The sequence below is a fragment of the Bombus vosnesenskii genome, unplaced genomic scaffold (genome assembly GCF_011952255.1).
Source record: "Bombus vosnesenskii isolate JDL3184/JDL3185 unplaced genomic scaffold, Bvos_JDL3184-5_v1.1 scf7180000014527, whole genome shotgun sequence".
Classification (NCBI taxonomy): domain Eukaryota; kingdom Metazoa; phylum Arthropoda; class Insecta; order Hymenoptera; family Apidae; genus Bombus; species Bombus vosnesenskii.
Window position 1 is genome coordinate 5,788 of NW_022883502.1, and position 60,948 is coordinate 66,735.

Below are 60,948 nucleotides of genomic sequence, written 5' to 3' on the forward strand. Positions count from 1 at the left end.
ATATAGTCGGCTGCCCCGAAGTTCCTTTATAATATTACATTTGCATGGAGGGCAAGAGCGGTGTTCTGTGAATTTTTGATGGATGGGAAATATTGTCGAGGATAAGACGTATTTTAGTAACAGATTATAGAAGCAGCTTCCTATTGGCTATACGCGGCGGTAGGGGAGGTTTGGAAGTATAGTCTTAGATGCCATGAGCGATTTTTGTTCTTATTGCCGAGTAACTGATCTCTTCTAGTGGATCTCTTTTATTTAACGAAATGAGAGGAGCCGGCCGAAATGAGGTTCACGGTCGAGCTATGTTGCGGCGGTATGATAGCGTGAAGATTTCCCCTGTACGTATAGAGTTTGAACATTGGATGATCATCGGCGCACTGATTTCGCTTAGAGGCACTGCGAGCGGAAATAAAATTATGATGAAACATTGAATTCGAATTCATGAGCTTTGACTATTGTAGTATTTAGCCGTTTCTCTAAGGACAAGGCTAGGATTGTAGCTTGAATTCAGCCATTAGAGTTATCACGATGGAATAAGGGAATGCAGGGTCTAGGACCGCACGTATCAATGGACTCACTTGAAGAAGACTCACTTGAACTGATTCGCGTTGACTTTGGCTACGATTTAAGGACACGATAATGATACAATTCTCTTATGACGAACGCGGCACTGTCCCTGTTCGATTATAAATTGTCCGAGATTTGTGATAATGAGCTTGGGCTGGTTACTAAAGTTCAATTCTTCACCTTATTTGTAAAACGTTCAAACTGCGGCGGAAGGAGATCACTGGTGATCTGTCAGTTTTGCGATTTTTGTGTCCACTGCGTGACACTAACATCGTGGCGTCAGCGAGGGCGTGTTTCGACTCGCGGAAACTATTTTCGGTCTGCTTCGAACACTCGATGGGCGCGTTGTCCTTTTTTGCATCTTTTAGTAAATTGTTGAGTGGTTGGAGGATTTTTGCGGCCGCTGATGTGAAATTTTGGTAGAAGTTAATCATACCGGGGTACCTTCGCAGTTGCTTAGTAGCGAGCTTTAGAACGTTCACAATCGCTTTAACGCGCTCGACCAACGGCTTAATTCCATCGGCGTTTACGGTGTATTCTAAAAATGTGATTTCGCTCGAACCAAATTCTTATTTCGCGGGGTTAATTACGACACCGTAATCGTTTAACCGTTCGAAGGTTCGCAAGTGATCGCGGTGTTGCTGCTCGTCTTCCGAGGCTATCAAGAGATCGTCGATGTACGCGTATACGAAGTCTGAAGCAGGCCGGAATCCGTACATGAATCGTAGCCACGTTTGCGCTATGCTGTCGCAAAAGAGTGCGGAGGTTGTTTGAAAGTAAAAAAATGGGAGACAGGACACCCTCCCAATTCTACAGAGAATTGAAGAAGCTAGCCGCCCCATCGATTTCTGACGACCTCGTTCTGACGCTTCGGAAGAACCGCCACCCAGTTAATGTGCAACGGATCCTGGCTGCCATAATGGAAACAAGTTCGAATGACCTCACCACAGTGGCAGACAGGATCCACGAAATAAGCCCAGAACAGTCCGGACAGACAACAGCGGACAGCGAGGAATCGAACCGTCCCCAGTCACGAAGTCCGCGGACCAGTAGCGTAAATTCGCGCGCTGCTCCTCGACGGTCGTCGCAAACCACGATCGCGATCCCCGAATATCCGAGACATGACGCAGCAAAATGGTAGGATGCACCGTAAACGTAAACATTCCAGAAGCTACGACTATTAAGCAACTGCGAAAGTATATTCGTGATCCTCTCCAGGAATCGGCACCTGCAGCAAGTCGAGGATGCAGTGGTGAGTCCATCAGTCACGGGACGATACGAAAAATTAAAGAGTGAAATTATCCGCAAACTGGCTGATTCAAACAGCACGAGAATGCGAAAGTTGCTGGAGTCTGAAGAAATGGGCGAAAGAAAGCCGTCCTAATTGTATCAATACCTAGGAAAACTCACCAGGCACGTAGCATCCCCAGTCGGAGCGTTCGAAGCGTCAACAGGTAAATTTGATCACATGCACATAACGTGATGCAATATTCGCAAGGCTACCGATATTGTCTAACGTGTATCGACCGGTTCTCGCGTTGGCCCCAAGCAATACCCATACCCGACATGGAAGCGTCAACCATTGCTTCAGCTCTCCTTTCCACTGTACAATCGAAAATAACAACCGATCAAGGACGCCAATTCGAGTCACAATTGTACAAGGAACTATGCCGGTTCTCGGTATCGAAAGTTGAAAGCGGCGACAAAGTGCCACGACACGAGCAACTGCGTCGAAATTTTCGAACCGCGATAAAGGAGGACCTAAACGCAGCGGCAGCCGAAATGATTTGCGGCACCGGCATACGATTGCCGGCGGAATTTTTCATCGCAACTGAGCAGCAAGCCAACGCGGAGTATGCGAACTGGCTTAAAGAACAGATGAGAAAGGTCAGGCCATACCCGGCTACGCGTCATGGCGGAAGGAAAATTTCCGTTTTTAAAAAATTAGAATCGTCGCCGTATGTTTTCTTGCGTCATAGCGCGATAGGAGGCCCTTTACAGCCTCAGTTCGACGGACCGTTCAAGGTTGTAAAAAGAGGCGAGAAGGACTATGTTATTAAAATAAACGATCGTGACGTAACGGTTTCCATAGATCGTTTAAAGCTGGCGTTCGTGGTCCCAGACGACCTTGAAGAGAGGACCGCCTAACCTCGGGACATACTTATTCCGATAAAGCAAGCGAATGCGCGCGACGAAAACAGCGCAAACAGCGGTCAAACAGCAGAGGAAAACACTAGGAATAGGTATGTTACGCGGAATGGTCGTAGAGTTCGTTTTTCCGACTGGTTCCAGTCAGGTCTCGATTAGGTGTTCTGGATTGTCGGATCGATGTATTGATAATAAAAATAGCGACGACAAGAGAAACTTGGTAGATATTTTATAAATTTAACTTAAACCTTATCACTGGAAGGGGGGTAATGTAGCGGCACGTGAGGAGGACAATTCAAATCCTGTTGTTGTTTTGCTTCGGAGTATTAAGACCGTTAGGTCACAAGTATTGTGGGGGGCACGAGGCGGCTTCGGGTTCTCAGGGCGTAGGACCACGCCCTGGGAAACCCCGATGAATCTGACGTTCTCCTATGGCCTGATGGTGACTGGGCGGCGTCTTCGGCCCCCGCCAGTTCGCCGATCCGGTGCGGAGAACCTCGGAGAAGTTGGTGGGCCCGTATCTGCCAAGACCACTCACCTCACCTTCCTGTGGGGCTCCCTGTCACCCTGCGCCGGCCTTGGCTACCGGTGCGGGGAGGAAGGCCAGGGACTGCCCGGCGCGAGTACCCATGTGTCCGGTGTGCGCGGACCTGGGAATGCCCGCGTCACACCGTATGGAGTCATCGGCATGCAAACCGCCTACCCGTAAGAGGAGGACCGCACAGGAAGCAAAGACCATTCCAGGCAACGGAGGGGACGCGGCGAAGAGGAAGGAAAAGATACCGCCGTCAAATGACCCCATGAGGGACAGAAGAGAGGACAGAGAAGGTGGACACAACGACGGTGAGGGGAACGGCCAGGAAGAGGCTATGGAGACGGAGCCTTCCCCGACCTGAGCGGAAGAAGAGGAGGAGGACAACCTCTGCTCCTGCAGTGCAATCTCAACCGCTCCCGCCAGGCTCAGGACTTGATGTTCCAGAGCCTGACGGAGCGGCGGATTGCTCTGGCGGCAGTGGCCGAGCCGTACACCATTCCCGACGCGTCACGAGGCGCTGGGGATCTGATCGGTTCGGTCGCCGTGTTCTGGACCGGGATCGCTCGGTGATCGAGCGGGGACGGGGCTTTGTGGCCGTGAAATGGGGCGACCTGGCAGTGGTGGCCGTCTATGTGTCGCCCAACATCAGCCGGACAGAATACGCCTTCTTCCTGGACGGGCTCGCGGCTTGCGCGAGGCGTTTGGGCGCCTGCCCGTCACTGGACCTCGGGGACTTCAACGCCCACTCAACGGCGTGGGGCTCCCGCAGGACCAACGGAAGAGGGCGCGACGTACGTGACTGGGCGGCCGCACTCGACCTGCGGCTTATGAACCGGGGGTCGTCCAGTACGTGCGTGGCGTGGCGGGGAGAGTCCATAGTGAACCTCACATGGGCAAACCCTGCCGCATCCCGCCGTGTTTCCGGTTGGGAGGTCTCCCCGGAGGAGACCCCCTCGGACCACCTCTACATCTTCATGGAGGTGGCGGTTGGCGACGTGATGGGCGAACGTTCGTTGGGTGGCCCATCAGCCCACCGGGAAGGAGAAGAAGATTCCCGCGGTGGGCGGTGACCCGCCGTGACGAGGACTTCATGGCGGCGGCCGCTATAGCCGTCGCTTGGTTCGAAGAATCTAGGACCGACGAGGACGTGGAAGCGGGAGCGACCCGGCTGAGGCGCGACATGCACGCGATCTGCGATTCGTGTATGCCGCGGTCGGGAACCCCCTCGCCGCGCCGGCGCTGTGTACTGGTGGTCCGAGGAGATAGCTCGTCTCCGCGAGACATGCATCCACGCCCGCGTCGGTACACCAGATCCCGCCGTAGGCGGCGGGTGGACGAAGACACGGTGGCTCGTCTGTACGAGGCCTACAGCGAAGCGCGAAGGCTCCTCCAACGAGCCATGAAGGAGGCGAAGTGGCGGGCCTGGGGCGAGCTTCTGGCCAGCCTCAATTCTGACCCCTGGAGGCGCGCTTACAAACTGGTATTGAACAAACTCCGTCCATGGGCGCCTCCCTTGACGGAGAGCATGGACCCTCGATTCCTGGACGAGGTTGTCGGCACCTTGTTCCTTGGAGTAGCGAACGAGGGAGATGGCAGCCTTACCGAAGAGGAGGAGCAGGAGCTTCAACCGCCAGAAGAAGAACCACGTGCCTCCGCGGGAAGGTGGAGCCCGGGATTGAAGGTCACCGAGGAAGAACTGGCCGGGGCCGTCGGGAGGATGGGAGCGCGGAAAGCTCCGGGTCCCGATGGAGTCCCGGCCCGCCTGTGAAAGGACGTCGCCGGCGTCTTGGCCCCGAGACTAATACGTCTGTTCGACGGATGCCTGTCTCGGGGTGAATTCCCCGCGTCGTGGAAGGAGGGGCGGATGGTCCTGCTGCCAAAGCCAAGGCGCTCCCCGGACTCGCCTTCCGCCTTTCGACCGGTGTGCCTTTTGGACGAGGTGGGCAAGCTGCTGGAGAGAGTGGTGGCTGCCCGCCTGGAGTCGCATCTGTCCCGGAGTGAGCCCGGACTGCACGACGGTCAGTTCGGTTTTCGAAGAGGGCGGTCTACGACCGACGCTGTCGCCAGCGTCCGCTCCTTTGTCGAGGGGGCCGAGCGACATGGTTACGTGGCGCTGGCCGTGTCGCTGGACATGGTCAACGCCTTTAACCGCATCCCCTGGGACAGGATATGCCGGGCCCTCGAATTTCATCGGGTGCCCGCGTACCTGCGGGGTGTGATCCGGGCGTTTCTGGGGGACCGGAGTATCGTCTATACCGTCCGGGGCGGAGGAGTGACCGGGAGGGCTGTACACCGCGGGGTCGCGCAAGGTTCGGTGTTGGGTCCATTGCTGTGGAACATCGCGTACGACGCAGTGCTTCGGACACCGATGCCTCCGAACTCGACACTGACGTGCTACGCCGACGACACGTTGGTGCTGATCTGGGGCACGGCATGGGGTAGAACCGTCCGCCTGGCGGAGTTGGCAGTGGCCTGCGTGGTCGGCGAGATCAAGGAATTGGGACTGAGGGTGTCCCCAGGGAAGTCCGAGGCAATGTGGTTTTGCCGCAGGGCCGATCACGTGACGCCTCCAGCGGGCTATTGCCTGAGGTTGGAGGGGGCTGAGATCGGGGTCGGAACCAGCATGAAGTATCTGGGCCTAACCCTCGACAGCCACTGGACCTTCAGCGCTCACTTCGAGTGCCTGGCGCCGTCTGTTGAGACGACGGCGAACGCCTTAGGACGTTTGCTGCCTCGGCTGGGCGGGCCCGACGTAGGAGCGCGCCGGCTGTACGCCTGTGTGGTGCGATCGAAGCTCCTCTACGCAGCTCCGATCTGGGCAGAGGACTTGATGACCAATCGTCGCAAGCTCCTAGTGATCAGGAGGCTGCACAGGACGGTGGCCATCAGGGTAGTGAGGGGCTTCCGTACCATTTCGGCGGCGGCAGCGGCGGTGCTCCCCGGGTTTCCACCCTTCGAATTGCAGGCCCTAGGGTGTTGCGAGATTTACTTCCACACTCGGGGTGTGTTGGGCGAGGTGGGCCCGGCGGGCGCCGACGTCAGGGTTCGGGCTCAGCGAGCTTTGCTCGACAGATGGCGCGCCAGCCTCGACACGAGAGCCGGTGCACCGGGGATAAGGGGTCCACGGGGCCGTCCTTCCAAACTGAGACCTTTGGTTGGACGGCGGCGGACTTCCTCTGACGTACAGGGTGACGCAGGTGCTCACCGGACACGGCTGCTTCGGTGAGTATCTGCACCGAATCGGGACGGAGGCGGCCGCGCGTTGCCACCACTGCGATGCGAGCGTGGATTCGGCGCAACACACGCTGGAATACTGCCCGGCGTGGGCGCGGCCGCGCCTTGACCTCATCGCGGAAACTGGACTCTCGCCGCCGACGATCCTCGAGGCATTGTTGGTAAGCGAGAGAAGGAGGAGGGCCGTGACCTCATTCTGTGAGCAAGTTATGCTTCGAAAAGAGGCCGCGGAGAGGGTGAGGGTGCGGAACTCTCACCCTGAGAGGATTGACCGGCGAGGGCGCGGCAGAGGCCATGGACGCGCTTCAGTGAGGCGCGCTAAGTCCGCCGCGCCCCCCGGTGGGGTGCAAACTTAGGCGCTGGCAATAGCTCAGCGCCCCGGAGCCGCAAAGCAGCCCGGTTCTCTACCGGGGGTGGGGGGCGGTGTATCGCTCACACCGGTTTCCGGGCCCCTTTCAATCGCAGCCGGGACGGTGATCGTGGAGGTTTTAGTCGGTTGGAGTCCGGCACTACCATGCCGCTTTTCCTCAGAAGCGACCTGGTGTCCGTGCGGATTTCCTCCGCGTTAATAAAAAAAAAGTCTCAAGTATTGTAAGGAGTAATGAACTCCGACCAAAACAATGTCGCTGCTACTTACAATCGTCAAACGCAGTCGAGTTCAAATTTTCCGGCTGTCTCCTGACCAGTATGAATAAACAGACGCAATCACGAGCGACAGAATTCATCGAACAGAGTCGAAGCATTTTGATGCATTAACAAGCATCGCAGTGATCTACGAAGTCTCTCTGAGTATTTAAGGGGTATTTATTCCGTAACTCAAAATTGTACCAGCGGACTCGCAATTTGTCCGTAATTGATTATTCAATTGAAAATATATTTAACGGATTGCGACGGCAATAATTTGTCTTCGTTATTTCGCTACACCAGAACAGACCTATCCTCCACAAATAAATAAGTAATGGTGTGCCGTGTAATGAGGAGGCTGTAGAAGTTACGTGGCGATTAGTAGGTTGGAGTATGTAGCGGATGGATTTAATGCACCGCTTTAATATTTTAATATTTTTATTTATTTTATTTATTCTTTTATTTTATTTTATTTATTTATAATTTTGTATTTATCAACTAGTATTGTTTTATTTGTTTTATTTATTTATTATCTATTATTTTAAGTTATTTATTTACTTACTTATTGTTTATTTTTTAGTTATTATTTATTATTGTACATTTATGCATTTATTTATTTATTCTTTGTTGGTTATTTATTCATCTGCCTACGTGACTATTTATTTTTATTTACATTATTGATTTATTTTATTGTTTATTCCTTATTGTTCATATTTAGTATATATTGTTTTGTATTTATCTATATGGTGGCGTTTGGGCGCGCATCATCGGGTCTTTAGCAGAATGCAGGCGTTAGATAGACAAGTGAACTGTAGATAGCACAATATTACTGTATTTATACTATCATCTGATCGGCTTATTTGTTGACGACTTGGCGAGTTTATGGACAACGATTGGATACTTTCGGACGGTATATGGGCAGGATGTTGAGGACTTGGCGAAGTCTATGGACTATGTAATTATATATGTCGAGTCAAAATCCGAATCTGGGCCCGAGTCGTCCTCGTGGCGGGGGCTTGGGGCAGGTAAGGATTCTTCACTGAAGCTATCCATTTTCTTGCAGTGAAGTTACATTTATTGACACACAAAAATGTTACAGAGTTGACACAAACTCACAATGATTACACACTCGCGACGCTAGTGACAATGGTCTTAGGTTCGATAACGAATTCGCGGATAACAGGATGGTAGTCGTACGCACTCACAAAATCTAAGTCGGATTCTTTGTTAATATTCACTGACCGTAAGGCGTTAATCTTTTTGTCAATGAGATCGCAGGAGAGAATGACTTTCCGTCCCGGTGATACCTCAGAGGAAAACTATGATGGGGTGTGTCTAAGGACACGAGATTGTCACGTAATTTTTGGGTTGGTCGGTGAAAATAAAATATAGCTGAGTCGTAACACAACTATTTACTTGGTTTTAATCAACCTTTATTATGAATTCAGCAATCACAATGTAACACGCACTGAATTAACATAAATCACAATTCACTCCAACCACGTTATGTAAGACTTAGTTACAACAATACATTAAGTACGCGACTTATAAGGGTAGAGACCGATATAGATATGTTGACTATTCCAAGGATACAGAATAAGTGAAGTTTTACTGACGATACTGTGTCTGAGGAAAGCTAGGGGTGGGTGTGTCTAAGGACACGGGACTATCGGATTTGTTCATGACAATTTTGGTTAAGGAAGTGAGGGCAGTAGACACCATCTCCGACTGGATAATAGGACGGTTGGTGGACCAGGAAGGGTTTTAGCCGCCCTCGCGAGAAAGTTGCCAACGGAACATACCAGATGTGGAGGAAACCAACTTTCTAAGCTAACACGTGATAGACAATAAGCGTAAAGGAAAATTTAAGACAGGAAATACTCGCTTGGTCCGAAGGACCTTAACTATAAAAATGCCAAGGCCCCCTGGTGGGCACTTAAGACTATTGAGGGTGCGCGAGAAGGATATGCAGACATCTGGGTGCCATCCTGTCCGTGGTGTGTGGCCTGGTCTCTGATATGAATTGACGTTAGAAGATCATCGGATTCGTCGGGGATATCCTACGTTCGGAAAGTAAGGGAAATTGACTTTGCTGCTAATTGGTCAATCTCCATATCGGTGGTTAGAAAAAGATGCTAGCCGCCCTCGAAGGAAAGTTGCTAGTGGGGGACGCCGCTCGTTGAAAAATAGGTCTCCCCTATCTTCCCGTAGTTGGGACAAAGACTGTTTGTCTGTTTGAAGGACTTTAGTTGACTAAATCCTAAGATTTATGACGGGCCCTCAGGCTAGCCGAACATGTACTGCGGAGACGCATCGACATCTGGCAATCATCTTGCTCGAAGAATAGGGTCTGCGTGTGGCGAGCCAGGGGACAGAAACCGTTGGAATGTTTACTGTCGCGTGCCGCCACAAATATTTCTTTTAAGGAGAGCTATAGAATTACTCCATACCTTTGTTATACAAAGCGTTCATGCCGTGACCGCGGCTGCGTTCGGCGACTGGCTGTCGCCTCGAGCCCAAGTTCATTATCACAACTCTCGAACAATTACAATCGGATTGAATAACTACAATTGTTTAATTACAGCTATAGTAGACTCTAGGTTACAATATTGCGGGATTATCAAAAATTCCAAAGGCTCCGGTGTTCTTTCATCTCCGACACATATATTGTTCCTAATCCTAGGACTACGATTCCTAATATGTGTAGTGTGGATATGCCATATTCCTTCAGTGAATTTATGCGTCGCTCAAATTGAAGGGTACTGATTTGTGTTTGTAATGCATCGAGGTTGGCTTTATATCGGTTAAAATCGTGAGTTATCTTTGGAGCTGTTTCTAATATTTTCTCTAATATTGGAACATCTGTTTCTTCGAAGCTGTATATACTATTCTTAAATTTGGGCTCGTAAGAGATATTTTTACGCGATCCTCCTATTTTCATGATATTATGATCGTATGTGATTATGCACCCGGTTTTACTGCTAATTAAGCTTGGTTGTCTAATTTCTAGGATTTTATGTGTCTTACATAACACGTCGATTTGTACATTTTTCGCAGGAATAATAATATAATGGTTTTCCTGTTTTGATGTCTAAGGTATATGAGATATAATTATCCTTTCGCTGCATTCCCACGGTCACCGTGACACTGACGACCTTTCTCGAACACCGTGCACTATTTTGGCACGGCGGCACGTTCAGTAGCATTGCCGCGCCGAAGAGGCCGCCCGTAGCGAAAGGGCTAGTACACTTTGCCAATGATCTTCCGGAAATGCTCGCGTTTATAACACGTTCGACTATTGAGCACACGATGGACATAGAAAATGAAATGCATTATTACTGTTACGACCGTTCGCGGAGAGACGCGGTCGCGAGGAAAACGCGTCAGCGAGAGGCGTAAATTCTCGCTACGATTCGGTGAATCGACGCCGCGAAGTAGTCGTTCCCCTGTTTCGATTAAGATAACAGAGGTGGTTAAATGAATATGACACAGTAGTAAGTTATATTTCACCGTTTATTCCAACAACTTATAACGAAGACAGTTACGCTGGTGCGTATGTACCCGATGAGTGAGTGACTGATCTGCGGGTGTGTATACCCGGTTAAAGGATGTTGACCGTTCGAAGGATGCAAAAAAAGTACTGTCTTGGGAGACGATGCTGTGTCGGAGGAAAGCTAAGGATGGGTGTGTCTAGCGCACGGGACCATCGGATTTGTTGGTGCCGATGTTAGTTAAGAGAGTGAGGGAATAGGCTTCGTCGTTAATTGGTTAAACGAAGGGTTTTAACCGCCCTCGAGGGAAAGTGGGTAATAGGAGGAAAGTTGCATCATACGTGAGAAAAACTAACTTTCCCTTGTCCAGCCGTGGTAGACAATAGTCTTTAGAAATTCTTCCGAAACAGACGTTTGTTTGGTTTGAAGGACCTTTTCTAGGAAATCTATGAGATTTATGGAAGGTACTTGAAGCTATTGAGGGTACGCAATGAGTATCCGAAGACATCTGGTTGCCATCTTGCCCGCGGTGTGTGGCCTGGGCTAGGTAGAGTGTTACGCGACGTAACAATTACAATTATTGGAAAGATGCCGTCAGAAATACTAATGTCCTGATTCTAAAACAGTCTCTTGTGTTCGGAAGTGTATGTCATAAAATTGCCTATGAAAATCCTCAAGTATTTATTCTTTTAGACGAAACGTAAATGAAACGACTTCTACAGCTTACAATTTTTTATGTACAGTAAAATGAGTAAAATTGAATATTTATATATTTGTCGGGTTATCATTAGGATTTAAGGCGCGTAATGATCCTTCGTTTGGATTAGCCATTGTTTTACGAAACAGAGGATATATTTACGCGAATAAACAAGATTTTACAAAATATTATGAATAATGAGTTTAATAAATAATAAGATTAACAAACGATAAGTTTAACTAATAATTAGATTAAAGATTAATAAGTTTAACGAACAATAAGAGGAACGAATAATTAGCCATTGTTTTACGAAACAGAATATATTTACGCGAATAAACAAGATTTTACAAAATATTATGAATAATGAGTTTAATAAATAATAAGATTAACAAACGATAAGTTTAACTAATAATTAGATTAAAGATTAATAGGTTTAACGAACAATAAGAGGAGCGAATAATATGTCTTACGAATAATGAATTTAACGTATAATGAGATTAACGATTGATAGGTTTCACGAATAATGAATTTAATTAACGCTATTAACAATGTTCCGGGGTTCAAACGAATCCACGGTCAACGGGATAACTCTTTACTATGTGTAGAATAATTTTAAACACAAAATACAATTGCTGAGACACTCGGTAAATTGCTCGATGTATCACTTTCCAAGGCGATCACACGAATGAATATCTGATGAAAATCTTTTTCGCTATACGACTGCATTTGTTTGTTATATGCTCGCTGGAAACATCGAGAAGGTTCCAATCGTTGTTGCTAGGCAATTTCTGTCAAAAGTTTGTTGTATACTCTTTGGAAACATCGAGAAAGATTCAAACGCCGTTACTAGGCAGTTTCTGTCTGGAGATTGATTCCTAATACAACGTGTGTCCCATTATATCGACATCTCTAAAGTACAATTCTATGTGATTTTTAGGGAGAACAATACAACCGATCCACACCTCCGTCAGGCAAAACGTTTATCCCGTGACCGTGGCTACGTTCGGCGACCATTGTCACCTCGAACCCACTTTCGCTTTCACAAATATCAAACAATTACAAATGACAATTGCTTAATTACAGTTATGATAAAATCTAGGCTAAAGCATTAGAAGGCTTCCTCAAAATTGCAAAGGGAAGGCTCAAGTTTTCCTTTTATCTCCGACATATTATTTTAGTGCAGTAGTGATAGTATAATTTTTGTCTATCACAAAATGTACATAAAAATTAATTTGGTAAATTTTTTATGTATTTAAGGATATAAAACATATATAAAATATATTCAAAGCGTACATAATGTAGATCAAGTTTCGCATATTTCTGCATATTTCTGCATATTTTTGCATATTTTTTTTTATTTAAGTATAAATTAATATTTCAAAACATAAGTAAAGCTAATAATAAGTGAGTTATCGTGTGCCCATATCTTTCATAACAAAATAACTCTGATTCATAGATACTTGTTGACACGTTTTCAAACTCTTCTGCTAGTTATATTTTTCTCACTTTTATACACCTTTTTACACTTCTATTAGTTACCATATATACTGCTGCGAATAATTATAAACTCAACCCTATATTCAAATTTTTTATGATACTAAAACAAAAGTTGAAAGGATCGTTTGTATAATTTCATATTATAATATAAAACAAATCTGAAGATAGAACAAACAAAAATTGTCTTCTTTCTGGAAAAAATTAAATTTTCTCTTAAAATTGTGTTTTTGGCTGTGAAACAATATAAATTCAATGTTAATTTTGTTATCCTTTTATTTAATATTTAGTGGATGTTCCCTTATTTTTTATTGCTTCTATCAATCTGTGAGGTACACTATGCACTGATTTATTTAAAAAACAGGAGAGGTATTATCCAAACAAATTATTGCATTTTTTTAGAATTTAATGTATATATTAATTTACATTATGCTGCTTTTATAACATTCATGCTGCTTTTACGAGCCAATAATCATCTGGAAAATTGAAACCACTAGCTGTTCTTGCATACAATAAAGTGTAGTATAGGTTATTCGAATTAAGCGGTTTCTTATGCCACTACAATCAGAAAAGCACTCAAACGGAAACTTGTCATTGAGCTTCTTTTGGGAATTACAGAAAAACACTTTAACAGTTTATAAGACTACGACAAAGAAGAATACAAACATCAGAAAATTTAGAGAATTATTAGTTATGAAATTATTAAGGCTGACTGCTTATGTAATGAAATCTTCTATTTAACGTAGATATCATAATATTGTCATCCGAAAAAGTGCTTCTGGACTGTTGAAGTTATCTGATAGAGGAACGCATGGATAAATTTATAATAGAAATATATATTGAAGTAAGCTGAAGTAGAGGTATAGTATATGCTGATCCAGATCCTCACTCTAGCAGTGATACAGTATAATAAAATATAATAGGGAGCAGGTTGATACATTGACAGCAAAGGACATTACCAAAAAATTAACCTTGGTGTGTAACTCTAGCTGAAAGTTACAAGAAACAGCAATAAAGGTCTACTTATAGCTCTTTTGTTTCTAGACCTTGTGACCCAAAAACAACATTTATATTCAAGGACACAATAATATGGACCTCTCCTTTTCATTAACTTTTTTGCTTCACTAAGTTCTATTCTCACCGTAACAGCGGTGTCCAGGTCACGAGTATACAAAAGAAAAAGATATAGATTTTTTCTAGAAGTAAATACTTCATCATGGACAAAACATTACATTGAAAATAATTTTTAAATAAACCATGTTTCTATATTACTTTTATAACAGTTTAATAGTCTTATTATTGTTGAGAATTGTGGATCTTAGTCGCCGAAATAAACGTATAGCAACACTCACATTACACGTAGAAATGATATTAAAATAGTTTCATATTTATTTAATATGTGATTTACAAGATATTCGTAGGTACACACTGAACGGGTCTCAGTACTCTTTTTGTCTCACCATCATTTTCTCCGTTCTTTTGTTCTACGAGACGCTGCGCACGCACATCCTCCCACACACACTCATACTCACATATATGTGTCACTATTACGCGGCTAATTTGTGTGTAACACACAAAATTACACATATCTCAAAAATTATATCCTGTGAAATATTCTTCCAAATAACTTTCCCACTAACTTATCTCGTAAGTACTTAAATAAGCGTTGTTCGGGATTTTGATGGTAGGGAACACGTCACTCGCATACGAAGAATTATCCACTAAACTGATAGCAATTGAGGCGAGTTTTATCCGTATAAACAGTATTGGTGGAGTAGATGGGATAAAGAATATTCTTTCAACCGACTAATGATTAGGAAAAAATGGGATCAGCATGGCGCAACAAATTCCAAGGAAAGCATGATGGCCGTATCAAGGGACGACAACACGACAATGCCAGTATTCGCCCTAAGTAGCCTCCTATCCACTCATAACAGCAAACGAAGTAATTCGTCATTCGACTTGCCGATATTTCTGACTCTGCCATTTATTTTCCGACTAGATTTAATACATTGTTACATTTCATTTTATAAAGTACGGAAATTCACGATCAAATACGAGATACAATCGGATAATTCTAACAATCAATAATTCTTACACCGTTTTACATATTCATCGTTTCGAAACGCGAAACAATGTATTGTGAACCTACTTTAGAAATACGAGAGAAATTTATCATAAATCCATTTTGTTACTTAACTTTATTAGTTTACATAACGAACGAATGAACATATTTAAATCTGTATTTAATCGCAAATTTAGACCACGATCAATGATGTTCGGTTAGCGATGTTTGTTACGTATAATAGTTGTATTATTATGATCGACTTTCTGGTTTGTCAATGAAAGAGGAAATAAGAGAAAAGAGGAATATGGTTGTGTAAATGAAACAAGCAAGCGTGTACAGTATGCACAGCTTCCTATTAGTCTAGCTGTTCGATGTATGCATATAAAGATGCGTACGATAATTTTATATACCCACTTGCGTTATAATAGTCGATTTTCTATCAGCAAGTTGGGAAAAACCATCGACGAATGCATCGAACGAATGGCCATTGTTCCTATTTTGCTGATGTGGAGAACCGCCGTAAGAAGATTGCCATATGCCATCTGTGAAGCCATCTGTAAAGAGAAGGTCCGCTTTCCCTTTAATTGTAACCATTTATAAATTTCGAGCACATAGATAACACGGACAATTATTATAACAGTGTACAAATTGCAGAGGAATTATCAGATTGTCCGAAAAGTTTCTTTCGTTTCATAAGGTGATAATAGATGAACAACAATTCCTCTCTTGTACTATTTTATTAAATTAGGCATGATCCATTTCGTTACATCTCTATTATTATGTTCGTGCATAATTCAATAAACTAATGTGAAACAAAAAACATTGTGCATCTATTATTTCCTTATAAAACGAAAGAAACTTTTCGGACAACCTAATATTTGAAGAAAAAAAGATGTACGTGAAGCATTAAGAGAAAACGGAAGTGTGCCAGCTTGTCTGAAACATATAAAACTAAAGGAGAATGCAACAACCTTTCATAGGAGTTATAATCTTCTACTACAAGCATAAAAAACAAAACAATGATTAAAAAATTAATACAACTAAGAATTGGCAAATATAGTTTACCTCTTATGAATCTCTTCCACTCAAGAATAAAATGGTATATTTGGGAATAACTTGGAACAAACAACTTACCTAGAAATAACACATACGTCAACTTGGAATGAAAGCTCAAGCTGTACTTGACACAATCTGATAGCTACCATGGCACACATCCTAATTAAAAATATGTCAAACAAAACATTACTATTTACAGATATAATCAAATCACTATGAACATGTGGTATGCCATTATGAAGCACCAAGTGCTAAATCCAAACGAGCAAGACTTAGAGGATTACAAACTTTTATTATGAAGAAGATATTAATTACTCTTTGGGGAGTTAGAACTGATGACATGGAACCTGCACCCTGTCCAGATTCAATTGGCTCCGAAATTATCAGATACCGTTGGAAACACCCTACTCCGATTACAACTGTTTTCAGAAACTCCCCAATGAAAGAAGAATCAGGGTGAGTTATTCATTAAATAGAAAGTACTCGTCTGCGTTTACGTCGTTGGCCTCTGCATTGGCTTATTGAACAATAGTGTTCGAGATTTTGAGTGGCCGTCAGTTTATAACTCGAACGACAGATCCCCTTTTTTTGGGAAAGTGCCTGCCTCCCCGAGCTGTAGACCTTATGATGCGGATCTCATTAAGAGGCTAAAAAACATCCTAGGTGCTCGATGGGTCAGAACAAAGGTAAACAACTGGCAATACCAGAGGAGATATGCATCTAAGAGAGTACAGGTAAACCAGAAAAAAATCAGGGACGGGAAGTCAGGATGTACGGAGGAGACGAAGCTGCTCGTGGGAGGAGCAAGAACACCCCACGACAGTCTTCATCAGAGCGCCGTATCGTTTATGTGATACTACATCGTATTTAATCTCAACAAAATCGTACAACCGTTGTGATCAGAACGTCAAACTCTTCGTGTATACTAAAAGTATCAAATAAGGTATCAAACCATATTAACACTCGATATATTCAATTTACCTCCACATTAACTCATTCTCGAACTCAAGTTCGCTGTATCAACCGATTGGTTGAATCTGACCAATCGCTATTTAGTTGCGAATTCGCATCAAGTAGCGTTCCAAATTCCAAATATTGTATACATGATAGTGAACAATACTTCAAAGAAAAGAAAAAAGGGCAAATGCAGTTGATGTTACAGATATCCAAAGAAACAAAAGGACAAACAAACCAATATATTTTTTTTATTTAATTAGCACTTTAGAATTTGTCCAGCTGGATATTCGGTAATTTTTTCTAACTTTATCGCTAATTAACATGTGGATGGCTATGTTGTATTTTTTTGGGTATCTCCCGACTTCTTCTTTAACCTTTGGTAGTTTTAAGTTTTTGCGTATATCCTTTTTTCTGACATACTATGGGGCGTTGACTATTGTTTTTTAGTATTTTCGATTGTAACGACTCTAGTTTATTTATGTGGTTTGTTTACGTTACACTGGATTTTCACCGATTAATGGGAAACAAGAGGGCCACTTACATTGTATTTATTGGATACATTGTACAAAGGGACGTAGTCTGCTGTTTCAAGCCCTTCTTCTAGACCATATGGAACAACTAGAAAAGACCGGAGAGGATACAAACATTTTTCCACAGTCACTGATGTGTTCACAAAATATATCAGGCGATATCTGTGCAAATCAACTTGGAGAAAGTGATTAACAGTATTTACCAATATTTTAGAACGTCTAGCAAACTGATACTCTGAAACTGATAATTTTACCCGCCATATTTTCAAAAAATACGTAAAAGATGAGAAGATCGAGCGTGTTCCATTGCGGTAGAAACCGCATACATGAACAGGTAAGTTGAGCTCCGAACGTTGCATGGTAGAAACAAAGGCCGTCTTGCCGCGGCAGATCTCGGCAGCGCGAACATCGGTGGTATCGCAAACGCGAGCGTGATCGTGGCCGTGATCGACGATGATTAGTGATGCTCAGCGCATCTATCTGTGCCTGCATCTGTGACATTCGCTCGCTCAACGTTGATTGCGGCGGCCATCGGGTCGTATGTTCCAGCGTTTTGCGCTGGTGGGTTCATTACAGCTGTTATTCGGGCGGTGCGCTGATAATCTTCTTTGAATTCTTTAGCGATCAGATTCACTTGTCGCAATAACCTTCCTGAGTCCGAGTCGTCGACTGCGGCAAGGATACGCCTGATGCGGGCGGGTAATCGGTTCCTCCACAGCGTGAGGCTGGAGAGATTTTTTAAATGTTGGTAAAACTGAGATGGCTGTAGCGGCACGCTAATAAATTCAAATCTTATTGTTGTTTTGCCTCGGAGCATCAATATCGTAGGACACACACATATTGTATTAATAATCAAACTCCGAGCAAAACAATGTCGCCGTTACTTTCAACCGTCAAACGCAGTCGAGTTCAAACTTTCCGACCATCCCCCGACCAGTATAAATAAACGAGCGAATTGACGAGCGAGAGAGTTCAGCAATCGAAGAGTAAGCACATCGACGCATCAAAGTGTATACGGAGTTTCTCGACACACGCACATATTTATTCCGATTAATTATATACCAGGACTTGTGCTTTGTACCAAAACATTACTTTAAAAAATGCTCACGACTTAGGCTATAATAGGGATATTTGAACTACCTCATCCTCTACATGACTTTCTATCTCCCATCTCTTCGCTTTCCACCAACCTCTTTATCCCGGTGGCGTCCGTATCGGATAATATGCGAATGAGCGCGTGTTATAGTTTTTCGTAGCGTCCGGTCTCTGGGGGGTTCGTCACCAGGTCTTCAACGTCCTGAAGCTGTTAATCATTGAGGCATTTTGCTAGCATCACGTACCTTATGTTGTCCGCCGTAATCCGCACTTCCTCGAATTGTCTCTCCAGAAGGGCGAACCCTGCCGCCGTGTTCATGGGCAGCAGTGGAGACATGCTGACCACCTGGCTGGCTAAAGTTCCCTGAGTATTATTTTCCATCGTTGCGGCGCACTCAAAATCGGTGGTTAAAAAAGGCGATAGTACTATCATGGTCACCTCTTTCACTATATATCACGTTAAGTCACGTCGGAGTCACCAGTTTGGCGGAGGCGTGTGTTGGAGCTAGGTGAAAAGAGAGTTTCCGTTTCGTCCCGGGACTAGCAATGGACTCGTCAGTAAGGCTAAACCCGGTAGTCCCTGCCTTAGGCGTAGAGGGAGTCTCGCTAGGTGCGGTATTTGTATCATGCGCTCGTATATTCGACCGCTAGCGAGATAGACAGACTCGTTGTCGTCGTAGCCCTCTGGTGTTGGCGGTGGGTGGGAGGTGTTGCGCCGCGTTGATGCCTCGACCTGTCAGCGTCCTGTTGATACCGATCCGCCACATGCATTTTGTTCGCTCTGGACATGAAGAACGCGTTTAATACGCTCAGTTGGAGGGGGATCCTTGCAGACGTCAGCGAAAAGCGGTTACCAGGTCAGCTACCAAACTTATTGAACGAATATCTTTCGGATAGGAAGATTGTGTTACACTGCCGGGACGGTATGGTAAGGAGAAGTGTTTATGCGGGAGTGTCTCAGGGGTCGGTATTGGTTCCGTTGTTGTGGAACCTGGTGTATGACGGGCTCCTAAAGGTGCTGGACCCGATTAAGGATGTGGACGCGTTTGCGGATGATCTGCACCTGGTGATCACCATACGGAGGTCGCAGGACATCGCGGACGGGGTGCGGTATACTATGAAGATGGTCACGGAATGATGCAAGGACACGGGTCTTCATCTGGCACAGGAGAAGAAGCAAGTCATACTGCTCACCGGGAAACGAGACCCGAAGGTTTTGAAGTTTGACGTGGGTGGTGGCGAGATCACCGCCAGAAATCCCGTAAAATACCTGGGGGTGCTTTTGGACAATGTCAGGAGGTATTTCCTCCATCTGAAGCAGGTGTGCGACAAGGCGGAGAGATTCGTGGGAGCTATTAGGAGCTTGCTGCCTAAGGTCAATGGACCCACCGACACCGCGAGGAAATTGTATTACAGTGTCTGGGAATCGGTGGTCTTGTACGCTGCGCCGATATGGGCATCTACCCTCGGTATGGAGAAGAATAGGAAAATCTTGGTGAGTGCGCAACGGACGGCGTTGGTTCGTACATTAACGGCGTACAGGACAGTGTCTCACGGGGCACTGTGTGTAGTAACTGGCAGAATGCTCATTCATATCAAGTCCAGACATCGGTGGAAGAAGTACGGGGCGAAGAAGGACTTTGGGGTAAATCAGCAGGGCAGGGCTTACGACTTGATGGAGGAGCTGAAGAGCTTGAAGCAAGAAGCCGAGGATAGGTGGAGTATAGAATGGACATTCCACAATCCCGGCAATTGATCAGGGATCCCTTGATCTTCGTAAGGAGGAAGAGGAGGATTAACCACTATGTGATACAGATCCTTACAGGCCATGGTATTTTCCAATATTTTAGAACGTCTAGCAATCTCATACTCTGAAACCGATAATTTTACCTGCCATATTTTCAAACAATACGTAAAGGATGAGAAGATCGAACGTGTTCCATTGCGATAGAAACCGCATGCACGATCAGACAAGTTGAGTGATACAACAGGGTAATATCTGTGAGATTGTCCTTATTGAGAATGTTGACAATGTGGAAAAGTGTATGAAGCGTGAGACAGCTGTATGAGTGAATGAGAAGCATAGGTGAGTAGGACGTGCGAACAGTCCTATGTTCGAATATGGTCGAGAGTTGTGACGAGTTGTGTATAAATAGTAAGTTGTAACACTAAAGTATTAGCGTAGGAGAAGTGTTCATGTCAATTTACACTGTCACCCTCTCCCACAATGATGAAATTGTGTGAATCACTGGAGAAATGGAATCAGGTACCAAAATAACTGGAGTTTGCCCTGAGTGACACTAGGGAAAACCGGAGCATATTTGTACATGTAGTGTTTTCAATTTGCCGCCTTAAAAATATCTCTTGCGGCTGTAATATTAGCAGAATCAATGGTATGATAATAAAAGGTAATAAATTTAGCAATAAACGAATGTCGATTGAGGGGTACGATTAGTTCATAATGTAAGAAAAAATCAAGCAGTTGGTGAGTTTGTTGGATAAGGTAAGCTTAATTGAAATTATTAAAAGTTAGAATGTAGGCTAAGCAATTGATGATGCATATTTTCATGGCCTGGACTTCTGCTTAATGGGCATAAAATTATTGTTTTTTGTTTTATTGCAATTTAATAACTTTCAATGCGCAGAATAAAAGATGCAAATCTTAGGCAGTCGCCTAACTTAAACTTAAACGGTTTCATTTGAGGAGGAGGGGGGCGTACACCTGCCAAGATATCCACCATTCCACACTCTGTCAACTCGGAAAGGTGCCGATTTTCGCAAAGGGACGACCGAGTTGGTAGGAGAGTGATGCAACTTTTCCTTATCAGCTATGTTAATTTACCCGTATAAGCAGATCCCTAATGAAATTTTACTTCGCCTCTCGTTGTCAAGATTGCACTTACAATCTCCTCCTTGTCCGCTATATGTGGCAACGTTTCGTGTGATCGTTGCGACGCCGCATACTCTTGCAAAAGCATACGAATCATATTCGTTAAACCTAGTTCTAGGGGTATTTTGCCTTAAATCCAATGATATATGGAAAAACGCCTCAGGCGCGTGCGCGATATGAAAAGCGATTTTCCTCTCCTAAGAAAAGAGAAGAACCGCATGTAGAACCTGTTGAGTTTTCGGAAACAGTAATCGAGTGCAAGGAGTAAGGGAAATATAGCTCATATATGTACATAATCACAGAATTGTTATTCAAAAGCCAACCTTCGTCCGTACGACTTCTAAATCGCGCGTGAAATGTACTCAGACTAAAAATAAATAGATAATTAATTCTATTTCCGCAAGAAGTCAAAGAAACTATTATACCAACGCTCGCCGCCACCTTGCACCAACACGCAGCCGGACACTCATTTCCGCTAGAGTCGCTACATGCTACATACGTAAATACTGTAAATAAGTAAATATGTGGCGCAGCAATATTTTTTGTAATTACGTGATTTGTGTAGAAATTAAAAGCTACCTCTGCGCACAATTACTGAGAATGAGATTTATAAGAACCGTAGATTGCGCGTTAAGCATAAAAATGTAATGCAACATACTACTTCGATTTTGCAGATTTCAGATTTGGGCAATCTGAAAAGCAAAGGAGAATTGATTCGTCGAAATTTGCGCTTTTTGAATTTAATCAGATAGAAGACGCTTGACGGAACCTGAAAGGGAAACCGAAGGTATCGTTGAAGAAACTGCAACAGCAATACAGAAACATTCAGCACAATTCGTGCAATAAAATTGTAACACGTGTGTCCGTGTCGTTTCCTATTAGTAGCCGATCTTCAGGAGCTGGACCATACAACGTGAAAGCTGTTGTTACGTCGCGTGAAATGATCCCTGCGACGTCCTCCGTGGTCTGGCAGCCAAAGCCCACGCACCGCTATACAAACCCGCAATAAACCTAAGGTGAAACTAGCTTTGAAATGTTTTTTATGTTTCAAAGACTTGTGTTGATGAGAAAATCGACTGAGGACATACCTACTAATATTCCAGTCACAGTTATTGATATGTCGAATCAAGATCCGAATCCGGGCCCGAGTCGCCCTCATGGTGAGGGCTTGGGATAGGCAATGATTCTTCACTGAAGCTATCCATTTTCTTACACCACTGAAGTGACTTTTATTGACACACACAAAGATGTTACAAAGTTGACGCAAACTCACGCTGATCACACATTCGCGACACTAGTAACAATGGTCTTAGGCTCGCTAACGCCGCGGACAACGGGATGGTAGATGTACGTACTCACAAAATCTAAGTCGGATTCTTTGTTAATATTCACTGACCGTAAGGTGTTAATATTTTCGTCGATAAGATCGCAAGAGAGAATGACTTTCCGTTCCGGCGATACCTCAGAGAAAAACTATGATGGGGTGTGTCTAAGGACACGAGATCATCGGATTCGTCGAGGATAGCCTACGTTCGGAAAGTAAAGGAAATTGACGTTGCTGCTAATTGGTCAATCTCCATATCAGTAGTTAGAAAAGGATGCTAGTCGCCTTCGAGGGAAAGTTGCTAGTGGGTGACGTCGTTCGTTGAAAAATAGGTCTCTCCTATCTTACCGTAGTTAGGACAAAGACTGTTTGTCTGCTTGAAGATCTTAGTGTTTATAACGGCCCTCGGGCTAGCCCATTACGTACTGCGGAGACGCGTCGGCATCTGGTAACCATCACACCCAAAGAATAGGATCTGCGTGTGGCGAGCCACGGGACAGAAACCGTTGGAATGTTTACTGTCGCATGCCGCTACAAATATTTCTTATAAGGAGAGCTATAGAATTACTCCATACCTTTGTTAGACAAAGCGTTCATCCCGTGACTGCGGCTACGTTCAGCAACTGGTTGTCGCCTCGAGCTCAAACTTATTATCACAAATCTCGAACAAATACAATCGGGTCGAATGACGACAATTGTTTAATGATAAAATCTAGATTACGGTGTTGAGGGATTTTCCCGAAGTTCCAAAGGGAAGGCTCCGATGTCCTTTCATCTCCGACACATATATTATAGATATGTATTAATAGTCGCACAATTTTTTAAGGAATTAAGAAAAAGACTGAGCTTATGACTTATGAACTGAAGTATCAGCCATAATGCAACGATAGGCATTATAAGAAAGTCTATGGTCAATATAATTATAATCATGATATCTGTAAAACGCATATCTTGAAAATCGAAAAGATAGCGAAATTATTTTTACCTAATTTTGTCTATTCAAAAACCTTTTATAACAAATGGCCAGAACGTTTATTTTCTTCTCAATCTTTTATATCTGTTCAAGAGTATCCGGAATAATTTATTTAAAATTGATTTTCCAACTAATGGATCCTTATTTTCTTGGTCCGAGTTAGTCCGACTGTAGAATTTAGAAAAAAATAAATACAGCAATTTATAAATTACCAGAAAAACACATATGGTCAGATTCTTTCGATAAAATGAAATGTAAACTTGATCTCGATGTCCTTAGTAAGGGATGGTCATATTACTTTACCGCTTCATTGACAGGATGCATACAGACAACTGTGGTTCAACACAATGCTACCTTCTTTGAAACGTTGCATAATGTGTTGGATAATTTAAATAATACTGGCACCCGTGATCCCATTCTCACGCGAGTTTGCTCCAACGAAGCAGATAGTTTGAAAAAACAATTACACGACATGAAATATAGTTTCTTGTTTCACGGGAAGATTTAATACTGTAATACTGTAAGTATTAATTAAGTGATCTATAAGTAATTGAACTCAATAGTACACTTCTGTGATTAACGTTAGATGTCAGTTGGGAATTCAATCTTAATGCAAAAAATTACAAAGTGTGGTGTGAAATATTGACTGCGTTGCGTGCACGAATCCAAGGGATATAAGAGTTATCCAAAATTTTATTAAATTATTTTTTTGTTGAAACTTTTCGTTACAAGTAATTATATGATGCGAACAATATATGTTTCTTAACTTTTGTCGCAAAATTTCCCGATTCAGTATTAATCTTACACGAGTCTAACCGGAAAAACGTATATGATTGCGATTTCATACATACACTGTTATCTTCTTACACTATTTTTAATTTTGTCCAATGTATCTCAGAAAATAAAAAATGCACAGTAATCTGCAAGCGATCACAATGTTTCACAACTTCTGACAAAAAGTGTATTTCAAATTTATTTTTATTGCTCAATTCTGGCCCATATATCAGTCTCTCAAGAGTTTGAATTATCAAACAGATTTCGGATACGGGGAAAAATAATACATTTAAGTTCCCCAGACACCAAACAAGGGAGATAAAGTTGCAGATTCCGCCGTTGCTATACCGACGAATAAGAGGAATAATGGGAGCGTAGGCCCATTAATTGATTCAAAAGCACGAGCAACACGTTGAAAACTGAAAGAGTGCAGTTTTTTACATTCATACCACAGGAGAACCATATAAATGGGATTGTAAAAAGTATGTGTGAGGATCACTTCCTGCAAAACGTCTTCGAAGAACTAGTTCTAGCATGATTTAGGTCAAAGTTGTTAAAGTGAACAGATTCGAAACTAACCATTTTCAACAAAACAATAAAAAAACTCGACACGTTTATCATGAAACTATCACTTGGAAGTGTAATAATGAGTCTGTTCCAGAGGCACTATATGCTCGGCAAGATAGTGACATGAGATATATACAAGAAATCCTACAGACTACAATGCAAGAACTCGAAGTATCGATTACGTTGCAGCGAACTGCAACAGTAAAAGAATAGCATACGGTGTGTGAAGTGTGTTGCGCGATCACGCTCCGAACTCATGCCCGATAAACAGACATACAGTTGTTAGCCAGCAAACGAAGAACAGGAAGTCAGGCCCTATACAGGAGATGCTCAATTCATTTAGAAATCAAGAAGCGTGTTGAAATGACAAAGAAGCGGAAGAAGAGTAAAATAAAATCCTTCAACAACTTTGTAAGCCCGCCAAATAGCTTTACATATTTTCACGCCTTTACGAACAATACTCCTGATCAAAGTAATCCCTTGACTCAGTAGAGCGCACGATGAGTATGGACAACATCGTGAACCTGATGGACAGCATAGACCTCTTCAAGGAATTGTTCCATGTTCATTTGACGGAGATGAACGCATTATCGCTAAGATGGCACGAATAAACTCTGACAGATTTACCACAAGTGACTTTGGGCTTCGAAAAAACTTCGAAATTGCGAAATTCATTACCAATCCGCTTGTTTCTAATAATCGTAGGTTACTACTGCTGCAGCCCCTGCAAGCTTTCTCGTTTGAAGTGGTCTTGCTGGCAAAGACGAATCTCACGGAGAGGCATAAGGTCCTGTTCAATGGTCCTCGTTTCGAAAGAGTGTGACCACTTGAAATCGAAGTTCGGGAGCCGGACGGCTTTATCATTTAATTCATTTCGATTAGCATGGCATTTAACTTTGAAGCGATAATCACTAAACACGTGCAGACAAGGGTAAAATGGATCTTTCAGTTGTCACGATAAACCTAGCAAAAAACGCGGCTTTTCATGTATTCTATTTTCGTTGCAGGCTCCTAAGCTTGTGTCTTGTCATAACGTTTTTGCCGAAGAATGAAACGCGCTTTTCGAAAAACTCTATCTGTGCGATACAATTTTTTTATGCCCGGTGGTGGTTATAACGCGAGACACGTTCCCTGGTGCAGCACGTTAAATAATAACAGATAAGAGAACCTGTGACACTGATTTAACTAGTAACAGATGGATCTGATCCTCCAATTCAGTGACACTGATTTTGATGGCATTTGATTTGTTAAGGCGCAGTCGTTCTTGGATTTGGTACTCTCGAAAAAGCTGGATATTTTTCTGTACCGAGCTGTCAGAATTTGATATCTCTGTCCACGAGGATAAGAACACTGAGAGAACAGTCACGAAGTAGAGATCGTCCTCCAGAACATAAATAATAATATTCTTTCGGCCCTAGAAGCTTCCATTTCAGCTCCCACATGGGATTTCAATTGCGTTGAGAGATATCTTTATTCCCGCTTCTGAGGTATGTTACATGACAAACACACTATCTCTCGCATCTTAAATCGGCTGAAGATGCGCTTCGGCACACTATGTTACTCTATCCCATCGAATACGTAAGTGCTACAGAGCCATAAAATGTCGTGTCAGGAAGGCCCCTGATAGATTCACGAGTTCTCTGGATCCAAAGAATTAAAGATTCCAAAGGCATGTTTCCGCAAGTTAAACGAGTGCCAGGCAACAGGGCTAACCTCGTGATCTTTGTCCTCAAATTTTCTTCAGACGATTCTCACCGTCTTCTACAGTTGAACATCCTCCTGGCTTAGTGCGACAGAACAGAAGATGCGTCGTTACTGGTACCAAGCAAGTCGACAAACAAGTCGAGAACGTGACGTCTCCGCTGCTGCCGGCTCCCCAGAACTTACTAGTAACGCGGTGGGACACTAGGAATAAACGTGTACGCAACACGTGCTTCTATTATTCACAATTGTGTGCCGTGATTTCCTTTCACATTATAAACTGTTCTTTATACAGATCTTTAATTTCCATTGTGCTCGCGTGCTATTTCATCACTTTAAACGTGTTAAACTTGTTAGAATTTAATCTGAGAATTAAGATTAATAATCTGTGGAAGACACAATGTTTGTGTTGAAATAATATTATATGATATTTATTAAACAATTATTACAGGAAATATAAGTGAGTGTTGTGGAATGTAGACAGTTGGCTAGTTATTCTCAGACTGACTGACTTAGTGACCCATGGCCCTTGAAAAGGTTTTGAACCCCACTCTCTATGCAGTAATGAGTGTGACCTGTGTAGATGGCTGTGTGGCGTCACATGTGTCACGGAACCATCTAGTAGCTTCTTGACGTTCCCATTGTTCCATCCATATCCTTACGCTTCTTCCGCCGAATTCTCGAAAGAGCTAGCCGCCGCGGTACATCTCACGAACGCACGCTAGTGGGGATATCGTTGGGCAACGAAGGGAAGAATCCGTTCGATCAATCACCTCATCTGTATGCGACTAATATCGTTGTATTCCAACAAAACTTTTATCACTCGTTACAATAGCACTTGTTATTTGTATGCAGCCAAGCATTCTTTGTCCGGCCTTCTTTCTATCGCACGGCAAGCTTCGTGAATCCCACAAGACTACTGGGCATAAATTTTGAATGTGTGCGCCGAAATGTGTGTGATGATCTTCTCAGGTTCCCAAATTTCATAACCTTGAAAATTCAGATCTTCGTTGAGTCGGAGCCGCTGGAACAAGGTCTATACCTTCACCCGAGGAAACAGGGCTAGTAAACGCTCCGGCTCTCATCTCACAGGAAATTATTTCACGTGGGTAGTAGATTCATTAACGATCCAATATATGTTTCTAAATGGGAAAAGCTTATCTGGCTTCGATATCTTCACAGCTATATAGCTTCCGCAAAGATACACATTCCTTTTCTCTTTGATCTTCAATGAACTCTTGAACCAGCATATTTTCCTAAGATATGGAAGATACGGAAAGTGGTTTTCTTGCTAGCAAAGGCTAACAACAAACCAAATCCAGCCAGCTACAGATCAATGAGTTTGCTGTTTGCAGAGTATCTATTAGTAAGGTCTTTGAGAGAGTGGCACAGAGACTCATACTGTTTCATTGTAAAGAGACTTCCATTCTTCCCAGCCAGCAATTTGGCTTCCGGATCAAACACAGTAAGGTCCACGCAACGATAAAATTTGTGTCAGACGTCTGCTGGTAGGAAAACTCTCCTCATAGACATAGAAAGGGCTTTTGACATGTTTCGGTCGAGCGGTTTGGTGTAAAAGCTGATACGATACGGTTTCCGTAAACATCTAGTTCAGGTGATTTGGTACATAATCTCCGGAAGGTGTTTCATTGGATGACGCAAGCTATAATGTCGTCTTCGGGGTGGATGACCGGCTGCAACTGGGAACGTTCAACACTTCCACCCTATTTAATTTGTATTTTAATCATGTTTTGAGCCTCTTCCATCTCAATAGCAACCTTAACCTATGCGCGTTGGTATTTGGAGATGACCACCTGATTTACACGGCGGCAGTGTATACGCCAAAAATTAATTCCAAGCCACAGAAAGTTTTCGATCGAATTATGGTTTACTGTGGTAACTGAAAGTTCCGTATAAATACTAGCAAGTGCGAGTCTATCCCTTTCGGTGTGTGCATATCTAGACATTTTAATTTCAACCGTGATATGACGCGACATTCTCGCTAATTTCTTATCACCGACAATAGCCCCTATCCGTTCCGCATAAGAAAATGGTCAAATATCTCGGTATATATCTGTATTGCAAATTACAAATTACACAGCACATTAAAACGCAAATGTGAAATAAATCAGAAAAGACTTTTATAGCGAATAATGGTTCGTTCTCCTCAAAGCATCTCTGCGTGAAATGTAATCTTGTGTTGCACAAATTACTGGCAATAATCCTATCCCGACTTATGCCTATCCGATTTGGTTTAATGTCACAACGAGCCAGATGGTCCAGCTTAGGCGTTTCAAACGGAAATGTCCGAGGCATTGCATGGGACTGTATCGCTTGAGTTATTTTAGAAAGCAATACAAATATTTTACATAATTTTATATAATCTGTAGGACGCGGTGAGAGTGCCACGGACTCTCAGTTGATCTGTTCATGTTAGAATTAGCGAAGAATCGTAGAGCCAAAGCATCTTAATCGTCGATCAACTTTGATGGAGATTTATCTGATCCAGGTCATTACTTATATAATTTTTTAAAATGAATTCAAAATACAGTATGCATCATCTATTTTCCTCTTCAGGATTAATATTTCCATAAAATCGCGAACATGTATAAACCACGATAAATAATTTACGATTGCAATTATAATGCATTTTTATATGCTACTAAGAACACCTATACTTGCTTATATGCAGTGTGATGGATCCTCGAGAAAGAGATGGTATTTGTCAGTTATTTGTTATTTGTATCGATATAGAAGTGTAACGACACTAGTGGTTTAGCATTTTGGGCAACATGTCTGAAAGCTAATTTCTCTACGATTTAGATGATATTGAAATATGTTGCGAGGCTCAACTTTGTGGACAATTTTTTCCTATACATATAACTGGCGATCGTTAGTGTAAAAATTATGTACAAAAAATGTACAAACAAAAGGAATTTCTTGAAGCTCCATTGGGCAAAGTGCCACATTTCAAAGCGTAGTGGCACTAGTCAGAGAAAGGAAGGAGCGTATAAATGCGAATCTTGCCCCATAAGCTTCGGGAATCAGAGAAGATTATCCACCCATGAACGGCATGCGCGCCCTGCCGAAAGAAACGAAAAAAGAAGGGGAACGGACCTCCCAAACACGAAAAAATGGACTGTAGAAGAGGTAACTCTCCTGAAGGAGCTGGATGAAGTCTATAAGGACACCGAATATCCTAATGTTGCGATAAGTAAAACCCTTAGTAGAAGACAGTAGAACAAATAAAGTACAAGAGAAAGAATTTAAATATAGCCAGTGAGGTTATGAGCCCTCAGGAGGTTGCCGAGGTGACAGAGGGAGGGTGTGATCCCATTAAATCAGACAATGCGCGGACGTGCGAAGAGCCTGATATTAGCGGTGAAATATTTAATGAGGAGTTCACCCGTCAATGGAGACTCCAACTAAAAAATGGAGAAACTAACCGATGTACCCCGGCCGTTAAAGGAGGATAACGCTCGGTTAACAGAAATTTGGGCAAATAATAAAGGAAATAGAGAAGCCATTATTATTAAGCTGAATGAATTTATTTACAAAACTCTATATGGAGCAATAGAGAAAGTGAATGACAAGATGATGAAAGTAATAAAATGGAAAAGCCCCAAAATAAGGGAAATAAAAAGAAAGTTAATTATTGCAACAGAAATTGTTCGGTTTGAAGAACCTCGACTAGGAAATTCCGGAGATTTATGGAGGGTACTTGAGGATATTGAGGGTACGCAGTAAGTATTCGAAGACATCTGGTTGCCATCTTGCCCGCCGTGTGTGGTCTGGTCTAGGTAGAGTGTTACGCGACGTAACACCTACCTTGTCTAAACTATTCGAGAAGATGCTCACGAATCGACTCCTTCCACTCCTAGAGGACTTGAAAACCACCACACAATAATTCCTAGCAAGGACTCAATCAGATACCTGGGCATGTCCCTGGACAGGAGACTAACTTGGAAAAAACACATCTCAGATAAAACGAAGCAACTAAAGGACAGACTAAAGAAATTCTATTGGCTCACGGGCCGACGCTCCAAACCAAACATACAGAATAAAATTACCCTCTACAAGACCGTAATAAAATCTGTCTGGACCTACGGAATCCAACTATGGGGAACAGCAAGTAACTCCAACATTGAAATACTTCAATGCTTCCAATCGAAAACGCTAAGATCCTTAATAGATGCACCTTGGTATGTTACCAACGAAACAATACATCGCGACCTCAAGATACCCACAGTCAAAGAGGAAATAGCAAAATATAGCGACAGATATAGCAAAAGAGTCAACAAACACCGAAACCCCCTAATCACTGGACTACTTGATACGACGGACCAGATTCGCAGGCTGAAGAGGCACTACCCACTAGACCTAAACGCTAGATTCAATTAGTTATCGAAATCAAGTAATATTCACTTATTTATTATACTTACTTGTAAATTATACTTATCTGTGAGGGGTGGAGGACAGCGAGGATTTCTGCCCCTCTAAACCGAGAAGAAGGCTTCGGAGGAGCCCTACGATTAGTGAAAGGACGGAGGTAGGAGTGGTTGAGGAATCGGAGGGTTCCTTTGGAATTAGAGGGAGCGACCACAGTACGCCGGTAACAGGGGAAGGATTGGCCAACGCTAGAATGATGGCCAGGAGGGCGGTGGAGAGGAACGTCAGCGCGAAATCTGCGAGATCGGCTATGGCTAGCGAAGCCGAAGATAGCGCGAGAGACGATACGCAGACGAGCGATGTAGATGACGAGGATGTTTTGATTTCCAGGGCTGAGTTGAAAGGGCTCACACAAGCCTTAGCTGGAGTGGTCCAAATGTTTAACGTGGTTGTGAAGAACTCAAAGTTGGACAAAGATAAGGACGAGAGGATAAGGGAGATAGGCAATCAGATAAAAGGCATCCTGTCTTCCTTGGAGCAGTGTGGGTAGCACAAGGATAGAAGAAGGAGAAGGAGAGAGCCTGTCGAGGTTAAAAAGAGGACATGAAGAGAGAAGAGACGATAGCTAGGGGCGGATACCCAAAAAGAAAGATAGTATAGCCGGCTGAAATTATGAGAGATGAGGAGTATAAGAGGCCCCGAAGAGGAGAGGTCACATACGCCGATGCGTGTGGGAGGGAGAACAGAGCGATAAGGGGTGACTTCAGCAAGGATTCCGAAGGGTGAATAAGGGTAGAAAAAAGGAAGAGGAAGAGGAAAGCTCCCTTAGAGCAAGCTATCCCGATGGTGCGTCCGGGAAATAAATGGCAGGTTGGTGCCGAAGAGAGAGACGTACCAAGAAACAGGAAGAGGAAGGAAGCCATTCTAATTAAGGTGGAGGAAGGGAAGGTTGCGAATGGCTTCATGTTTATAAGAGGATAATGGAGGTGAGGAGTTCATTGGAGGGAGCCACGAGGGTCCGTAGGACGAGAGCGGGCCACATCCTCATTGAATTCGACAGGACGGTGGTGGTTAGCGAGGGGGCGGCCACATTGAGAGCCGCCTTGAATGATAATACGAAGGTGGCCGCTCTGGCGAACAGGGCGACCCTACAAATAAGGAACATTGATCCCCTCACCAGCAGGGAAGAGCTGGTCGCAGTGGGGAATTGAGGAAAATGCGATATAGAAGTCAAATGTATAAAAGCGGCCCCATGGGGCACGCAAGAGGTGGTGGTGGTCCTCCCGGCGAGTGGAGTGCCTAGTGCCGAGAGAGAGAAAGGAGGAGAGAGGAGAGGGAGAGGAAAGAGGGAGGAGAGAGAGGAGGAGTGACTGGGCTAACGATAGCTTCTGCAAAGCAGTTAGCAAATGTTCGGCGGTGTTATAGGTGCCACATGTTGGGGCATGTGGCGGCAAAGTGTACTGTTGTATGTCATGGCAGGGAGTTGTGTAGGAGGTGCGGCAGCGCTGAGCATATGATGAAAGATTGTGATAAAGAGCCGAGATATGCCATGTGTTTGAAACATAGGGCATAGGACGAGGGTGGGGATGCATCGATATGGGTCACCCTGTTTAATGGAAAACATGCGGCGAGCCAGACCCTGATAAGAAATGTAGGGATTGTAGGGGTCAGGGTTTGTGACGTGTTTTGCGTCAGTGGGTATTGTTCCCCTAATAAGAGTAAGAATCAGTTTAACGATTATTTGAAGGAACTAAAAGGGGTCATAAAGGAGGGGAGGAAGAGCACCGGCGATTATGGTTGCTGATGACTTTAATGCGGTGGGGGCTCTAAGACGGAACGTAGGGGAACATGACTGCTGGACGCTATAACGAGGAACGAGCTTATACCTATTAGGACGACGGGAAATTACTCCTTCCTGAGAAATGGAGAGACTAGTTTCCCGGATATACTTAGTGTTAATAGACGAATGAGGCTGAGTTGGAGGGGGAGTAGGGTCCTAGATTGGTACTCAGCCTCTGACCACTTTTATGTTGAGCATGAGTTGAGGAATAATATTAAGCGGGAGGAGGTTGGCGCTTTTAAATACTTGACGAAAGAGATGGATGTAGAGGGGTTTTTAAACCAATTTGACGGAGTCTATGACGAAAATGGTTTTAAATTTGACGAGACGGTATGCGGCGAACGACTGCAGAAGAGTCTGGAGCATACGTGTGCCGTGGACTCGAAGAGAAGATACCAGGCGAGTGCGAAGAGGAGCGCCAACTATTGGTGGAGCGATGAGCTCGCTAGAAGGAGAGCCCCGCGAGCGGTGGCGGTCCGCAAGGATGATGCCGAGGTCCTAGTGGCCGAATTCAAGGGTGTTAGGAGGCGACTGAAAAGGGCGTAGCAAGGAGGAGAGTTGGAAGAGGTTCTGCGCCACCTTAGATCAGAATCCATGGGGCAGGCCGTATCGTGTAGTGAGGAAGAAGATGATGCGGTCGGCGCCAATGGAGCCCCTTGGAAGAGATAGAGTGGAGGGAATCCTGGATGCCGTCTTTGTCACCAGGCAGGAACTACCGGCTACACAGGAAGAGTCATCGATCCTACCTGGCGAAGAGGGAGGGTTGAGCATCGAGGAAGTAGACATGAGGATGGCCGTTGGGAAATGCGATCCCAGGAAGGCGGCTGAGGTGGATGAGATTCCTGGCACTGTAGTGGGGTTATTGTCGGAGCAAAGACCTAGCGTGCTCCTGATAGTGCTCAACGGAATAAATACCCATGGAAAAATACCGGCGGTATGGAAAGAGGCTAGGGTGGTACTGTTAGGGAAGTGATACATTTACACTGTACATGTGAGTGTGTGTGTAAGGGTCAGAGGGCGTCCAGGTCTTAGTTGAGACAAAAGACTGCCGTTAGAAGATTCTGGATAGTCGGTTGGCGACAAGCGTGCGTGCAAGACGTTCTTCAGAGTGTAATATAGATGTATAGCTGTTGTGTGTGAAATATAGTCAATTATTTGTATTTCCAAATCCTCGAATTTCCTTAACTAATACCCAAGCCTGGTAAAGATCCTGCGACGTCATCGGTGAATAGGCCGATTAGCATACTGCCGGCGTTGAGCAAGGTGTGGGAGCACAAGCTGAAAATGCTCATAGAGAGGAGCCTGGATAGGACGGTCGCAGTTGCTGAAGAGTGCAGAAGGACCCTTCCTTCTGTGTGTGTCCTGGTCGCCCTTGATGTGAAGAACGCCTTAAACATTCTAAGGTGCGAGAGGATAATGGAGGAGGTTCGAAGGAGACTGCTACCGGGACGGCTACAGGAGTTGTTAGCAGACTATCTGGCTGAGAGGAGAATACACATACAGCAGAATACAGTGGCTGGTACACTGTCGTGACGGTGTCGTAAGGAGGAACGTCTACGCGGGGGTTCCGCAGGGGTCGGTCTTAGGACCGTTAGTGTGGAATCTCGTGTATGACCGGGTGCTGGAGGCGCTGGACAGGGAAAAGGATACCGAAGCAGTAGCGTTCACCGACGATCTGGCGGTCCTACTCAAGGTCAGAGGGTCCCAGGGCATCAATGAGAAGAATAGAGGCGGTTATAGCCTTGGTCACCAGGTGGTGCTGCGAGGCTGGATTGCACCTGGCCAAGGAGAAGACGGTGGTTATCCTCTTAACAAGGAAGAGGATAGGAAGATTTTTAACGTTGACGTGGGGGATGGGGGGAGAGATTAGCCGTGTTGTGAAGTACCTAGGAGTAGTGTTGGATAGTGCTATCAGTTGCCGTGCAAGGTGCAAAAATTGTAGAAATCAGGATCAAATAAAACGCCGTTTTATTTGCTAGATAACTTTTGCGAGAACTAATAAACATTTGAGACTTGATTTTTGCACACTTTTCAAAATTAAGAAAAGTCATATTTCCACAAAGCTTCAAGTTCAGATACTCAATTGTATATAAATATGTAGCGGCACATGCGTAGAGGACAATTCAAATCATGTTGTTGTTTTGCCTCGGAGTATCAACATCGTTAGAACACCAGTAATGTAAGAACAAATAGACTCTGGGCAAAACAATGTCGCCGCTACGCATAACCGTGGAACAAAGACGAATTTGAATCTTCCGACTTCCCTCCGAACCAGTATAAATAAACCGACGCAACCGAAAAGAGTTGTGTATCTTTCTATTCCGACGTGCTATCTACGTGTTATCGACGAGCATTTATCGAGTATTTATCCGCGATTTTATTTTGCGATTTATACTCTGTACTAACGATTCAGCAATTATAGGCTGTATATTAATTTATTATTTTTAAATATATTCGACGGTTACGACAACAAACGACAACCTCCAATAAATCTCACGGTTAAACATCCTATATACCTGTCCTCTACAAAATAAACGAACGTGATCGTAACGTGGCCAGTTTTTCAGCCTCACTCTCGAGCGATCTTAATAACGATCGATACATAGTCTTAGCGAATCAGATAGTATCGAGCGTCTTAGCGAACATTCTCTGTATCTATTATTTTAAAATATATTTAACGGTTTTCAATATCAAGATATCTCGTCACTTAAAACACACTACTAATCATTTTCTACAACCGCGTGACACGGGTCACTGGGTATGCGTAATAGCATTTTCCCCTCCTTGTGAAAAAAATAGGTAATATGTATAAGATACAGACCGAGTGCCGAGTCGAATTGGTAAAACGATCAACGTGGAAATTCATATGTGACTCAGGCACAAACAACCAAAAGGAGCAGCAAAACACACGCTCTCAGGACAACAGGTGCTGAATCTCAGTTCAAGATCCAGAACACAAAAGTCAATTCAACCAAGAGGAAACCATCGTGCAAATGGAAGAATAGCCTGCTGTTCGCCCATTCAACCGATGAAAATATCAGTAACTGATACCAAATGTCAAGAGAATCAAGAAATCAAATGAAGGTACTCTAACCTACGAACGGCAATCGGAATTTGAAATAGATATATCGCCAAAAAAGTAAAAGCAAACACAAAGAAATTCATTTCGAGAGATTCCTGTAGCGCTTGATTTTTTCGTCAGTAATATACTACGTTATTTCCTAACATTTGAGATCGTATTTCAACTAAAATATATAATTCTAGCATTTAGTTTTGGAAAGTGTAGCACATTGCTTCTATTGTCATATTCAAAACTGGCAATCCTTTTCTCTCACACCGAAAATCGAGAAAAACACCGCAATAGGAAATGAGCCGTTGCATTCGACTGTCTGTGATGATGATTCTCGGAAAAAGAGGGATTTTCCTTCATTACTGGGACTCGATATGTTTATTGGGAAATACAGGAATGAAATACTCTATCCAATTGTAAAATCTGCTTTCTGACGCTCACTGTATTATTGGAAGGAAAGGAAGGGAACTCCAGACCATAAAAAATGGAAGGAAACAGATGCTTATGAATGTCCTGTCAACTACGGAAGTGTAACGTTAATTCATATCAGAGGCCGGATGTGTGCAGGTTTCACACCATACCCTCAATTACCCGAGGGACCCACCATAAACTTAAACTTTTTAAGTTTATTATTTCTGTAAGTGTTATCTGTTTATGGGTGGTCCTTAAAACATCCTTAGGTTGTTATAGGTCCTTACTAATTACGGGGAAAGCAGGTAGTTACCTAATGGGAAAAACCCAATACTTGACTAACGAAAAAGCTGGTTTTTCCCATAAACAATATTACCTACTAGCCACGTTTATTAACGTAGCCTATAACCAATTGGCATCGTGGATCGTTACCCTCATTTTTCCTAATGGAAGGTGCGAACAGCGAATCCGCATTGTTAACTAAAAAGCTTTCCTCCGTAATGAGACGAGGACACCTGGGGAGAAATAGACAAAACCCACGAACAGTGAACATCTCTCCAATTATTGTCAACCTGTGCTGTGCTAGTAAATAAAGTTGGTTAGAAAATAAAAACAGTAGTTGTGTTACAACTCAACCATCTTGTTTCATCAACCAACCCCCAAGTTTACGTGACAGGAAAAACGTGCAGGAAAATTAAGGGTAGACGCCGTGACTGAAATGTTTTTGCTTTCAGAAAGATTACATAGCGTGAAATACGTGAATCATATCGATGCAAAGGCATTTAAAACATTAAGCGCAAAGCTGATTTTGATGTGCTGTCCGTTCAAGCAGTGTGCAGACGTGGCCGCGGGAGGTGCGAGTTAAAGTATAAGCAGACGATAATACACACATCGCGGTGACGATTTAGTTTCATTTTATACAAATTACAAACGGAAAATTAAGAGATGGGAAACTCATTTCAAGTGTGAAAATGAAGTTAACAGAACAGTGAAGTTATTTATCAAAAGTTTACTAGAAGCATCCAGCAGAATTCTTCGCTGGCGGAATGAGGAAACTTGTCACAGGTTGCCAATTATGGATTGATGCAAATGGCAATTATGTCGAAAAATAATTAACATATTTTATAGGTAATGAATTGAATTTTCATTTCCTTTCTGTTTCATTTCAGTCAATCGTTGTAGTTCCCATTAAGAACAGAACTGCGGCTTCGTATCTCGGGAAATAATGTAAATAAGAATTGTTTGTGTTATTCGATGATTTCGTTAAACGAAATAATGGCATCCATATATCTTTTGTGCGTTCATGTCTACAAAAAGCTAATTATACACATTAAAGGAAGGGGTTTAAAACAGGCGGATTTTTCGGTGACATTCTTATACTACAATATAAATTTACGTAACAATAAGCATAGTTAATAACTATATCAGAACAATATATATAAACAATATGTGGCGACAAGTACTACGGAACTTTCCAACGGCTCTGTGATACAAAGCGCTACGCTACGCCGTCAAAACGCAACACGACGTACTCAATCTGTCATCGATATCTTCACGCTCCTTCCGCCGAATTTCTCGGAAGAGCATACACGCGCCAGCCACGGCGGCACTTATAATGAACGCACACGAGTGGGGATATCGATGGGCAACGAAGAAAAGAATCAGTTCGGTCGGAAAAATAAGCACATTCGACCACGAGCCAGTCACGTAATTTTTAGGGTTGGTTGGTGGAAATAAAATATAGTTGAGTCGTAACACAACAATTAACTTTGTTTTAATCAACCTTTATTGTGAATTCACCAATCACAATGTAACACGCACTGAATTAGTATAAATCACAATTCACTCCAACCACGTTATGTAAGACTTAGTTACAACAATACATTAAGTGCGCGACTTATAAGGGTAGAGACCGATATAGATATGTTGACTATTCTAAGGATACAGAATAAGTGAAGTTTTACTGACGATACTGTGTCTAAGGAAAACTAGAGGTGGGTGTGTCTAAGGACACGGGACTATCGGATTTGTTGATGACAATTTTGGTTAAGGAAGTGAGGGCAGTAGACACCGTCTCCGATTGGATAATGGGACGGTTGGTGGACCAGGAAGGGTTTTAGCCGCTCTCGCGAGAAAGTTGCCCACGGAACATACCAGATGTGGAGAAAACCAACTTTCTAAGCTAACACGTGGTAGACAATAAACGTAAAGGGAAATTTAAGACAGGAAATACTCGCTTGGTCCGAAGGACCTTAATTATAAAAATGCCAAGGCCCCTGGTGGGCACTTAAGACTATTGAGGGTGCGCGCCAAGGATATGCAGACATCAGGGTGCCATCCTGTCCGTGGTGTGTGGCTTGGTCTCTGATATGAATTGACGTTACAAGCCGCGAGACGCGAAAGACGAAAGAAAACGGGTACGCTATTATCGAGAAATCGACCGAACGACGCTATTATTTATCGGCGTTAAGTACCAACCGATGTTAACTGCTAATTGTCATTTGTTGTTATCTGGTTTAATAAACGTTATTGGTTAAATATAACCTAGTGTACTTCAGTACCTATTACACCATTCCACCTCAAATATATACATACGTTCACCGCGGAAAGTATGCTCACATCCTACATTATGACCTGTTTGATCAGAGATTCGGAGGTAAACGAAAGGCTCGTCCTTCCGAATCGGTTCTTTCTTGCTATTATTCTTTTTTTTTTCTTTATTTACCAATCAGTCGAAACTCGTGCTTTGTAAGCAACAGTAGTGTAACCGATATCGTAACGTTTCATATCATATACAAAAGTATTAACCTATTTATGTCGAAAAACTGTTAATTTAGATTATATCCTATGTTTAATTTGTCGTATGATAGATAAGCATAGGACACGAAGCGGTATTGTGTTTATGCTGAAACATACAAAAGAGAAGAAGAACGTAAACACAAGAGTACCGTTTCGCGTCCTTACCTGGCTTTCATACGACGAATTCAAATTAAGATACCTGGTGAACTAACAGTTCCTTTTAATCTTTTCATAAGGAATACAAAGATAGATCGATGAATGTATTAAAAAATATATGGTTCCATTTACAAAAATGAAGTTGAAATGGGACCCTACTACTGGATCTACAAAAAAGTAATTTGCACCGTATGTGATGTCTTCTTTCGAACCAATCAATTTTTGTTAATATCCCATGAGATATTCTACCGCTTATTGTTTCGCCATTGGTTAAATATTGAGGTTAGTTTTCTATGTATAATAAATTTCTATGTGTAATAAAATATCTACATATAAAATACATATAAAAATTGAAAGTTTTAGACGATTTAAGTCCATATCTAATTGTAATGATTTGCAACAGAATCTGAGAACTGAGTTTTGTATTTTCTTATTCATAATTTTTGGTTAATAAATAGAAAAGATAACGAATGAGCATACTGTATCGCGTTTCTTAAATGAAGCAATGCATTTTGCGATTAAAATGCAAACATTATAGCAAATAATACAGTAATAGTAGATAATCAGAAAGAAGTAGGGAAAAAACTTACCATAACGGCATGGGAAAGAATTTATGAAGAATTGTGTTACTGGAATAAGCTTCTTTGTGTATCACGAAGTGTATCAGGGAAGGATTCTTAAACAAATTTCGTAAAAAATGACTATCTATCAGATAAATACAATACGAGATTCGACGAATAATGAATATCAACAAAAACATAATTATTTTATAAGAACATAATATTCAATTATAGAAATAATTATACGTTAAGTTCTGTAATTAGTAACCATTATCAATGACCGACTTTATTCTTGGTTCTCAATAAGTATTATCTTTGATGAAAACATTTTTTAGCGGAAGAAAATAAAATAGGAAGAAAGACTTAACTTTTATATAAAAAATTATAATCAATACGTTTAATTAAAGCTAAAACATAAATATGTATATCATCACTCTTACGTTAATATAAATGTATAAATGCAAGTAGTACATTAGAGACGAAAAATATAATAAAAATAAGAAAAAAGAAAAATAAATAAGAAAACTGTATTGGTTTCTACGACTTACTTCCACATGTGGAATAGTCTTCTGGTTGCCGTATGACCCATCCTAGGGACAGAACAAAGTTATTAGACTAAAATAATCCACAGAAAGTTTTTAATTCATAAAATTTAATAAAGTACTTACCCTGAATAAATCCTTTTTATAGAAAATTGCAAGTCAACTTTCGAATAACCAGATTTTATATTTTATCTAGCAACTAGCACATCTTACCAATTGCACAAACACTTGCTAAACACAAAAATTGTAACGTTTAAATAGGTAACTATTCCGTAGCACGTCCACACTCCCGCGTTTCGAATATGAAAGACTGTTGAACAATACCGTCCCTAATAACGACAGATTCGTACTGCTTGTTCATTGTCTACACTTCTGGACTCTAAGCGAATCTTGTACGCTGCGCAAATGTCTCTGCGTCGATTACATACGGTTGTCCGAAAAGTGTCTTTGCTTTACAGTCACGTCTTTTACAACAACGCATCTTTATACAAACATAAAATCTAATGTCACAAACGTTGTGATTTTTATCGTGATAAAACAATCTGGATCGTACGTAATTCGATAAAATAATATAAAACGAAAGATGTTGTGCATCTATTATTTGTTTATAAAACGAAACAAATTTTTCGGACCACCTAATATTTCAATTTTACTACAATACAATAACGACTTTACATTTCGAAAATTGTCACTATTACGCTGATTTTTATATAGATATTATCTATCAAAGTGGATAAAATATGTAAATGCAAAATATATTCCATACTATGTAATAATTGTACAAGATTTTACAGAAAATAGTTCATTTAATGATTGTTCTCTCCTTGAAGCATAAGTAATGTTAGAGATATTTGGTAAAAAATGGAGGCTATATCTGCAATCGCCACTGAAAACTGCGTAGCTGCTACACACATATGCACACAAGTATAATACATGGCATAAACCGCTACAATGCTTATAACTATATCGAAGAAGATACTTCATACGTAACAATTCTTTAACCTCCATATGCCCCTGGGGAACAGTGTATACAAAGCCGTATTATACATGTACGATGTATATATACATATTTTACTCACTGTCAACAATATACAAGAAGGGTACTTTTACGTATCCCCATAACAATTTTTTAAAAGCAATTTTTGTATCGCAATACTTCAGATAGAGGAGGTAATACCAGAATTATACGAGATATTTTGTTGTACGTAACGAATATAGCAGGGACAAATTTAGCAAACAAGAAAAGAAGTTTATATAAATATATATGTCGGGTTTACATTAGAATTAGAGCTAGAGGCGTAAAACGAATCTTCGTTTGGATTACACGTTGTCGTTATGCAATAGAGAAGACATTGACTAGTGCAAATACGATTATCATAGAGCTGGACAAGTAACCGTCGTAATTAGATACTCGAGAAAGTAATGACAATGATCCTGGGTGCAGTAACGAATCCGCGGTCGACTGGATGATAGATGAACGTGTTCACAAAATCTAAGTCGGACGCGAAATATTCACTGGCCGTAAGGTGTTACTCTTTTCGTCGATGAGATCGCAAGAAGAAATGAATTTCCGTCCCGATGATGCCACAGAGGAAAGCTATAATGGGGTGTGTCTAAGGACACGAGATCATCAGATTCGTCGAGGATAGCCTTCGTTCCGAAAGTAAGGGAAACTGGCGTTGCTCCTAATTGGCCAATCTCCACATCGGTGGTTAGAAAAAGATGCTAGCCGCCCTCGAGGGAAAGTTGCTAGTGGGAGACGTTGAATAATAGATCTCCTCTATCTTCTCGTAGTTGGAACAAAGACTGTTTGTTTGAAGGACTTTAGTTAGCTAAATCTTAAGATTTATAACGGGCCCTCAGGCTAGCTGAACATGTACTGCGGAGACGCATCGACATCTGACAATCATCTTGCTCGAAGAATGGGGTCTGCGTGTGGCGAGCTACCGGACAGAGACCGTTGGAATGTTTACTGTCGAGTGTTACAACTATTTCCTTTTTAGGGAGAGCTATAGAATTACTCAATGCCTTTGTTAGACAAAGCGTTCATCCCATGACCGCGGCTACGTTCGGCGACTGGCTGTTGCCTCGAGACCAAGCTCATTACCAAACTCGCGAACAATTACAATCGGATTGAATAACTACAATTGTTTAATTACATCTATAGTAAACTCTAGATTACAATGTTGCGGGATTATCCAAAATTCCAAAGGCTCCGGTGTTCTTTCATCTCCGAGATATATATGTTATGACTTATGACTGTTTAGTGTAATAATAACTGCATCTACGTATAGACTCTATCTCAGAAAACATGACATTTGAAAAAGGATATTAAATTGAAGTTAAGTTTCGATTACGACGAACCAAGAATCTACTCCTTCTGGCCATATGGTTCACCGAGGGTCAAAAGGTAATATGAAATAATGTTTAATAGCAATTTGATGTACCGCATAGTTACTAACGTCGATGATGCGTGTGATTTCGATACCCAATTTTGTATATACTTCTCGTAGCGAAACTGTTGACCAACTGAACCTGTCTATCCTTTCTCACTTCCGTTTGCACACCTCACAAGTTGGGGAAATATTAAAAATATTAAAATAATAGTATTGGCGAATAGGAGGAAGTCGTGGCGTTCGTGAGACTATCATTTAAAAGATTCCTGCTTCGCGTTGGTCCTAAGTCTCCATAGTCTAAATCGAGCGTACGCTGTCTAAATAAATATGAATTAAGATATGTTGCGCGAACATAACACCTCCTCTTTTAGATGGGATATCGTCTGTTGGTATGCTTTCACACTCGTAGATCGAACACGTAGCAAGAAAATATTGAAGTGAAGTATTTCTCCGTAGTATGGGCGTGTCTATGTGTATATGTGGAACTTATCGTTTACGCGCTTCATTCGATTTCCTGATTCTCTTAAGTGTGACATTTGACATCACTCACTGATGTTTTCATCGGTTGAATGGGTGAACAGCAGGCTATTCTTCCATTTGCACGATGGTTTCCTCTTGGTTGAATTGGTTGAATCACTTATTGCCCTGAGAGCGTGTGTTTTGCTGCTCCTTTTGGTTGTTTATGCCTGAGTCACGTACGAATTTCCACGTTGACCGTTTTACCAATTCGACTCGGCACTCGGTCTGTATCTTATACATATTACCAATTTTTTTCACGAGGAGGGGAAAATGCTATTACGCATACCCAGTGACCCGTGTCACGCGGTTGTAGAAGATGATTAGCAGTGTGTTTTAAGTGATGAGATATCTTGATATTGAAAACTGTCAAATGTATTTTAAAATAATAGATACAGAGAATGTTCGCTAAGACGCTCGATACTATCTGATTCGCTAAGACTATGTATTGATCGTTATTAAGATCGCTCGAGAGTGAGACTGAAAAAGTGGTCACGTTACGATCGCGTTCGTTTATTTATACTGGTCGGGGGTATACCGGAAAATGTAAATTCGTATTTGTTGGACGCTTGCCCGTAGCGGCGACATTGTTTTTGCCCGGAGATTAAGAGAAAGTGCAGAGAGTGAACATGAAGAACAACCTCATGGAACTAGCGAGAATGTGAGACAATTGAGAAATAGAGGTAACATCAAACGAACCGATTTTTATGGTAGCCCAGTAATGTACGTAGCGGAAAAATTACCGGTGGATTTTAACGAAGCGATGAGATCCGAAAAGAAAGAGTTATGGGAAACGGCTATGAAGGATGAAATGAAATCGCACGAAAATAAGATGTGGATTCTTGTAGAAAAACCAAAAGATCAGAAGATACATAGTAATAGGTTTGGTAATGGGTTTTAACGGTATAGTTAAATCCGGACAATTCGGAACGATACAAAGCGCGACTTGTAATAAAAGAGTGTGCACAGAAAGAAGACATAGATTATAAGGAAACCTATAGTCCCGCTGCTCGGTTTGACACAATTAGATTAATGCTCAGTATTGCTGCCGAAAATAATTTACACCTTGGACATTAAAACCGCATTTTTATATGGAAGTCTGAAGGAAGACATCTATATGAAACAACCTAGAAGCTATGATGATGGTGCGAATCGCGTTTGTAAATTGCTAGAAAGCCTATACGGCTTAAACCAGTCTCCAAGATGTTGGACGGCACAAAAATTACACAAAATTTATTTCAAACTTAAAATTTTATCAGAGTAACACAGATTCTTGTTTTTCTATTTGTCGGGTTTACATTAGAATCAGGGTTAGGGGCGTGAAACGAATCTTCGTTTGGATTACACGTGTCGCTATGCAATAGAGAAGACCTCGACTAATGCAAATACGATTATCATAGAACTGGACAAGTAACCGTGGTAATTAGATACTCGAGAAACTAATGACAATGATCTTAGGTTCAATAACGAATCCGCGGTCGACGGGATGATAGATGAACGTGCTCACAAAATCTAAGTCGGACGCGTAATATTCATGGGTCGTAAGGGGTTACTCTTTTCGTCGATGAGATCGCGAGAGAGAGATGAATTTCCGTCCCGATGATGCCACAGAGGAAAGCTATAATGGGGTGTGTCTAAGGACACGAGATCATCAGATTCGTCGAGGATAGCCTTCGTTCCGAAAGTAAGGGAAACTGGCGTTGCTCCTAATTGGCCAATCTCCACATCGGTGGTTAGAAAAAGATGCTAGCCGCCCTCGAGGGAAAGTTGCTAGTGGGAGACGTTGAATAATAGATCTCCTCTATCTTCTCGTAGTTGGAACAAAGACTGTTTGTTTGAAGGACTTTAGTTAGCTAAATCTTAAGATTTATAACGGGCCCTCAGGCTAGCTGAACATGTACTGCGGAGACGCATCGACATCTGACAATCATCTTGCTCGAAGAATGGGGTCTGCGTGTGGCGAGCTACCGGACAGAGACCGTTGGAATGTTTACTGTCGAGTGTTACAACTATTTCCTTTTTAGGGAGAGCTATAGAATTACTCAATGCCTTTGTTAGACAAAGCGTTCATCCCATGACCGCGGCTACGTTCGGCGACTGGCTGTTGCCTCGAGACCAAGCTCATTACCAAACTCGCGAACAATTACAATCGGATTGAATAACTACAATTGTTTAATTACATCTATAGTAAACTCTAGATTACAATGTTGCGGGATTATCCAAAATTCCAAAGGCGCCGGTGTTCTGTCATCTTCGACATATTTATACAGAAAATGACAAATTAATGTTGATGACCATATAGGTAGACGATGGACTGGTAGCAGTTTCAGACGAATCCCTAATCGATAAATTGTTTCATAATTTAAGTAAAGAATTTAAAATTATGAGTTCGAAAGAGGTAAAGAGTTTTCTTGGACTTGAAATTAATAGATTAAAAGATGGTTCAATATTCATTCATCAGAGCAGGTATATCGAAAGCATATTAGAAAAATTTAATATGAATGGGGCAAACAGTGTTTCTACACCTATCGAGACTAATTGGAGACGGCTGACCCCTGTCTCTAGAAAGCGCACCCTCCTTCGCAGATATGCGATATCCTCCCCTTCCTGATCGTGGGTCGGATCCGCGTCCGATCTTTACTTAATCCCTCCGCATGTCATCGCTGCCGTCGGCACCGCCGCGGAGGCGGTGGCGGCCACAGTGGCCGCCTCGGCGTCGGTATCGGTGTCAATATCCGTCCCGCGCCTCGCGCCCCTCTTCTTCCTTTTACCGGGAGCCGGCAGCAGCGCAGAGTCCTGATCCCCCGTGGGCGCGTCCCCCGCCGTGTGAGACGTCCCGCGCCTCCGCCGCAACCGTTGGAGGCCGAGGTGGTACTTTCTGCGGACTCAGTAATCCTGCGATACGACCGCTTGCCGAGCGTGCCCGCAACGGTCGAATAGGAAGAGCATGACGACATTTCGTCGTCGGATCTCAACCACCCTCCCGCGGCCGCGGCGTCGCCGCATCCCATCCCGCGAGGGTCCCTGGCCGACGGTCATAATGTCGGGTTCCTTCAACCCTCTCCGAGACCCCTCAGTTCGTATGTCCCCTTCGCCAGACGCATGAGCGTATCCGAGGGCCTGGCGGCCCACCCCCGGACGGCCACGGTTGCTCGATGACGACGCAGCGGGGCCCGCTTTACAACCCGCGGCTGCGCCGGTATTGGGGTATCCCTCCCCTGCACCGTAAACGATTTTGTCGTTCGTTTCTCAGTACATTCTGATTCTGAAGTCGCCGAGGTTGTCAACAAGGGTTTCCATCCTGGTGCTACTCACTCTTTCGCACCTTGCTCCGGTCAAGGCTGGTGCAGGGTAACGGGGAGCCCCACAAGAAGGTGAGGTGAGTGGTCTTGGCAGATACGGGCTCACCAACTTCTCCGAGGTTTTCTGCACCGGATCGGCAAACTGGCGGGGGCCGAAGACGCCGACCAGTCACCATCAGGCTATAGGAGAACATCAGATTGATCGTTGCGGCGTGGTCCTACGCCCTGAGAACCCGTAGCCGCCTCGTGCCCCCCAACGCATCGACATCTGGCAATCATCTTACTCGAAGAGTAGGGTCTGCGTGTGGCGAGCTACGGGATAGAGACCGTTGGAATGTTTACTGTCGAGTGTTACGGCTATTTCCTTTTTTAAAGAGAGCTATAGAGTTACTCCATGCCTTTGTTAGACAAAGCGTTCATCCCGTGACCGCGGCTACGTTCGGCGACTGACTGTCGCCCGAGCCCAAGTTTATTGACAGACCCCTCTGACACACCCCATCATAGTTTTCCTCTGCAGCATCATCGCGACGGAGAGTCACTCTCGTGAGGTCGTATTAATGAGTTACTTAGAGTCTGTACGCTCGGTGGATATTCCACGTTTTCGCAAAGTGTCCGACTTAGATTTTTGTGAGCACGTACGTCTATCATCCCGTTGACCGCGGATTCATTATTGAACCTAAGACCAACATCACTAGTATCGCGAGTGTCTCGGATACTTGCCATCCCGTGCGCCGTGGATTCGTCACCAACTCTGGAACCATCGTCATTCACGTCGGGAGTACTTAATTGCCGCGGGTAACCGCGCCGACTATCCCAATCACCTTAGCACGCCAAATCGCCCCCCCCCCCGCGTCGTACCGCATCCATGGCTAAGCGCCGTGGAGATACGCCGGCCGCTCCCAACCTTACACCCGATGACACTCCGACATATTCATATATAAATATCAAAAATAATAATCATTTTCCTTAGTTTATTTATCAAAATGTCATTTCCTTATATTATTATAATACAAAGAATTATATACATATATGATGTATAATGCAAAATAAGGATATAAAAATTAAAATTTATTTCACAATTACACTTGAATATGGTATGAAAATTAAAGTTTGAAAGAAAACTTCAGATACATTGATTTCCGGAGTTATTTAATTGCTTTTCATGTTTAGTTATGAATATCCACAGTTGGCCAAATTGCAAAATTCATGCCATTGGCATTAAGGAAACAATATAAAGTGTAATAAAAGGAAAACAAGAAAATACAAATTCTGACAGTGAATTTAGTAAAAAATCAAGAAAAAGACAGACGTTAGGAAACTATAGCAAAATAAAAAAAGCTCAAGAGGGCAACGGTAACCATAATAATAGGAAAGAAACACAAGAGAGAGATCACTAAAATAAATCACAAAGTGTAAAATAGCAGTAGAAGACAAAAAACAAACAACAACAAGTAGGAGCAAAGAAAATAAGTTATACAATATAGGAAATGAAGGAATGATCTTAAATCAAACCTTAAATCCTACAGAAAGTACATATAATATTGAAGGGAATGAGGAATATGAAAGACAAATTAAGGAAGGTAAGAAAAATTTATGACTAATTAAGAGAGATTTTACATTATAATAGAAAGATACCAGAATATAGAAAAAGATAGGAGAAAAGAAAAGAAAATGAGCAAATGAACAAAGCAAAATGGGCAGAAGAAAGAAACAAACTAACAAAAAGAAGTGAGGTACTAGAGGAGTCACACAAAATTAAAAGAAAAAAAGAGAGGGAAAACTACTATTATAAAAGGGTTGTAAATAAGAGATTTGTTTCAGGGCATCACTCGTTTCTGGTCATTGTTTGTATCTTCTAATGTTATTTCATGAATATGAAGATGAATATGAGAATGAAAAATAACAGTTTTGAGTTTAGCCATCCATTGATTCACAAGTAGTGATCAATATACAGGGTGGTTGGTAACTGGTGGTACAAGCGGAAAGGGGGTGATTCTACGCGAAAAAGAAGTCGAAAATATATGTCGGAGATGAAAGAACACTGGAGCCTTTGGAATTTTGGATAATTCCGCAACATTGTAACCTAGAGTCTACTATAGCTGTAATTGAACAATTGTAGTTATTCAATCCGATTGTAATTGTTCGAGAGTTGTGATAATGAGCTTGGACTCGAGGCGACAGTCAGTCGCCGAACGTAGCCGCGGTCACAGGATGAACGCTTTGTCTAACAAAGGTATGGAGTAATTCTATAGCTCTCCTTAAAAGAAATATTCGTGGCGACACGCGACATTCCAACATAACATTCCAACGGTTTCTGTCCCGTGGCTCGCCACATGCAGACCCTATTCTACGAGCAAGGTGATTGCCAGATGTCGATGCGTCTCCGCAGTACATGTTCAGCTAGCCTGAGGGCCCGTCGTAAATCTCAGGATTTAGTGGACTAAAGTCCTTCAACCAAACAGTCTTTGTCCCAGCTACGGGAAAGTAGGAGAAACCTATTTTTCAATGAACGGCGTCTCCCACTATCAACTTTCCCTCGAGGGCGGCTAGCATCTTTTTCTAACCACCGATATGGAGATTGACCAATTAGCAGCAACGCCAAATTCCCTCACCTTCTGAACGAAGACTATCCTCGACGAATCCGATGATCTCGTGTCCTTAGACACACCCCATTATAGTTTTCCTCTGTGGCATCATCGAGACGGGAAAGACATTCTCGCTCGCGATCTCACTGATGAAGGGAGTAACCCTTTGCGACCGGTGAATGTTGCGCGTCCGACTTGGATTTTGTGAGTGCGTTCATCTATCATCCCGTCGACCGCGGATTCGATGTTGAACCTAGGATCATTGTCATTAGTTTCTCGAGTACCTAACTACCGCGGTTACTTGTCCGGTTCTATAATAATCGTATTTGCACTAGTCAATGTCTTCTCTATTGCATAGCGACAACGTGTAACCCAAACGAAGATTCGTTTCACGCCCCTAACCCTAATTCTAATGTAAACCCGACATATACAAAGCTATTGGATTAATTCTAAGTATGTAAGAAATTTAAAAAGCTTTCAAAATCGTATATTTATCATTGTACTATTGATTTTCTTACCATTTCGAAATGTACAGCTTTGAGAGTAATTACTATATCTTCGTTCTTAAATAATGGAGCAGCTAGCGAAAAAAATGAAGGAAAGGCGGAGAAACGATGCAGAATATTCATAACGTGCACGTGATTTATCTGCATGTTTCAGTTTTGTTGTATATTTCACAATCGAACATTTTCTTTTCTCTTCTATCGTACTCTTGTATCTTGTGACGTGACTGTTTCTCGTGAGAGATAAGAGCAAGACGTAATGCGGTTTCTAGCATTTCGCAAACAAAAAAGGACAAAACTGTTCGCTTTTCTTCTATTTTCTTCTTTTTAAATAGAGATGAAAGTAAAAAAGACGTATATCTACAGAATTTATTCTATTTCCATTACACATTCTGTCGATTAATTATTTTCATCTGAATCAATTGGCTTGCTGAATAAATTCTTCTTGTTTACAGGCATAGCTAATAGAGATTTGGATAGTCTAAAATGGCTTATTTTCATTTTTTTTCCTAGCTTTTATACTTTGTTTAAATCTCTCTCCCCAAACCTTATAAATTTAAAATTGTTCACACACTGTAATTCATTATTCCAATTCATTAACATTTCACAGTGAGTTGCATTTAAAATATCAGGAATTTCTGAAAAATAAAGGAGGGTTTGTACATCAGGATATATTGAAAATAAATTTGGCTGTAATTCTGAGGTGGTACGTCGTGATAGGATCGGAAGGAAAACTCAGATTTATTCAACGATAAATGTTTATTCACTGTAATGTCAATGAGTACACTTGACGCAGGACTCGCGATTATATTCGGTTCGCGAGTGCGCGATTATAAGTTAGAGCTCGGATAGCTATGATTCGAGATGCGCTACGAGTGCGGACAATGATTGCGCGAGATGTCGAGAGCTTAGGTAATTATTCGGCTCGAACCGCGTAAGTGTAACGATCGTTGTGTGTTGACTCGCTGTAATAGACTGACTTTTTATCGCGATGCTGCTGCGGAGGAAGACTGCCTTGGGATGTGTCTAAGGATGCGAAGGCATCGGATTCGTTGAGAAAAGCATTGGTTCGGAAAGTGAGGGAAATGTACGTTAATGTTTATTGGCTAATTCGTGTTAGTCGTTGGAAAAGGATGCCCTTGAGAGGGTGTTGCTAGCGGGAAGCATCGTACGTGAGAGATAGCAGATTTCTCGTGTGTCCCCGTGGTAGGTGGTCGACTTCGAGACTGATAAACAAAGACTGTTTGTCTCTTTGGAGGACCTTAGCTAAAATAAATCCTAAGATTTATAGCGGTCCTTAAGCTAGCTGGAAATATTCGGTACGAATGTATCGACATCTGGCAATCATCTTGTCCGCAGGTATAGGGTCTTTGTGTCGTGCGTCACGCGACGTAAACTGTTGGGAAGTTTACTGTCAAGTGCCGCCACAATTCTTTACCTATTCCACATGTATGATATTCTCCTAATTCTTTCTACTCTAATTATATGTTCCCTCCTAGCATGCTGTCTACTCCTGTTGCTACCTATAGATCTTTTAATAGTAATTTGTTGCATTTCTTCATCATTTCTTGCTACGTACCTTTGGATCAAACAGAATTATAACTAATCACATCTTTAATGTACAATCTCTGTATCATCATGTACATACATCTTTGTTTTACCTCCGTTTCTAACAAACTCACACTTAACTCTGGAGTATAGGGGCACACACCTGGAATCATATTGTTTCTGATCCACGATATTTTTTCTCCTATTGAATTCTGTTCTATCAACCGGACATTTTTGCCTTCTGTCTACATGATATTCTGAAACAAAACACATTGTCCATTTCCTTCTTTAGTTCACAAAAGTATTATATAATCATATAAAATAAATGAAATGTACACAACAAAATCACATAATTTAATAGTAATTGTATTTACTTTTTGGCTTTTTTCGTAATAGCGACTTTCTGCTATTTGGATGTATCATTTTCTTTGGCTTCAGGAATTCTTTTCTCATTGCAGTGGCCTATAAAAGACAACAAAAGAAATTAGTAAAAATATTACCATGGCTATGAATTATTTCGATTATCCTAACCTTCAAAACTCCAACTCAGGCTATACCTTTACTCAATGTATAATCATGCCCAGGCGAATCGTCGACAGCGTTACACGCTCAGAAGCAGTAATAGAGTAGACAAAACATCCTACATGCCACAGCTATCGAAACAATAATCAGATAGTAACGGATTCCTTTAGAGGGACTAAAACCTCAGTATAAGAACTCTCCCAAATCAGCGTTCGATACCTCTTTATTATAACCCTCTGAACCGTTACTCTGTTGGATTCATACAATAAATTTTATAATCACACAAAAGACAGCCAAAGAAATCAACAATAGTTTAAGACTTTCCGCGCAGACTCAACGCGGAAACTCAACCCACAACCAAACCTGGTTGCCAGGACGAAAAGACTAGAAAACATCCTAGAAAACACAGACGAAGATTATCAGTCCACCCAAGAAGAAAAGGCTAAAGAAATCAAAAACATGAAGTCCATAAGAGCTACCTCACCTCCAGCAATCATAACAAAAAACAGATTCAGTATACTACAATCAGAACCAGAACCTCAATCACCACCGGGACGTAGTGTGGATTCTACGTAGTGTGGAGTCCACCGGTAGTCCCGGGACGAAACGCAAAACCCCCTTTTCATCCGCCACAGTACCAAGTACCTATGTTACCTCGATTAGTTAGGCCTGTAGGGGCTTTCACTCGTCTCAGGTCGAACGGTGCCCTTTCCAAACCCTACAGAAAACTCACCAAGATACTTAGGACTTTGAACGCCAACTTCCACACATACCAACTCAAACAGGAAAGGCCTTTCCGGGTGGTTCTACGAAACATCCACCACTCAGCAGACATTGACGAGCTAAAATTCGAACTATTAAAACTCGGCCACGAAGTCATCAACGTCAGCAACATAAGGCATACAGTCTCAAAGGACCCGCTATCCCTATTCGTCCTAGATTTAAAACCAAAACCCAACAACAAAGAAATTAAATGTGCAGGCACTCACTCCACTGACCAGTGCGCCAAATCACCGGAAACCCCAGCCAAATGCATCCACTGTCAAGGTGACCATCCTGCCAACTACAAAGGCTGCTCAGCCTATAAAATTCTATACACAAACAGGTACCCTAAACTCAGAGCAAAAGAGGTAACCAACCAAACACCCAGCCCGCCGAAATTCACGACTACCCCAATCCCCTCAACCAACCAAGCACCCAGTCCTACCAAATTCATTACCACCTCAACCTCCTATGCCCAAGCAGTACAAGGCATCCAAAATAACCCGAATAGCCAAAGGAATCTTCCCCAAAATAGTGTCCCCAACCCACCTAACACAGACAACTTCTCTAGGCTTGAAAAGCTAATAGAGAAGCAATCAGAGCAAATAAATAATTTGCTATCGCTACTAATACTCATCATGGATAAATTAATACGCCCCGACGCAAAATAAAACCAAGGCGCATAGCTCTTTAGGATGCCAACGGTCTAGCGCAACACAAACTTGAACTAGAACTCTTCCTAAAACACCAGCAAATCGACGTAATGCTCGTATCGGAAACCCACTTCACCGACAAGAGCTACCTGAAAATAAATGGTTACAAATTCTACCATACCCAACACCCCAGCGGAAAGGCCCACGGTGGCACCGGAATAATAATCAAAGCAAGTATTAAGCACTACGAACTTCCATCATTCCAGAAAGACTACCTCCAAGCAACAAACGTAGCAATAGAAGACTGTCATGGCACAATCACCACTTCAGCAGTATACTGCCCTCCCAGACACTCCATCGCCAAAGAAGACTTTGATAACTTCCTGGACACCCTGGGCAATAGATTCATAGCTGGAGGAGACTATAACGCCAAGCACATCCAATGGGGCAGCAGACTGGTTACAGCAAGAGGCAAAAACCTCTTAAACAGCATAATAACCAACAACCTCAACTACCTTACCACATACGAACCCACATACTGGCCTACTGACACTAACAAAATACCCGACCTTCTTGACTTCTTCGTAACTAAAAATATCTCGTCAAGACACGTCCAAATCAACTCCTTGGCTGATCTCTCCTCTGATCATTCCCCCATGATAGCAACAGTCAGTTCAACAATTATCGAGAATACACCTAATGGCTTCATTCATAACCAACACACCAACTGGCAGCTCTTTAGAGAAGTATTTACTCACTCAACTTCAGCCTTAACTTCACAAAAAAAAATGTTCCCACAAATAAATCAAATCTTCAGACCAAAAGGACAAAACCCCATCCCACCTCTCAAATTGCCCCCAGAAAAAGCCTCCCTCATCCAAGAAGCAGGTATAACGATACACAACGCCATCAAAGACACCGAGGGTAACTTCATCATAACTAAAATAACAGAAAAGCTAGACATTATCGGTATCCACTTTTCCAAAATATACACACAAAACGAACCTATGGGCCAAGAACAACTAAACAGAATTATCATCAAAAACAAACAAACTCAAAAATGAAATGGAACACGACAAAACGCTAAACAAAACAGTCTGCACATTCTCAAACGAAAATACCGCAGACAACCCCAAACAACCAGATCCAGAAATAAACTACTTCACAAATTACAATCAACTAAACACAATCTTCTCCAAATTAAACAACAAAAAATCCTCCGGCTTCGACGGCATCCGAAACATTTTACTCAAGCGCCTACCGAACAAAATAAAATGGTACTACACTCTTCAACAATGCTCTAAACAACATATATTTCCCCAGAAAATGGAAAAAAGCCAAATTGATAGCTATAACAAAAAAAGATAAAGACGGCTCATCGCCCGCAAGCCTACGACCCATAGGTCTCCTCCCCAATATAAGCAAAGTATTTGAAATAATCATAAACAACCCCCTAACCTCCTTCTACACAAAAAATGACATAATCCCAGAAAATCAATTTGGCTTCCGGCACAAACACTCCACAATTCACGCAATAAACAAACTTACGTCGGACATCTGCTGGGCTCTATACGCAAAACAACGAGTAGCCGCCTGCTTAATAGACCTCGAAGAAGCTTTCGACACAGTCTGGATCCCAGGTCTCATATACAAATTGATCAAGAAAAACTTTCCTAAATACCTGTTAAGGAAATTCGAGGATTTGGGAATACAAATAATTGACTATATTTCCCTCTGAACAGTTATACATCTATCTTACACTCTGAAGAACGTCTTGCCCGCACGCTGGTCGCCAACCGACTCTCCTAGATTCTTCTAACATCTGGCAACAGTCTTTTGTCTCCACTAAGACCTTGACGCCCTCTAACCCTTACACACACACTCTCATGTACAGTATAAATGTATCACTTCCCTAACACGCCTCCTTACATTTATACTGTACACTTAATTTTATTTACATACTTGTCGAATTAACAAAATATTTAACATTTATCGCTTTATTTACATTTCTCTTATTTTACATTCATCCATGACCTAAACCTTTCAAATTTCTCTCTACACAGTGCCTTCGTAAAAATATCCGCAGTGTTTTCTTCTGTACTTACTTTTATTATGTTTATCTTATTTTCCTTTACGTACTCGTGAACGTAGTGGTAATGAACTTCGATGTGTTCAGAATTTTTTGTAAAAGTTCCGTATTTTGCCATACTCATTACTCCAGAGTTATCCTCATAGATTTTTACAGGGTTATCGTCTACATTTACATCGAAGATTTTCATTAGTTCTCTGATAGTCATTACTTCGCTCACAGCTTCCGATAGAGCAACATACTCTGCATACGTCGAGGCTTTTGTCACACACCTTTGTTTTTTAGACTTCCATCCAATTACATTTCCATACAATCTAATTACATACCCAGAAGTCGATTTCCTATCTATATGATCTCCTGCCCAATCAGCGTCCACATAACAATCTATCGTTTCGCACTTTTCATTTCTTTTATAATGTAGCCCTAAATCTCTAGTCCGGTACAAATATTTCAATATTCGCAAGGCATATTTAAAATGTGTCTCGTTACAACAATCTTGAAATCTACTCAGATAATTCACACTATAACTTATATCGGGTCTGGTATTTACACTAATATACAGCAATGCGCCAATTAAATTCTTGTATCCAATGTCCTCTCTATTTATCTCAGCTTTTTCAATTTTTAAGTTGGTCTCCATAGGTGTACAGTACAATTTGCTGTTATGTAATTTATATTTGTTTGCTAATGATTCTATGTATTTCTTTTGGCTTAATCTCATTTCATTTTTTAAATAATCATACTCTATATTTATTCCAAGATATTCTTTTACTTCACCTAAATCTTTCATTTCAAATTTATCAGATAATAATTTTTTTACACTTTGTATCTTCCCTTTGTTTTTACTACAAATCAACAAATCGTCTACGTATATTAACAAATAAACAACATTTTCTCCCTCTCCATAAGAATATAGGCACAGCTCTATATTGTTCTTTTTAAAACCTAATCTCGTCACATACTTATCAAAACACTCATACCAGTCCCTCGGACTTTCTTTTAACCCATAAAGCGCTTTCGATAATTTACAAACTCTATTCGTTCCGTCCGCATATCCCTTTGGTTGATTTACATATACCTCCGAGCTTACTTCACCATTTAAAAAGGCAGTTTCTACATCCATTTGCTCAATTATTAATCCATTTTGACAACAATATGATAGCAATATCTTAAAGGTCTGATTACTCGCCACTGGAGAATATATGTCATCGGCTACGTTTCTTTGTTGAAATCCCCTTACCACTAATCTAGCCTTATACCTGTCCTCTGATTTTTTCGTGTAAACCCATTTTACATCTAATACTTCTTTGCCTTTTACCCTTTCTACCAATTTCCAAGTTTTATTCTTATAGAGACATTCTATTTCCTTATCCATAGCCTGTTTCCAAACTTCATTATTTTCGCAACAAATCACCTCCTCAAATGTACGAGGGATATCTACTTTACAATAATTTGCATGCATCTCGCAAATATTTTCCTTTTCTGGATACCTTACTGGAGTTTTCTTAATACGTGTAGATCTCCTAGGAGTGTTTGAGCTTTCAATACTACTATTATTTTCATCTTTCCTACCTTCTAACTCTTCCTTATCCATACCGACCAATGAATAGTTATCTTCGCTATCATTTCTATCTGCCTCTGATGAATTTTCCTCAAAACCGATACATTTAGTGTCTGTCTCTATGACCTCTACATGTCTAGCTATTGTTATTTTCCCACCTAATAAGACTCTGTATCCTACTTCACTATATCCTAATAGAATTCCCATATCTGCCTTCTTGTCCCATTTGGAAACTCTTTTTTGTTCTGGCCTTCTTACAAAAACTTTACTTCCATATAGATGTAGATTTTTAACACTTGGTTTTTTCCCGAAGAATATTTCAAAAGGTGTCTTTCTTTCTATAGTATTCGCTAATATTCGATTTTTCAAGTATGCCGCTGTACAAACTATTTCCGGCCAGTACCTTTTATGTACTTTCGCTTCCGCTAACAGGCAACGCGCCATGTCCATCACTGTTCTATTATACCTTTCCGCTGTCCCGTTTAATTCATGTACGTATGTTGGGCAATTATTTATTCTTATACCTTTATCCCTAGCAAATTTATAAATTCGATTATTTAAATATTCTTTACCATTATCGCATCTTAATATTTTTAACCTCTTGCCCGTTAAATTTTCGGCTTCATTTACGAACTGTACGAAAGAATCAAAGACCTCATCTTTTGATTTTATACAATAGATCCTAGCTATTTTACTATAATCATCGATAAATGAAATGAAATATTTTTCTCCATTGAATCCGGTGGTCTTAAAGGGACCACATACGTCCGTATGAATAATTTTCATTATTTCCCTAGCCTTAGTTCGATTATTTTTGAAAGGTAAGTTATGCATTTTGCTTTCTATACACACCCTACATTTCAAAAGTTCCTTTTCAAATTCATTCGGTATGCCAGTCACTAGCTGCTCTTTACCCAAAATCTCTAAATATTTAAAATTTACGTGTCCTAGCATCCTATGCCATCTTTCCTTTTTACTCATACCACTACGTTCGGCGCTGTTTACTAAGTGCTTCTTCCCTTTCAATATACTTTTTATTCTATATGTCCCATTCTCTTTGAACGCTACAGCTGTAAGTTTATTATCCTCATCTATTACTTTCGCAATATTTCCTTTGGAAATAACCGTATTCTTATTGTCTGTTAGTTTACCTAAACTAATCAAATTTGCGGACATTTCTTTCGCGTAAAATACTTTCCTCATATTTATTTCATTTTGTTTTCCGAATGCTTCAAAATAACTTATAACATTCCCAACTTTTGTCGCTTTTATCGGTCTATTATCGCCTAAATATATATTTACCGGTTCTTTTAGGTCGATAGATTTATCGAAATAATTTATATTATTAATTATGTGATCGGTACAACCGCTATCTAATAACCACACTATTTCGTTCTTACTTATTTCATTCGTCTCACTGCTGTTTGCTGCGTGCGCCGTTGCTGTCCATATGCCTGCTCTTGAGTTTCCATGCTCGCCCGTGCCGGTTGTTGATTGACGATGAAAGTTTCCACGTCCTCTGCTCGTATTGCCTTTGTTCCCTCTTCCTCTGTTTCGACCACGTGTTGGCCCATGCCAATAGCCGTTACTGCTTCCCGCTTGGACGCCATTTTGACACTCTCTCGCAAAGTGTCCTAATCTTCCACATCTGAAGCATCCTTCCTTTTTTGCAGAAAAGGCGTTGGTTTGCCTTTCTCCTCGATTGGATTTATTTTTCTTCTCTGCTATCTCTATTTTATTTTTTACATACGCTACCGTTTGATCCTCTTCTTTCAATGCGTCTATTATGTCCGCTATGTAGCTGTATTCTTCGGGTAACGTATTCAGCATGTAATTCAGCTTTTCCCTCTCACTTACTTGTGCGCCCGCACTTTTTAATTCATTGATTAATTTCTCAAAATCGTAAAAGAATGATGCTGAATCACTGTAGTTCTCCAGTCTTATGTTTTCCAATCTCCTTCTGCATACGATCTGCAGTGCCGTCGACCCTTTCAAGTACATTTCATCGAACCTTTTTATTATATCATACGCCGTTTTTCCTTCCCTAACATACTCCAATTGTCTGTTCGATATTGCACTATAAATTATATTAATTGCCTTCAAGTCCTTTTTGTCCCAGTCTTCATCGTCTCTTTCGTTCTTCATTCTAGTTGTAACAACCTCGCATTCCTTATATTTGAGAAACATCGTGATTCTTTGCTTCCACATTCCATAATCCTCACCATCGAATATAGGTATCATGATTTCCGATCTCTCCATTTTAATTGATTCTTCCTTTTTTTCTTTTCTTACTCAAGCGTTCCTACGTGCTCGAAGTATATTTCTTTTTTTTTCTCTGAAAGTTTTTTTTTCTTTACTGAAAACTCACTCGCAAGATCGTAACCACGCACTAAATATCTTGCAAAACTAGTAACCACGCTCTGCTACCATGTTAAGGAAATTCGAGGATTTGGGAATACAAATAATTGACTATATTTCCCTCTGAACAGTTATACATCTATCTTACACTCTGAAGAACGTCTTGCCTGCACGTTGGTCGCCAACCGACTCTCCTAGATTCTTCTAACATCTGGCAACAGTCTTTTGTCTCCACTAAGACCTTGACGCCCTCTAACCCTTACACACACAATACCTAATTAAAATAGTCTGGAACATGATTACAAGCAGAACATTCGTAATGACTGAAGGTTCACACACATCAAGCAAAGAATTCTCCATAAAAAACGGTCTACAACAAGGTACAGTAAATTCCCCGTTACTTTTCAGTATTTACAACAGTGACTTACTAAATCTCTTACTACCACGCATGGAAACTAAAAATCAATACAAGCAAATGCGAAACCATACTGTTTATACCCATGTCAAGTGAAATCGGCCCAATTGAAAGAGAATACTGCAAAAAATTCCAGCTAGGAGAAAAGGCAAACAAAGGGGCACTCATACCATATCAGAACTCAATTCTGCCCCCGTATAACACAGGTGTAAACATTGTAAATATTGTAAATTTTGTAAATAAACCTATTTAACATCCCCCTCCCCCTCTCTCTCCCTCTTCTCATCCCGCCCCTCCCCAAAGTTACACAGCACCCAAAAAGTAGACTACCGAAGCGTGCTGTTTTGCGACCAAGTTTTCAGGACAGAAAAAAACAACCAAAAACAAAATCACATAAAAGCTCCACTCCCCAACGGCTTAAATCCAACGAATAGATTAAAACACAAAAAATGTAAAACGGCGACACATAACATAGTATGGCTACGTCGTATCGTCGCGTATCGGTACTTCTGTCTAACACATCTTATCAAAATTCATGGTTTATTGTGAATACCCAAATTTTTAAAATGTGTAATTTTTGATAAATGTATATTAGTAAAATTTCATATGAAGAAAGTTTTTGGGAATCCGTATTATATCCATCGAGCAGAAAACGAAGACTTGACGGAAGTCGACGACAATGGAGATAAAAGTCTCTATCGTAATATTACTTTTATTGATTTTAACGTCAGATGGAACGGATTTCGGCAGAAAACGATCCTCCAAATGTCAAAGAGGTAACGAGCAGACTTCAAGTAAAAACGAGCAGAAGTCAACACCCGATTATTATTATTACTGTGACTCAACAGAGTTTGGAGTAGTACAAAGGATTCCGTATTTGCGTTCTTGTTCACCGTGCGACATGATAGAAATTGATTTCTCTTCCGCTTGTATCAGATACGGGATGTGCCTTGCCATTGCTAAAAAGGTTGATTCTTTTTCTCCGGTCTCGGTTATTCTATTTCTCTTTATTTGCATATTTTTTAAACACAAATATAGATGTTTTACGATTATTTATATTGTTGATGACATTATTTGACGAATTCTTCGAGAACTTCGCAAGGAAATCCAGACATAAATGATATTTAAAATGTTTATAGCAGTTCTGAAGTAAAGAAAAGCGATATGAATTTGAAATGATGGATCATTTCAATGATTTTATTATTTCCATTTTAGACATAACACAGGGAAACTTTATAATTTTTAAATC

General features: G+C 41.8%; 2 protein-coding genes and 3 long non-coding RNA genes across 5 annotated transcripts; 2 read left to right on the plus strand and 3 right to left on the minus strand.

Annotated features, from left to right (window-relative positions):
* Positions 1-2,130: 2,130 nt before the first annotated feature.
* Positions 2,131-2,712, plus strand: LOC117239987. The gene has a single exon (XM_033505811.1). The coding sequence runs from the start codon at positions 2,131-2,133 to the stop codon at positions 2,710-2,712; it is 582 nt and encodes a 193-aa protein (XP_033361702.1).
* Positions 2,713-4,136: 1,424 nt separating this feature from the next.
* LOC117239988 lies at positions 4,137-5,015 on the plus strand. The gene has a single exon (XM_033505812.1). It carries the CDS (start codon positions 4,137-4,139, stop codon positions 5,013-5,015), a length of 879 nt encoding a protein of 292 aa, XP_033361703.1.
* Positions 5,016-39,902: 34,887 nt separating this feature from the next.
* LOC117239989 lies at positions 39,903-40,843 on the minus strand. The gene is made up of 3 exons (XR_004494602.1): positions 40,703-40,843; positions 40,496-40,537; positions 39,903-40,063 (listed from the first exon to the last, which is right to left on the minus strand). It is a non-coding gene; the product is annotated as an uncharacterized LOC117239989 (long non-coding RNA).
* Positions 40,844-51,287: 10,444 nt separating this feature from the next.
* On the minus strand, positions 51,288-51,470 carry LOC117239983. Its single transcript, XR_004494600.1, has 2 exons — positions 51,440-51,470; positions 51,288-51,370 (listed from the first exon to the last, which is right to left on the minus strand). It is a non-coding gene; the product is annotated as an uncharacterized LOC117239983 (long non-coding RNA).
* A 296-nt stretch (positions 51,471-51,766) lies between these two features.
* LOC117239984 lies at positions 51,767-51,919 on the minus strand. Its single transcript, XR_004494601.1, has 2 exons — positions 51,871-51,919; positions 51,767-51,801 (listed from the first exon to the last, which is right to left on the minus strand). It is a non-coding gene; the product is annotated as an uncharacterized LOC117239984 (long non-coding RNA).
* Between the last annotated feature and the right edge of the window lie 9,029 nt (positions 51,920-60,948).

Coding starts and splice junctions, on each gene's coding strand:
- LOC117239987 (XM_033505811.1), top strand. CDS start 2,131: ATGGAAGCGTCAACCATTGCTTCAGCTCTCCTTTCCACTGTACAATCG.
- LOC117239988 (XM_033505812.1), top strand. CDS start 4,137: ATGGGCAAACCCTGCCGCATCCCGCCGTGTTTCCGGTTGGGAGGTCTC.